Source organism: Rhineura floridana, chromosome 2, assembly GCF_030035675.1.
Source record: "Rhineura floridana isolate rRhiFlo1 chromosome 2, rRhiFlo1.hap2, whole genome shotgun sequence".
In the NCBI taxonomy this organism is placed as follows: Eukaryota; Metazoa; Chordata; class Lepidosauria; order Squamata; family Rhineuridae; genus Rhineura; species Rhineura floridana.
The window spans coordinates 185,730,287-185,802,375 of record NC_084481.1 but is presented as its reverse complement, the minus strand read 5'-3'; the positions used below and the strand labels follow the sequence as shown (position 1 = coordinate 185,802,375).

Genomic DNA, 72,089 nt, shown 5'->3' with positions numbered 1-72,089 from the left:
TTTGGGTCACCTGGTGAGAAAAGTGACCTAACAACAACAATAGGGCTATTGGGAACCAGGGCTGTGGAGTCGGTATGTCAAACCTTCGACTCCAACTCCTCTATTTTTTACTGTCCGACTCCGACTCCTTCATAAATGGCAAATGTATATTAATTTTTCTACTGTCTGACTCCGACTCCGACTCCTTCATAAATGGCAAATGTATATTAATGTATTAATATTAATATTAAAATATTAATTTTATTTTGAAGTCGAAGTCAGTACATTTCTACCGACTCCAACTCCAACTCCACCCAAAATTGCTTCCGACTCCACGACTCCGACTCCACAGCCCTGTTAGGAACAGCAGCATATATGTGGTTGTGGCAGTTGTGTTGGGGGAGGGCAAGAGGCAGAGACTTAATTGTTGAGCTAGTCAGACAGACCACCCATGGGCCAGCAGTAGAGGCTGGTTGGGTAGAGCCAAGTGCCCATGGGTGCCCATGGGGGGGAAGGGCAGCTTTTCCAGATCAATTATAATCTTCAGATACCTAGTTTTCATTTTAAAAAGAGAGTAAATTTATAGATGCAAGAATGTACAGGCAGTATTCTTATCATTTTTGTGAGAACCTAGCCTGCTCCTCCCCTGGAAAAATCCCTATAGACATCCATGCAAGTGACTGGTTTGGAGATTTAAACAAAGACAAATAAAACAGCAAAGTGCAAACTCATTGGAAAGTACAATGGATAATGGCAATTGAGTGATGATCTAGCCATGCACGCCAAACAGATACCTTTCTGAGTCTAAAAATGTAATTAGTATCTGGAAATGAACAAGGCTAGAAAGGACTCTGCCATTTTAAGTGAAAGTGTTGAGTTGGTACTGTGTACAGAGGTAATGGAGACTTAATTTCTAAGTAAAATTAAGATATGTTTCTGAAATGCTTTGTTTTTCACTGAATTTCATGGAATGTTATATTTTAACAATTCAAGGTCATCAGCTTGTTTATGTTTATCTTTTTTGCTGATGAAATAACTTTGGAAAAGTGGTCATGTTTGCATTGAAAAATATTTGTACAATTCAACTAATGTCAGGTTCATTTCCATAGTAATGATATCCCCCCCTCCCCAGCAAAAGGCTGTCTGCCAACGAGTATCTATTTAAAATACACACTAAATAGAATTTCCCTATACTGGCAGCAGCCCAACCCATACCTTTGTATATTTATGTACCAGTAAAGTCAATGGGATTGAGTCACCCATGACTATGGGGCTGAATTAGTGATTTCTGTAAATGAGATTATGTGAAGGCCAAGAGACAAGATGACAGAACATTGTTGATAAACGCTAGATGTCTTAGTTCTCTCACACCTATTAAAGATACACTGTACATTGATACACATTTAGATTCAGGTGGGGAAACTACCTTAAGTGTGCCTTTGAGCACAGCACATGGCTAAATGGATCATAATATCATAGAAGCCAGGGGGGTGACAGAAAGCGGACAAGTTCAACTCTCCTCCTAAAACAGGATTCTGCATGAACTAGCCAGTCAATCCACATAGTAGTGACTGATGTGATGGTGGGGCAGAGCTGTGGAGATGCCTCTGGTCACCAGCATCACCTCAGTTTACCTGGATGAGGCTGAGGGGGACAAAGTGCCAGCAAAGTTGGGGATGTGTGGACGCACTGGTGGAACCAAACTGGCACTCCCACTGGTGTGTCCGCACAGTCCCAATCTTGCTGCCAATCCTTATGTTCAGTGGATGGTACCAAACTTCTTAAGGATAAAGAGTCTATTACACTGCATTGGAAAGAGCATTAGCACAACCTCCTTAATCGTAAGTCAATTATGGCTGTTGAGGTCTTCTCGCAAATCCGTAATTACAAACTAGAGATGAGCTTGCAATACCCCCTAATTTGGATGAAGTCAGTAAAGCCGTTAATCAAATGAAGAATAACAAAGCTAGTGGACCTGATGGGATCCCTGCTGAAGTCTTTAAAGAAGGTGTACTGAACTGGCACAACAACTTCATAAGCTCATCAAAAAGATCTGGATGAGGGAGGAGATTCTGGAAGACTTTAAGGACACCATAATTATCACTCTTTTTAAAAAGGGTGATAGAACAGACTGTTTGAACTATTGAGGCATCTTTCTTCTTGCTACCGCTGGTAAAATCCTTCCAATGATCCTCATAAATTACCTCCTACCTGTTTCAGAAGATATCCTCTCCAAATTCCAAAATGGTTTCCACCCTTCCAGGGGGACAGTGACATGATCTTCACTGCACAACAGCTTCAATAAAAATGCCAAGATCAAAACCAATCTTTATATATGGCCTTTATTAATCTGATTAAGGCCTTTGATACTGTGAATCGAACTGCTTCTGAAAATTGGATGCCCTGATAAATTTGTGAATATTTTGCGACTCCTTCATGACAACATGACAGTGACAATTTTGGATAACAATGGCTTTCAGAGTGATCCATTCAGAGTCCAGTCAGGCGTAAAACAGGGAAGCGTCATTGCTCCAAACTTATTTGCAATTTTAATTGCTATGATTCTACACCTTATTGAGGGGAAACTTCCTACTGGTGTGGAAATCATATATCGAACAGATGGAAAGCTTTTTAATCTCAGTAGGCTGACAGCAAAAAGTAAGGTAATTACAGCCTCTGTTGTAGAACTTCAATATGCTGATGATAATGTAGTTTCCGTACATTCAGAGAAAGATCTTCAAACTATCCTAAATGTCTTTGCAGAAGCATATGGAAAGCTTGGGCTCTCACTTAATATAAAAAAAAAACCCGACGTGCTTCATTAGCAGGTGCAAACTAGTCCCTCTGTAGCACCTACACTTACAGCGTGAGAGGACCTTCCAACTTACCTTCCTTAGGACCAAGAAACAGCAACAATGGCCAGGGCAATGTTAAGAGCCTTCTTTATTCAAGGGCAGCAACACAAGTAAAACAACTTGGGCTTCCTATGCAGACTTATCAACACACCCACATTCTAACTGGATTATGGAGAAACCCAAACCTACCCAAAGAGAAAGGCAGGCCCCTTTGTCAATATGACGGAAGGGATTTATTCAGGAAAAAGTATAGATTCATAGAATATTTGCAGTGATTAGAATGATATGAACAACTATACTATTATTTCTATATTCTGCCTCCACTGTTGAAGTTTACCAGTATGCTTCTGAATACCATTTACTGGATCACCTGCAGTCCACAAGCGCCTACTGTTGATGTCAGTTCTGGGTACTGCTTGCTATGGCCAGGCCATGTGGACACTGTTGGCAAAGAGCCAGAAAGTATACCCTCATCTTCCATCCAGAAGTATTTTGTTGTGTTTGTCTACTATTAGTCTTTAAGGCACTACAAGATGGTTGGTTACTTCTATAGTTCTTCTACTCTGCCACTTCCATAGACCCCTTGTCTGAACCATAATAATTAAACTTAACATAGGAACACAGGAAACTGCCTTATACCAAGTCAGACCATTGTTCCATCTAGCTCAGTATTGTCTATACTAACTGGCAGTCACTCTCCAGGATTTCAGACAGGGCTCTCTCCCAGTCCTACCTGGAGATGTTGGGGATTGAACCTGGGATTTTCTGCATGCAGTGCAGATGCTCTACTGCTGAGCTACGACCTCTCCACATAATTACTTGAAATAACTACAGGCATACCCTGCTTAATGTTGCTTCACTTAACGTTGCCTCGCTATAACGTACATGCTCCATACGTCCCCATACCCCGCTTAACGTTCGCGCGCTTTGTAATAACGTACATTTTATTGGCATGATGCCGCTGCCATCTAGTGGTAATTGCGTCCAGTACAAGTGAAGACAATTGCTTCACTTAAAGTAGATTTTCACTTAAAGTATACTCTCCGGTCCCATTGCGAACGTTAAAGCGGGGTATGCCTGTATTGCATTATTTGGTTTTGTGTGCACTTGTGTGACAGGAAGTAATATCAGCCTGGTTAACACATGAGATTGGTTTGAGTCTCCTGATATGAATACAGCACATGGTGTGGCTAACCTCTCTTTAGTGCAAGAATGGCGAAGCTAGGGCCCTCCAGATGTTGCTGGACTACAGTTCCCATCATCCTTGACCATTGGCCACACTGTCTGAGGCTGTTGGAAGTTGAGTTCAACAGCATATGGAAGGCCACTGGCTTTCCAACTCTGTTTTAATGTTTTATAATACATGTTTGCAAGTACTAGACATCACATTGTTAGTATACATGACAGAGATAAACGCAACCTCCTCCCCCATGTAAGAAGTTGTCCTTTTTATTTGCACATGTGCAATTACTTTTTACTGCTTCAAGAATCTTGTGCGGAGAATCTGATAGAACTGGGGGTGGTGGAACATAGTTTAAATGAGAAAAGATGCTTTTTCTGAGTAGTGCCTCAATGTATCATTTTCTGCTAACTCTTCCACAGTTAATACCTACTGTTTTAAATGGGCAGTGAAGTGCATGAGGGTGTATATTGAGGAGAAAGTCAGAAGAGTGATCAGTTCTTTGCTTTGTGATAAATTTAACATGCCTGTGAGAAAGCATTTGTATAAATGCCTTTTATGAACAACAGTTTCCATCCATTTAATAATGACCTCGCTTCTCTCATGAGAATAAAACAATTATCAATCTGTCACTACATTTTGTTGTAGGGCAAGATAGCACTTCCTGTTAGTCTTAATCATTTCTCCCATCTGTGGAATGCTAGTCTCTCCGGAAGACACCTGCTTTCTCAAATGTTATTTTTAAGATCAGAATCATTTCAGCTGATTGTGTGAGAGGCTTTATGGAACTGGTTGTGGTTTAGGAAAAAGAAGGGTAAAAAGGCGGCTTCCCATCAGGCATGTGTTCATAAAAACAACCATTAATTTAAAACCAAAAGGAATGTGGTCATGCACACCAAATTCATGCAGACAACTGCATTAAGCATTTATAAGAAACATAATTGATTTAATCTCCTTTTTTTTTTACCAGAGCGAAACCTACAGATTTTAAAAACAGGACAGTGACAGAGTAAGAACTGAATTTGTGTAATTACGTTCATGGCTGTCATCACATTCCTCTTCACTGTTCTTGAAAATGCATGTTTTCTTAAACAGCTTTATAAGTTATTCTATATTTACTTCTTAGTTTTGATGCCTGTGTGTGCTTCTGTAGCCCTCCGTTTTAGACTTAAATATAAGCTAAGCAGTCCCACTCCAAACCACCCTACAGCATACCTTTATGTTGATAATATCACATATGACAAAGTTAATAAAAGCAGAGATACCAGTTAGCATCACTTTTGATGATCATGATAGAAGGGGGAAATGCAACTGCAATCAGGGGAATTGCTACAGGTTTCAACTGCTATTACCCAATCTATATGTTATACATTTTTTGGACATTTGTCTAAGGACAAGCTGGACTGCTAAAGTGTAGGGCCAAAAATCTTGGATAAAGCATAAAGCAATGAATTTATATTTTTTCATTAAATTGTAGATAGCACCTTATAACGAATAATTATTTATATGCTTAAAAATGTTTTGAAATGGTGTTCAGGTAAGAAGGTGTTAATAGAATGTTAGCAGGTGCAGATGAAGTATGACTGACAAGTGGAAAGGGGTGTGTGGGAGTGAGAATTCTGAGGTGAGTTTTAAAGAGAAAAACCATTGGGGCTTGACAGTTAAAGAGTTAGATAGGATTAGGGATCAAGAAGAGAACATCTAGTTAGAAGGGTTGTGGGTTTGGAGGAGGATTTCACTGCGATAAGTGGGGTTGGAAAAGTAGGTAGGTAGGGGCAATAACAATTTATTCATTTACTATCATAGAATCATAGAATAGTAGAGTTGGAAGGGGCCTATAAGGCCATCAAGTCTAACCCCCTGCTCAATGCAGGAATCCAAATCAAAGCATTCCTGACAGATGGCTGTCCAGCTGCCTCTTGAATGCCTCCAGTGTCAGAGAGCCCACTACCTCTCTAGGTAATTGGTTCCATTGTCGTATGGCTCTAACAGTTAGGAAGTTTTTCCTGATGTCCAGTTGAAATCTGGCTTCCTGGAACTTGAGCCCATTATTCCATGTCCTGCACTCTGGGATGATTGAGAAGAGATCCCGGCCCTCCTCTGTGTGACAACCTTTCATGTACTTGAAGAGTGCTATCATATCTCCCCTCAGTCTTCTCTTCTCCAGACTAAACATGCCCAGTTCTTTCAATCTCTTCTCAAGGGCTTGGTTTCCAGTCCCCTGATCATCCTTGTTGCCCTCCTCTGAACCTGTTCCAGTTTGTCTGCATCCTTCTTGAAGTGTGGAGACCAGAACTGGATGCAGTATTCAAGATGAGGCCTAACCAGTGCTGAATAGAGGGGAAGTAATACTTCACGCGATTTGGAAACTATACTTCTGTTAATGCAGCCTAATATAGCGTTTGCCTTTTTTGCAGCCACATCACACTGTTGACTCATATTCAGTTTGTGATCAACAACAATTCCAAGATCCTTCTCACATGTCGTGCGGCTTAGCAAAGTATTCCCCATCTTATAACTGTATATTTGGTTTCTTTTTCCTAAGTGTAGAACTTTGTATTTATCCCTGTTGAATTTCATTCTGTTGTTTTCAGCCCAATGCTCCAGCGTATCAAAGTCCCTTTCAATTTTCTTTCTGTCTTCCACAGTATTAGCTATGCCACTCAATTTTGTATCATCTGCAAATTTGATAAGCATGCTCTGTACCTCCTCATCCAAGTCATTAATAAAAATGTTGAAGAGCACTGGGCCCAGGACCAAGCCCTGTGCTACCCCACTCATTACTTCCACCCAGTTTGAGAAGGAACCATTGATAAGCACTCTTTGAGTACGATTCTGGAGCCAGCTGTGGCTCCACCTGATAGTTGCTCCATCCAGCCCACATTTAGCTAGCTTGCTAATCAGAATATCATGGGGCACTTTGTCAAAAGCTTTGCTGAAGTCGAGATATATTATGTCCACAGCATTCCCACAGTCTACAAGGGAGGTTACCCAATCAAAAAATTAGATAAGATTAGTTTGGCAGGATTTGTTCTTAATAAATCCGTGTTGGCTCCTAGTAATCACTACATTGTTTTCAAGGTGCTTACAGACTGACTGATTTATAATCTGCTCCAGAGTTTTTCCAGGGATCAATGTTAGGCTGACTGGTCTGTAGTTCCCTGGTTCCTCCTTTTTGCCCTTTTTGAAGATAGAGACAACATTAGCTCTCCTCCTGTCATCTGGCAGTTCACCAGTCCTTCACGATTTCGCAAAGATAATAGACAGTGGTTCTGAGAGTCCTTCAGCCAGTTCCTTCAATACTCTAGGATGCAGTTTATCGGGCCCTGGATATTTGAACTCATTCAAAGACCGTTTGTCTGTCAAGCTCAAGCTCCAATCCTGCCCCTTCTACTTCATGTTTCCCGGGAGAAGACTGAGCCAAAGTAGGAATTGAGCACTTCTGCCTTTTCTTTGTCATCTCTTATCATTTTGCCTTCCTCATTGAGTAGCTGTGCCACCATTTCTTTTCTCTGTCTTTTACTATAGATGTACCTGAAGAAAGCTTTTTGGTTGCTTTTAGCATCCCTCGCTAACCTCAGCTCATTCTCAGCTTTAGCCTTCCTGACACCATCCCTGCAATTCCATGATACCTGCCTGTACTCTTCCTTTGTGGCCTGACCTTCTTTCCACTTCCTGTATGTGTCTTTTTTTGTTTTCAGGTCCTCTCTAAGCTTTTTGTGAAGCCACATTGGCTTCTTCTGCTGTTTCCCCCCTTTTTTCCTTGTTGGAATTGCTTGCCATTGTACTTTTAGAATTTCCTTTTTTAGAAACTCCCACCCATCTTGGACTCCTTTTCTCATTAGGGTAGCTTCCCATGGAACTGTACTTACAATTGTTCTGAGTTTATTGAAATCAGCTTTCCTGAAGTCCAGGGTGCGCGTATGGCTACTCTCAGCTTTTGCTTCTGTTAAAATCAAGAATTCAAGTATGGTGTGGTCACTTTCCCCCAGAGTTCCCATAACTGCCACTTCATCCACCAAATCATCTCTATTGGTTAGAATCAAGTCCAGGATAGCTTATCCTCTGGTTGCTTCCTCCACTTTCTGTAGGAGAAAGTTATCTCCAACACAAGTCAGAAATTTATTGGAGGGGCCGTGTTTGGCAGAATTTGTCTCCCAACAGATATTGGGATAATTGAAGTCCCCCATTACTACTACATCATGACTCCTCGAAACATTGGCAATTTGCTTTTCAAAAGTTACATTCTCGTCTTCTCCTTGATTGGGTGGTCGGTAGTAGACTCCAAGCACCACATTGCCCCATTAATTTTAATCCAGATACTCTTGGTGGAGCTACCAAGCTCATCTTCCTGAATTTCTGTGCAGGGATATATATTTTTAACATATAGCGTGACTCCACCTCCCTTTTTATTCCTTCTGTTCTTTTTGAATAAGTTATATCCTTCAATTGCTGTATTCCAGTCATGGGAGTCATCCCACCAAGTTTCAGTTATACCTATCAAGTCGTAATTGCCCTCCTGTATTAAGAGTTCAAGTTCGTCCTGCTTGTTTCCCATGCTCTGCACATTAGTATACAGACATCGAAGACCATGTGATTTATGGGTTGGCTTCCTTACTACTTTTTTCTGAGGACTGTTACTGGGCCCTATTAGAGCCAATCTCTCTGTTCCCATTATGGTGCACAAGCCTTCGTCAGTCGTTACCACCAAGTTTACGTCTCCCTTGCCCTTAGGATTCAGTTTAAAGCCCTCCTGATGAACTTCTCCACGCTGTGGCCAAACACATTGTTCCCAGTCCTTGTGAGATGGAACCCATCACTTGCCACATTTAACATCTTGTATATAATAAAGTTTATTTGTTTGATTCAAAATCCCACATGTCAGTCTGGTCAAGAGTGCTACCATAGTAAAGTCCTACTCTGTACCTAAAGCTATACCAATTTTACAGACAGATTACACCAGTGGTCACCTTTGATGGAAAAGGTGGTGGGGCTGAGGCTTGCGGTTCAGAGGGCATATCTGAGGCAGACTGAGGTGGACTTCCTGGGGATTTCCCAATCCAGGCATTTGGGAATCAAGAGGTGGTAATTCCAGAGACGCAGGAACTTCACATATCTCCAAATTTAGAGTGTTGTTATCTTGTTTTCGTCTTCTTGCCGAAATATAATTTGGTTCTAAACAACATAAATTGTCCCCATTTGGCACAATTCATCACCAAAGCAGATTGCATCTTGACCAGATTTGTTTGTTTGTTTGTTTTGGTCTCTGGGAAAGTTCACACAGTCAGATATACAAATCAATCTCAAAGTTGGGTGATGACCAGCTAAGGGGGCATTGGAAATTACCTCAGTGTTGCTTTACTATCAGAGAGAGAAGCCCCCAATGGAAATGGCGCTCACTTCACAAGAAGGCACCAGAAGATATACCAGTGGAAAACTTTGTGACCCTAGACATCCTGTCAGCAGTGTGTTTATGAAATGGAGAATCTTAGGGACTGTCTGGGGAGTCCATGAATCCTAAGCCCCCTTATTCCCCATCACCTCCCCCCAAGGGCCCAAAACTATGCCAGCCCTGGGTTGAGTGTAGTAATTTCTCTCCCACTGGAATCAGTGGGAGTGTGGGTGGGAAATGAGTAATGCTTGGGATTTAAAATGCTATTTTTGTCATCCCATGGGTGGGGGGTTATTGATCCATCTCCTGTTTGGTTAGCAGACCTTTGAAGATGCCTTCAGGCTCAATAATGATTTGCCATATGATGTGTGGGAGATGCTGTTCCAGAAACACAATCCCAAAGCCCCCTTGGGTCCACAAAACAAGCTGCATACTTCTTTTGTTCATGACCATTGCCTTGGACTTTTAAATGTCTGAATTCCCAGCCTAAGAAATGTATATCAGTTTTTGTGCTTGTATTGCCAGCATTTCTTCAGTGTTAACATAACAATGTTACTGTTGATGTGTCACATCCTGAACAATTATGTGCTGATACAGGAAATCTTCGGATAAGTTTTTAAGAGCTATGTGAACCTGATTATAAGAGAATGATTTAATCAATTTATTCATCATCTAATATAGACAGCCCTTAACGCTCATCAAAGACAAAGCAATCAAAAAAGAGTATTTTGTTTTAATCACACTAATCACTGCCTTATTCACAAGCAGTTTCTGACTCTGTGGCACTATAGGAAAGTATTTGGCTTCTTGATACAAGTCAGAAATGCAATATCTGATCCACTTATATTACAGATTGGAATGGGGCAGGGGAGGATTGCTGCATGGGGAATAGGTGCAGACACCACCACCACCAACACTACTACTATGATAATGATATTTCTTACCCACCAGGATGGTTACAATTTTAAAAAACACAATATTAAAATCATTTAAAACAAATTACAATCACAATTAGAGTGGATTTTAAAAAAATACCTTAGTCATCAAAGGCCAGGGTAAAGAGGTGTATCTTCAAGTATTCGCCAAAAGCTGTATAGTGAAGTTGCCAGATGCACCTCTGAGGGGATGGAGTTCCTCAACTTAGGGGCTGCCACAGAGAATGCCCTCTTCCTGATCACCATCCCCAGGCTTCCGAGGGCAGCTGAACTACCATGAGCCCCCCTTCCATTGATCTTAATACCTGAGAGATAGGGAAGAAGGAAGTCTTTCAGATATTTGGGGCTTAAACCAGAACTGTCACTAGAAGCTCAAATGATGAAACTGAGGTTATCATACTTTGGACACATCATGAGAAGACATGATTCACTAGAAAAGACAACAATGCTGGGAAAAACAGAAGGGAGTAGAAAAAGAGGAAGGCCAAACAAGAGATAGATTGATTCCATAAAGGAAGCCACAGACCTGAACTTACAAGATCTGAACAGGGTGGTTCATGACAGATGCTCTTGGAGGTCACTGATTCATAGGGTCGCCATAAGTCGTAATTGACTTGAAGGCACGTAACAACAACAAGTCATTTAAGGCTTTAAATACTAATGTGAGAACCTTGAATTGGGCCTGGAAACTAACTGGCAACCAATACAGCTGTTGCTCCCACACCGAAGGAATACTCAAGACACAGAAATGGGTTGATTTTTGGAGAACCTGCATTCCAATTCCACCAAATTAACTGAATTAAGCCAAAATCCAACTGTCTGGGCAGGTGAACTTAACTCTAACTGTGGGGGAACACCCCCCTCTACCCCTGGCATGTTAGCAGCCATAGGCTGTGGCTCCCCAACTAAGGATGAAGAAGAATTACTCCCCTCCTTGTTAAGCGAGCCTAGGGTGTGCATCCCATCCATGCACCCGGGCCCCGCCATACTGGCATTCACCTGAAATGTGCAAGGAAGGCCACCAAGGGCACCCCCCAGTTTGCTCCTGAGGCATGAAGCCCCCGGAGATGCCTAGAGGATGCCCCTGTCCCCAAAATGCCTCAGTATACCTAATTTAAGTCCCAACCTGTTCACCTGCCCGGACTCCATGCCACAAGAGGCGATCAGCAGCCGCTTGGTCGCCTCTGCCCACCAAAAAGAGGTCAGTCAAACCACTCTGCAGGTTCTCCAAAAACCAGTTGGAAAGATGCACACCATCATCTCTGAACAAATGGGGCACATCATATCTGATCCTCGAATGAGAAATAAAAGCCCACCCCAATGCCAAAACCAACTTGTGGATGCTCCTGTTCACCCACCTGCAGGCCCTGTCAATCCGACTGGGTTGCAACACCCCCCTCCAGACTCTCCTTTCCAGTAAATCGGACCACACAACGAACAAGCCCAGGAATTTATGTTTTATCTAATTCATGACTTGTGTCACATTATGGAGTAAATCCAAACCTGGGCACTGCACGAAATTGTTCTTCCCCAAGTGAATAACCAGGATATGGGGGACAGGTCCTCCAGAACCTACCCTACATAGGGTGGGGATAAGTTCCCCCCATAGCATTCTCCTCTTAGTTTCCATTGCAATATAGCCCATGCTGAAAGCCTGAGCTGAGTCCCAACAGGGGAAGAATTAGCCCTCCAGTGAGCCCAAAAAAGGATTGAATGACCGCACAGGACCATGAGAGAAGGAAATGGGAGGCGAGTCAAATCTGCAAAACAAAAGGAACAATTAGCAACAAGGAACAAACTATTAAAACCTGATATGAACCTTGTACGCTGCAGACCGCCATCTGCCTATGGCCTGAATGTTGTCCGGGGGCAGGCCCATGAGAGCCACGGCAGTAATTGCCCCAGTATGGAAAGAATAGAGTCCAAAAACCACAGGATCTTGCCTGCAAGCCAACAAGGCCTTCTGCAACACCAACCAAAACTGGTACCTAGTCAAGGTGGACCTGTCATGGTGGACAAATAAATATCCAGGCCCCACTGGCCTGGAAGTCAGATAGGACCACAAAGCTGCTACTGGGTGTAACTCAGCCACAGGGCACGAACCTAACATAATGAGCTCCCTTTGCCCTTCTGATCAGTTTTGGATTTTTTCAGGAACAACTTGATCAAAGCATCCAACACCACACATTCATCTATTTCCAAGGCACTGTGGGACACATCGCACTTGGAGCTAGCTAACAGCTCACTGGGGCACAAGGCACCATAGAATGCTGTGAGAGCTATGGCTGAGAACAACATTGCCTCATAAACAGATGAGCACAAAGGGCAAAATGCGGGCAACAGCTGGAGAAGCAAATTGGGTGTGAATGGCCTGCGCTTATTGGGCACAGCTGGTGTGGTGCATGCCCATCCTTCCAGCGCCTTCCTGATCCTGAAATCATAGGTGCATCTGGCAAACCGTTAGCCTTGGAAATGAAGACCAGTGCAGACAAATGACCTGCAATGGTGCTCACTGCTTTGCTTGCGGCCTTGAGAGACACCATGTGGTGCATAAAGTGACCCACTGGGATGGGCCACTCCTGAGGCAGGCCATGTGAAACCTGAAATTGCTGGAAGTCTGTGCAGCTGCGCCAATAAGTGTTCGTAGTGTGAGGCGCCAAAACTGCTTTGATGGTTGCTCTCCCCTCTAGCTCCCAAGGCTCCAAAGGTGCTGTGGCATGTGCATGGGGCCGGGGGATGTGCCCAGAGCCAGCATCCTGAAACGCTCCATCTGGAAGCGGGAGAGGGCGTCAGCAAGGTTGTTCTGCAAGCCCGGAACATGCCTGGCCTTGAATAGAATATTAAAGTTTAAACATTGCAACACAAATGCTCTAACCAGTCGCATCACCGGGGCCGATCTGGAAGTCTGTGCATTGACCACACACAGAGTTGCCTGGTTGTCACACGGCCAAAGGTGTACTGCCACAACAATGGGGAAGAATTCCAAGAATGTCAGGTCAGCCATGACCCCAGCATCCCGCCATGCCTGAGGCCACAGCTCAGCACACCACTGATTTCTGAAAATCACCCTGAAGCCTAAACCACCAGCCACATCTGACATTACCTGTAGCTCAGCCTCCAGGAGCAACTCCTCCCTCCAGAAAGAAACACCATACCCTTCCAGCAAGGCCATCCACATCTGCAAGTCCTCCCGCATCGCCGAGGAAACACGGATGAAATGAAAATGGAAGCGCACACCTTTCATGGCATCACACAGCTGCCGGAGGAATGCTCTGCCAGGTGAAATTACCTCTGAGGCGAAAACCAAACGTCCAACTAGCTCCTAGAGCTGGAGGACAGTAAGTTTCCTTGCTACCAGTGCATCCCTCAAGCATGAGAGCAGCGCCAAGAGCTTATTGCTAGGCAACATGGAGCATTGAGAGACAGTGTCAAGAAGTATACTTCAAAACAAGAGGGAAGTTGAAGGCCCCTCAGACTTTTCCGGAGCCACACCCAGCTCCTCAGTAAGTCTCCCAAAGGTGCTCATCAAATGTGCACACTGTAACATACCTGCCACCACGACAAACAAGAAGGCGTCCAAGTAATGGGCCATAAGGGAAGAATCAGACCTGTCCCTCACCGCCCACTCGAGGAAGATACTAAAGGCCTCAAAGGCTGTACAGGAAATAGAGCATCCCATAGGCATTGCTCTATCAACATAAAACTTTCCTTGAATCTTAAAATCCAACAAGTCGATGTCCAACTGGTGAACAGGAAGCAGATGAAAGGCAGACTTAATGTCACATTTTGCCAACAGTGCCTCTTGCCCACCCTGCCAAACTACCCTAACCGCCTCATCAAAGGATGTATATCTCACAGAAGCCTTCTCCTGTGGAATGCCATCATTGACCGACCCCCCTTTGGGGAAGGATAAGTTATGGGTGAGGCAATACTCTCCCAGCTGCTTCTTGGGGACCACACCCAAAGGAGAAACTCATAACCCAAGAAGGGAAGGTCTGGGAAAAGGGCCGGAAATCCGGTCCAGAGTTTTTTCCTTGGCCAATTTGACCAAGACCACAGCCTCCAAATCCCTCACTGAGGTCTGGTTAGGAGAGGAAACAGACACCCTAGGTCCCGTATAAGGAATTCTAAAACCTTCAGCATACTCCAACCATAAGAATGCCACTGCTGCAGGGTTGAGGTAAGAGTCCAGCAGCCATGCCAGGGGGACCAGTTTTATGGGGCTACTGGCTTTGTGGTGGACCTCCTCCGCCACTTGAACCACGTTTGGGTTGGGACTGGTCCCTACCTTGCTGCTTCAACTGCTGGGCCCTCCCACTGGAGGCACTGGGATGTGCTGAGCCACAGATGCCACAGGCATGCTTGAACCGGCAAGGACAGTGGGTACAGCTGCCTGAGCTGTTGAAGGCCCAGCAGACCTGCTGGGACTCAATGCACTGCGGTCCCTGGCCTGAGCTGGGGACCAATGTTTGTCCCCACACCAACAGATGACCACTATCTGCCTTGTCACCAACAGTGGGCCTGGCTGGGGTCATGCAGCGTAGCCACAGACCCTGATGCTCAATGTTCCATTGCACCACAGGGACAAGCGCTGCCCGTTGCTTAAAGTTTTCATCATACTGCAACCATGCGGTACCTGAGAAGTCATGAAAGGCCCTATGTATAATGTCCTGGGACTTTATCATAGACAAAGTCCTGAACAGGTAGGCCTGAGTCATTACCCCCACATACACAGTGTATGCCTTTAGCCAATTTGGCAAATACGATCCACCTTCCTCTTTTTAACCATCTCCTTATCCTTCGCCTCATCACCTTCCTTAGGCTTTGCCTCTGGCTCTCTGAAGAGGAGTGAGAATATATCAATATACTCTCCTAGCCATATCTTCTCCCGTGTGGCCTGCAACAGGTGATTGCCAAGTGGGAGAGAGGTGTCGCCCTGCGGGTATACACCAGGAGGCAAGGGTAGAGAAGTATGCTGCTGCACTGGTGGAGCCAAAAGTGGCTGCCAAGGAGCTATGGCTACTGATGGCCATGGGAGCAGAGACTGTGTGGGGACAAGAACCTCACTCATGTAGACCATGTTCTACATGGTAACACCCATTGGTATAGGGCTCACAGCACTAGCTAGCCCCGACTGAGGGGCCAGTGAAGTCCTGAGTGTGAGCCCCTGTGTAGGAGCAGTGGGAGCAGACTCACCAGGAAGAGCAGATGTAGATGCTGCTGCGGTTGATGCTGAAGGCTGGAACAATGACGGAAGATGGGGGACATTGTCCACTCAGGATTGGAGCTGCTGGTGTCACCTGTGCCCTGCTGGCATGGACGTCTTCATTGGATGATAAGGCTGGTGCAGGAGTACACTTATTACCCTGTTTGACCATTGTCACACCTTCCTTTTGTTTGGCCTTCTTCGGAGGCATGACTGGATACACTCAAACTATAACTACTGGCACCTCTACACAGCCACCACAAAACCCAGGGAAAAACTGAACCAGACAAGCTAAAATTGAACCCACCAACTAATAACAGCCGTAATACTAATCTGCAATTAACAATCCAAATAGTCGAAAGGCCTCAAACCCTGGGAGGGGAGGAATGGGATGAGGAGTGCCCTATGTGCCTACTTCCACCCCCGAAAAACCGGCCACCCCAGGGGCCAAGTGTGTGGCCAGGCTGGAGGGGATAACCCTCTGAGTGTGTGTGTGTGTGGGGCTAATAAGGACCAGTATATGTGGAAAGAGGGGGGCAAGAGACTCTGTATTGCATCACCCTGCCGATTACCCCCTTTAATTCTCAGCCAGCAGGGTGTGGTAGCTGCTTGGCTTAAGCTGCACGGCAGCCCCACCACGAGGCCAAGTGATTGCAGCAGGGCCTGGTAGAGCAAAGGAGACTGCCGCCAAGCTTGCCCACCACCCACAGGCCACCACAAGCCAACAAACAAATCCAACTGGGGGAATCAGAGCACCCCCAACCATGAGCATTGCTGCCGCCGCCGCCGCCAGACCCATCAGCCAGCCCAGAAGGCCAGAGAATACCTCGGCATGGCCGCTGCTGCCTGCCCTGCTGCTGCAGGCCAGATGGGAAAACTGCCGCTGAAAGGCCTGAAGGCCGGATTGCTACCCTGCTTCCCAATGCCGAAGGCTTCAGTGTCAGCCCAGAGGCAGGAGCGCTGGACTGCGACCCTCCTTGTGCCTGCTGCAAAAATGTGAAGAGGAGGAATTGGGTGCGGAGCTGGGTTTTAAGCGCGGCTCCCGCCCAACCAGCAATGGCCACATGTTCTGCTTCCTTCCCCAAGACCAAACCACCTCTTGTCTTCCTAACAAAGGCAGGGAAAAACCCTTTTAAAAGAGGGTTTCATGAGTTCTAAAGGGAAATTCAGCCAGTAATCTGACCGCTCTATTTTAGACCAGTGGAAATTTCCAAGTCGTCTTTGAGAATAGGCCCATGTAGAGCACATTACAATAATTCACTCTAAGTTACCAGAGTATGGAGTGCAGTAGCCAAGTCAGCTCTGTCCAAAACAGGCCATCTTTTAAAAAGGTTCCATGCTCCCATGCACAACAAAAGGGAAACATTTAGGGTAACTGATTTGCATTGTTTATTCACTTTTTGGGTGACATCTGCATGATGTCATGTTCAAATGATATCACTGAACCCATGCTACCATTCTAGCTGGGAAAAGATTTTACATTTATATTCATTTATTGTGGTTTGAATGAGAGAAATACGTGATATCCCCCTAATAGAAATGGTTCCTTGAGGAAAACTATCTGGGTCTCATGCAGCTAGATGGAGGGGAGAAATTTGATTCAGTTAGTATTTAAAGCTGAATCTACTAAATTCACACTTTCTGAAACAATATGAGAACCAAACCACAGCCATCCTTCAAAATTAGCATTTATCCAAATTTTGCAATGCAGTTCTCCAACCAACCAATATTTTTAAAAATGCATATATTACTGGATGTGCATAAAATGCACATAAGTGAAAATAACATACAAAAATGCATTATAATAGAAATTGCTTGCAAAAAATATGTACATTAGTGAAAACTGCATACAAAAATTAGGAGAAATTCACACTAAAATGCAAAAGAATTTTCATGAGGATTTTAATATGGAGAACTGAATTTAAGATTGGAAAAATAAGAAACTGAGAGAACTGAAATTGACAGATCCTGCCATCCCTATGCAGCAAATGTGCAACTGCATAGTTGTTTCATAGAATCATAGAATATGTTGGTCACAAAAACACATACTTCCCCCCCAACATATGAAAAGAAAAATCTATATGTTTTGAATTTATTATGTTCTTTCATAGAATCATAGAACAGTAAAGTTGGAAGGGTCCTGTAAGGCCATCGAGTCCAACCCCTTCCTCAATGCAGGAATCCAAATTGAAGTATTCCTGACAAATGGGTGTCCAGCTAGCTGCCTCTTGAATGCCTCCAGTGTTGGAGAGCCCACTGCTTCCCTATGTAATTGGCTCCATTGTCATACCGCTCTGTTAGGAAGCTTTTTCCTGATGTTCAGCCGAAATCTGGTTTCCTGTCAGTTGAGCCCATTATTCCATGTTCTGCACTCTGGGATGATGGAAAAGAGATTCTGGCCCTCTTCTGTGTGACAACCTTTCAAGTACTTGAAGAATGCTATCCATATCTCCCCTCAGTCTTCTCTTCTCCAGGCTAAACATGCCCAATTCTTTCAGTCTCTCCTCATAGGGCTTTGTTTCCAGTCCCTGATCACCCTTGGTGCCCTCCTCTGAAGTTTGTTTGCATTCTCTATAAACTATTAATCTGGAATGCAGTATGCCCCTGAATTCCCTTTGCTGGAGAGCACAAGTCACCAGCCTGGCACCCTTCAGATATTTTGGACTACAATTTCCATCAGCAACTGCCAGCAAGGGAATTGTAGTCCAAAACATCTGGAGGGCACCAGGTTGGAGAAGGCTGCTTTAAGGTATACAGATCTTAGGCTTTATTCTCAGTTTCTGATTGTTCATTTAAATAATAACAATAATGAGACACTGAATACAGTTCTAATTTATTTACAGATTATGCTTACATCTTCAGGACACCGTTGCCCAATAGGTATGTTTCCTTGTGTTGTGGTTATGTCTGTAATAATTACTTTAGTCTTCTTCCTATCAAGCCTCATGTTGTGACTTTTGAATTATCACAGAGTTTATTTTAGAAATCACATTTGGAGCCTTGGATTTGATGACAGCACGTAAACACTTTGCTGTAAATTGAGATTTATTACATCAGATTTCATTACCAGCCACTGGCTTCCATTCCACTATCCTCTCTTCTTTGAGGATTAGGGCCAGCCTTATAGTAACAACATTGTTAGGAAGAGCAATGTGAGATTAAGAATGGGGGACTCCATTGATCTAAGTGTTTCTGTGTAGAGGAGTCCTAAATATTCCTTAATAAGTGGTAGCTCAACTTGGCTTTGTACATAATGGCTCTGCACAGAAGCATTTGAATTATGCTCCCTTGAGCCAGTTCCCCCCCCCAAAAAAGGCAGAGTAAGATTTATATCAGATTCCTCACTATTTATTTATTCCTCTGGTACGTGAATAAGGTACTAATCTTGTGTGTCTGTCTTCTATGGCTGCGTGTGTTATGTGTAAATAGGACATGATACTTCAAATCAGTTTTTAAAGCTTGATTCTGATGGCTTGACCTATATGTCAAATGCAAGCATCTTGTTGGCTAGGCCTGTGCATCACTTTTTAATGGTCCCATTAACCTTGTTGTTCCAGAGCATGGACATTCAGTCCCATCTCACCCTGCCAGAGAGCCTTCCCCTTCCACATTTAGGCGCATTCAGACGTGGGATTTATTGCATTATTTTTCCTGATTATAATACTAGTGCTTCTGTCTCAATTTCTTATTTTCCTTTCACACTGCAGTACCTGTTGCATTGTGGAACTGTGGTTTTTTCATCAATATACTACCATGTTGCACTAAATTTCATATACAACAGTGGGCATGGTGTGACACAACAGTGGGCATCATCAGACATGTTGCTAGCCCCACCCTTTAAGTGCATGCATGCTTCTGTATGCTGGAATACTGTCCCAGATTTTGTTAAGTGAGCGCTGGTGGTATGATACCAAGAAAACCACAGGAAAAAGAAAACTCCAAACTCCCGCAATTTTCTGGTTTAACAGGGTTGCAAGTGGATGTTTTCTGGAAGCAATTAACATGGCAATAAGTGCTAAACTTCCACTTGATTCTGCTAGGTTTCACTCCAGAAGTGGTTTTTATGTCATGTGAAAGATCACATAAAATGCAGAACAAGTAAGGAAATGTTGAGAAATGGAATAAACTGCTGTCTGAAATGAAGAGAAGCATGAGTTGGATCTCTGCTCAGACAGCTGCACTAGCTGCCAGTTTATTGGACTAAATTCAAGGTGTTACTTGTTGCGCTGTGTGTAGTTGTGTTGCTTAATTTTGTTTAAAAGCAGCACCACAGCAGCAGAGAGTAACAGCAGATGCTGAAATGCGAGTGTGCCAGCATGTGCGTGCGTTTGCCTAAGAAAGCAGGCTTTTACCCTGCATCAGCATCACTGAGACTGGAGACTTAGTAAAATAAGAAAAGCTACTTTATTTATAGAAATACATAGTAGATAAAAAAGGCATACCTAGTTCTAACTAACTAGCTAAGTTGGAGGCATAACTCCCAGGTATTGGAGTCAGCCCCATGCTCGGAGAGAGAGCAGAGACAAAGGGATGTCTCCTCTCTCACAGACAGCCAGAGAAGAATGGAGTGGAAAGGGCGGAAGGAGGAGGGGCAGGTAAGCTTCCCTAAAGGCGTCACAGTCTAGCGACAGAAGAAAGTCAGTCAGAGCATCACAGGTAAAAGGTAAACAAAGCCTATCCATCTGGAGGACCCTAGCCCTATCTTCCCTCTGGAGCTCAAACAAAAGAACAAAACAGGAGTTGCTCTTGACCCACTTCCAATATTACTATTAGTATATAAAGCCCTTAACAGTTTGGGACCATTTTGAGGGTTCGCCTTACCCCATGTATGCTTACTCGACTGCTGCAATCTGGGGAAATGCCACTGTTATAGGTGCCACATAATATTTGTTCTGCACTTGTAAGAAATCAAGCTTATACCTTGGTAGCATTCACACTTTGGAACTCCCTGCCTACTGATATAGCCTTGGCTATACTCATTTTGGCTGTATCTCCTCAAAACATTTTTGTTCAGGCAAGCTGATCCAGGAAAGTAGAAACTGACATGTGTTTAACCTGTTTTTTAATTATAAAAACAGTTGATTTTAATTATATTTTGAAATTTTAAAATACCTGTTTTTAACTTTTATCTTTTATTGACAATTTTATTTTTTGTAAACCACCTTGAGGTTCTGTTTGTAGTCAAATGGTATATAGATTTTGTTGAATAAAATACACACAGACTAGAGTTACTAGGTCTCCGGTTTTTGGCCAGAATCTCCAGCTTTGGGGGTGTTTTCTGGCTCCCCGGCCAGACCACAACCCCTGTCCCTGGATCTCCAGTTTTTGGCGTGGTGTGGCCACCCAGCAGAGCTGGCCGCAGGGCAGGAGATCCCAAGCCCCCCGCCATTCCCCCACTCTACTTACCTTTCTCTTTGCTGTTTTTTGCAGCATGCACAGGTTTACCATCAATCAAGATGGTGGCAGAGGTTTCCCTAAGGGGCTGAAGCCTCTGCCGCCATCTTGGTTGATGGCATGCATGTGTGCTAGACGCTCGTATTGCTGCCATCAACCAAGATGGTGGCAGAGGCTTCAGCCCCTTAGGGAAACCTCGGCCGCCATCTTAATTGATGGCAAACCTGTGTGCGCTGCAAAAAACAGCAGAGAGGTGAAGTGGGAGAATGGTGGGCTGCTCTGAAGCTTCTGCCCTGCTATCCTGCCACGGATTGCGGAAGGGGAGCACAGGGGCCCCGCAGCTGGTCAGCCACTGTGAGAAGAGGATGTGCTGGACTGGATGAGCCCACGTTGGCCTGATCTAGAACTGCAGGGCTCTTCTTAGGTTCTTAACTCACCATCCTCCATGAGGACTAGAGAGCCATGCTTGATCCCTGGTGCTGCTCCCTCCCCAGGACTGATAGGGCTGTGCCTGGATTAACCACCCTCTAATAGTCTCCCGCCTCCCCCGTCCCAAAAAACAAAACTGAACCAAACCCTCCTTGCACACTTGGGTCAATGCAGGTGGGCACCCCTTCATGCCACACCTTCTTGCAGGTTGGCTTCAGTTTGGGCTCCTGCCAAAAGAGCCCCCCTTCCCTCAGTTTCCCTTCTCCCTCAAACATGCCTTGAGCCACCCCTGGCATCCTCTTCCCTCCTCCGGAACTCCTCACACTCCCTGGGGAAGGACTGTGGCTGAGTGGGCAGAGCACCTGCTTCGCATGTAGAAGGTCCCAGGTTCATCTCCAGGTGGGGCTTGGGAAGACTTCCTGCCTGAAACGCAGGAGAGCTGCTGCCAGTCAGTGTAGGCAGTACAGAGATAGATGTACCCAATGGTTTGACTTGGTGGCAGGCAGCTCCCTCTGCCCCCCCTTCATTCATACACAGAGGCTCAGGTAGATGGCCCCTCCTTTTGCCTTAAGATGCCGCTGGTGATGCACACACCATGCACTAATTAATGCATGGCATATCTATAATTATTATAGGATTGTAGACTCTGTGGAACAACTGCCCTGGTGTGCTTTCCGGTGCTAGACTAGAAGGAGGAGAGCTTTATATTTTAACATCACAGGATTTAGAAAAATGTTATTGGCTTAAGCAGAGGGTAATTGGAATGTACAACGTGGTGTGTATAGTGGAATAACTATTTCTCCTAAGGATTATCACAGTTACCTAAAATAATTCCTGCAGTACTTTGATCTTCATCGAATCTGAACTTCTAGGTATTTGTGCAAGAGATTGGATTTATTATCTGGATAGACCATATTTCCTGCTCCTGTATTCCTCTAAGATGCAATGAGTGATTTAAATAATTCATTAATTTATATTATTTGGTGGAGCTAGTGTTAATGTTCATTATTATTATTATTATTATTATTATTATTATTATTATTATTATTATTATTATTATTATTATATCCCGCTCTTCCTCCCAGCAGGAGCCCAGGGTGGCAAGTAAACAGATCTGTCCTTGAGAGAACCTCTCTCTCTCTCTCTCTCTCCATACACCCCTCCCAATATCCCTAGGTGTCCATCTCTTGAAGTTTGCAAAGAATTTACTGGGTTCTCGCACAGAAGTCGAGAGAAGGTGTTTTGGACAGGAAAGGCATTTTTTTTTTTGAATGGTATGCTCCAAGCAACTGTGGTTGATACTTAATGTATCATGCTTTATGATGTCACTAGGCCCGCCCCATGACGTCACTAGGGCCCGCCCCATGACGTCACTAGGGCCCGCCCCATGACATCTCAGGTTTTGGGATGCTTCCGACCTGGCAACCCTAACACAGACAACCTTGTAAAATAGCCAACTCCTTTCAAATGCCCAATGCTGAGTGAGAACTGCCTCCAAGTGAGGAGGAAAGGAAGGTTCTGTATATTGGAAGATAAACAGGGATTTTTTGTGTGTGCGCTCTCAATATGCCACAAATGCGGTGGAGACTGGTGTCTCCGAAGTCAGTGGGGCCTTGAATCCGCTCTGGGTTTTAGTCTGAACTTTCAAGGAGCTGCACAAATGACATATACTATGTCCTGCTTGTGGACTCCCTCTAGGTCTGATTGGCCACTGTGGTAACAGAATGCAGGCTAGATAAGCCTTCATCTTGATCCCACAGGGCTCTTCTTACATTCTTTAGTAGCAACTTCTGATGTGGATTTTTAAAACTGATGTTGGCCTTAAGATCTATAGTTTGCAAGACATATCCTTATCCACTCTCTCAACCTGCTCTCCTCCTCAGCTGAATTCTGAGTTCACCACATCTCGATTATGACTGAGCTGTTGTTTGCACCAAAAAAAGCTGAATCAAGAGCACCTAATTATCCAATGTGCTCGTTTTCCTTTCCTTTCTCAAACTAACAATGATTTATGTTCAGAAAATGTATTGGAAAAGGGGTTTAGATATCACACTGATTATTGACTTGAAGGCATACAACAACAACAGGAACAAAGCACATATCTATGGAGATATCTGCATCCTGATTGAGGGCTAAGCTTCTCTGGATTGTGACCCAATATGATGAATCTGGGGGGAGGAGGCTTTTGTATTAAATGCTCCTAACAACTATCTCTATGGAGCTAAGAACTGAGAACTCTGTGTTGATGGTTTTCCAGCAGCCACAAAGACTACAGCTATTTTTCTTTATAGTCCTAAGAACCCTCAACAACAGCTTTAAACCATTTGAATTATAAAGGCCCTCGGCACTTTACACTTAAAGCACACTACTTCCCCCAAAGAATTGTGGGAATAGTAGTTTACCCGTCACACAGCTACAATTCCCAGCATAGTTCCCAGAATTCTTTGGGGGAAGTCATGTGCTTTAAATGTATGCTGTGTACACAGCCTTTAAGAAAACACTAACCAAGAAACTACAATTCCCACGATTTTTGAGGGAAAGCTACTGATGGTTACAGCATTTAGGCTGGATTGCTCTACTGCAAGAGCGTAGGGCCCAACAACACTATTCCCAGATTCCTATCTAAATTTCTAATGGGTTCAAAAGTTCAGTAGCAATCACCCAAGGATCTGCAGCCTTACATTACCTGGCAGTTATTTACATTTCCACTCTTGATGTGGCTGCTTTATATATAATGAATAACCTTATACAGTAAAGCCAAAGATGGATTTGTCCATTTTGTGTGTATGCCATCATTCTGGTGTCTCCCTCACTGCTTTCATCTTAAACATGCATACATTGTTTTCTTCTCCATGTGCAAAAAGGAATCCAAATCAAACTAAAAATAAAAACTGAGCATGACCTTCAAGAGAAATTTCCTATCCCAGCAAGCTCCACTTAAGGCCGCTGCTGCTGCTCTTCCTGACTACAGACACACAGAGAGGTAGAAATGAGCAATCAGCTTGTTTATGGCACGTTTTAGTGCTTCAGTGAAATAATAAAAGAGGTTTTGGCAGAAGCAGCTTGGATCTCATGTACGTCAATGTGTCTGCTTGGTTTTGCTCCACAAAACCCAGACTCTTGTTGACAAGAATTAGCAGCTTCCCTAGGCTTCTGCTGATTTTGAGGAATCAACCTCTCGCAGCTCTGTGCCACTCGGCATGTAGCTCCTCCTTTGCCTGCTCTTTGCAAAATGACTGCTCCCTACGTGCAGTTGAGCACTTGGATTAAACACCTGCACTAAACAATTGGCAGAAGCCAACGAGCTTGTTAGAGGCTCCATATCCTGTGCGGGAACCACTTCAAATGAAATTAATGATTCCTCTCCGCACGCAAGACTTTTTCCAAAAGAATTCTGCTTTTTTCTCCCTTTCTAGAGCAATTAATCTGAACTGATCAACATTCACTATATTCTACTGCACATCTGCACCCCAGAAACTTTATGACTTTCAGCCCCTTGACACCTGCACTATTTCTGTCAACAAGAGCCCGGTAATCCATAACAATCACAGTAAAGACCAATTTGCTACAGCAATAAGAGATCTTGCTTTGTAAAAGGGCTGAGTTGAAACGACATCCAGTTGCCTCTCAGCGCTAGCCACTGAGGAACCTAGTGGCACACATCATTCCATCAGCACCCAGGAAGTATTTACTGCTTCCTTTATTCTCAGGGGTGCCATTTAGAGAGGGACGCATGTATTCTGTTTAGCTCAGACCAGATATGGTTATTCTTCTTCTATCATAAGGAATAAAAAGTAACCACAACCAATGCTCTTAAAATACAATGCAGTTTTACAGTTTCAAGAGCTGTGACTCTTGACCCTGGTATTTACTTACTTAATTGTTTAATATGTTTTTTAATAATGTTTTTAACCCTTTTTAAGGTTGTTTTTAAAATGTTTTTAATGCTGGTTTTTTTAATGTATTTTCAGATCTGTTTTTATGATGTTTTAAAGTGTTTTAGTGCTTTGTTCGCCTATGTTTGTTATGTTATAATATTAATAAAACATATGACCAGACATACTTTTTCCATTTGCTCAGTTTTAATTCAGTTTACAATGAATGGCTGTCAGCTTTTTAAAGGTTGCTGCTGACTAATAAGGTACAGACTCTTCCTGTCCATATTAGTTTAAATGCTACAGTTTTGCTCATTAACACTGTATTAACATTAACATGGCACTTCTCCATGCCCATGCTTATTAGTTAATCCGGGATCCTATTCCTGTGATTATGGATTGGAAGAGGCTGTGACAATGCAGTTGGCTTTGCCCTGCAACACAAGAAAATCTGATTCATTCCCTTCCAAATAAGCACGAGACCAATGCAAATTTGCGTTGGCCTTATTTAAAGTATTTAAAATATTTATATCCCATTCTGTTTTAAAAAATAAAATGCCCAAGGCAGCTCAGATTGAAACTTAAAAACAATCAATAAAAATAAAACATTAAAACACAACAAGAAGCAGCAGATAATGAAAAGAAGAGGCAGGACAGAAGCATCTACTGCTGGAACTAAATGCTTGCTGATATTTTAATAAAGTCTTTACCAGGCAATGAAAACCTATAGTCAGATAGATCTTCTAGGGTAGAGAATTCCACAACCTGAATGCAGCAACAGAAAACTCCCTTTCCTGCATTCCAGCCAACCATATTTCAGATAGAGGTTGGAGATACCCAAGCCCCCCTCAGATGATCTCAGTGGATAGAGAGGGCCATGTGCAAGGACTCGGAGATGATCCTTTAAACCAGCCTTTCCCAACTAGTGGGCCACCAGGTGTTGTTGGACCACAACTCCCATCAGCCTCAGCCAGCATTGCCAATGGTCAGGAAAAATGGGAATTGTGGTCCAACAACATCTGGTGGCCCACTAGTTGGGAAACACTGCTTTAAACCAAGGGTGGGAAATCCTTTTCAGCCCAAGGACCGCATTCCCTTCTGAGCAGCTTTCCAAGGGCCACATGCCAATGATGGACAAGGTCAGAGGCAAAAGTAGGCAGAGCATTACATTTACATTTTACCTTTGTACGGTAGGCTACTATGTACACACAGCAGCACACATCCCTCTATCCTCCATCCAGACAAGCAAGAGGCATTACTAGAATTTAAGGACACATTCCAGCAAAGCAAAAATACTCAGGGTGCAGAGCAGGGCCAGTTATGGGTGTGATCTGGGGAGAGTTCTGAGGGTCAGATAGAGAGGCCTGGAGGCCTGCATTTCCTCACCCCTGCTTTAAACATTGTGGTCTAGGCTACCCTTTGAACTGATCCTGAAACTGTTTGGAAAGCCAGTGAAGTTGATTGTCTTCCCCTTTTATTCCCAGTCAATCACTACGCTTGGCAGGTGAAGGCCTCCTGCAGATACCATCTTATCAGGAGGTCCGTTCTGCACAACATAGGAAGTGGACCTTTAGTGTAGTGGCACCTGCCCTTTAGAGTTCTGTCCCTTTAAATATTAGACAGGCGCCATCTCTGTTATCGTTTCGGTGCCTACTGAAGACCTTCCTCTTTCAACAAGCCTTTTAAGTAGAGACCTTATCCCAGTTTGTGTCTGTGTTGGAATTGCTTTTTAATATGTTTTTAAAGCTTTTTTAAGAAGATGTTTTTAAAGATGTTTTGTTTTAATATCTGTTTGTAAGATATTTAGATGTTCAGTGTTTTGTTTGCTGCCCTGGGCTCCTACTGGGAGAAACAGTGGGTTATAGATTTAATAAATAAATAAAATGTAAAAGAGAAACCAGATAGTTTGAAAAACTGACTCAGCACTTTAGCCACTGCATTCTGCCTCAGCTGAAGTATCTGGGTACTCTTCAAAGGTAGCCCCTAGTTGAGTGCATTCAGTTATTCAACCTTGATTTAACTTGATCATGGCCAGATTAATCTTCTCCAGAAACATGTGCAGTTGGCACATCAGCTGAAGCTGGGCAAAAGCACCCGAGATCATTGCAGCTACCTAAGAATCCAGGAGCCAAATGTGGTCCAGGAGCACCCTCAGACTGCAAATCTTTTAAGGCAGGGGTGGATAACCTGTGGCTCTCCAGATGTTGTTTGACTGCAACTCCTATCAGCCTCAGTCAGCATGGCCAACGGTCAGGGATGCTGGGAGTTGTAGTCCAGCAACTTCCAGATGGCCACAAGTTCCCCTTCTCTGTTGTAAGGTGAGCACAGTTCTATTCAAAAGAGGCTGCATACCTATACCTAGGTTGGTCTTCCTATTGACCAGGAGCACTTATGTCTTGACTGGATTAAGCTTCAATTTATTAGCCAACATCCAGCCCATTACTGATCTTAGGCATCAGTTCAGAACTTCCATGAACTGAGATGGAAAAGAAAGGGAGTTCATTATCATCTAATGTAGGCCAGTGGCTCCTAAACTTGCTTTTTTCCCATTGACCACTTCAAAATTGCTGAGGGTCTTGGTGGACCACGATTTTTCCACCTGTTGTAGCAGTTGTAATGCACTGTGCTAGATGGTATATGACTTTTAATTGTATTGTTATTGCTTCTTTTATTTCTTAGGTATTGTATTTTTTTGTATTAAGAACATAGGAAGTTGCCTTTTACTGAGTTGTTCATCTAGCTGAGTGTTGTCTACACTGACTGGCAGCAGTTCTCCTGGGTTTCAGACAGGAGTCTCCCCCCAACCCTACTTGGAGATGCTAGGGACTGAACCTTCTGTATTGAAAGCAGATGCTCTACCACTGAGCTACGGCCCTTTCACAGAATTCAAATTGTAATGCAATAAAATACAATGCACGAAGTAAAAGCCAAAAAATACAATTAATAATCAAGATGAATATTTAATACCATGGATGTGCTGTCTTCAACCACAACTCCAGACATGCTGTGGATCACCTGAATGAAACTCATGGACCACTAGTGGTCTGTGGACTACAGTTCGGGAACCTCTGATGTAGGCCATACAGATCTAAAGGTGGCCCTTCCCCTTCTTCAAAGCAGTTTAACCACCAGTGTAAAATTGTCAGTGCTCTCAGCTGCCAGCACTGTAGCACATCTTCAGAGTGTTTTAGTGCTTTTGTTGGCTTCCCTTGGCTCCTACTGAGAGGGGCGGGATATAAATCTAATAAATGTATGTATGTAATGGTATAAAAATATGGTAGGTATTCCAGAGTTGGAGCACACACTATGTTGTAAGGCAGGAGTGGACATCCTGTGCCTGTAAGGCTACATGTTGCCCTTGGCCTAATTGTATGTCACCCCTGGTTAATTTCACAAGACAACTGCAGATTCAGACCTTTGGCAACCCATTGGTTGGGTGTGGGTGGGTGGGTGGTGGGTAAGGGAGAGAGAGAGAGGTGCCATGCCCACATTCAGCTCTTGTCCAGCCTTCTACAGTCCCACCCTTAGTCAGCATGCAGCCCTTGATAGTATGTAGCTCTTAGTAGAAAAAGGATTGCCCGTCTGTATTGTAAGGAAAACCTAGTGGGTGCAAAGTAGCTACTGCTGCTTTTTCCCACTAGAGTCTATGCTACAGGAATTGAAGCAAACAATACTTGAAACTTGCAACACTATGGCACAAACCTGTTTTTCATTCTGCCCCCTGAACCTAATATAGTGTTTCCCCACAAATACTTTCCTTTTTAAATAGTTTTTATAAACAGAAGGCTTCCTTCTTTGAACAATGTTAATCTTAACACCGTATTTTACTTTATTTATTTAAAAGCGTTTCTAAACCACTGAATATTTCAAAAATCTCTAAGCAGTGTACAGCAGGGGCTAATCTACATGGTGGTTTACTGTGTATTTGGTGCAGAGCTTGGAAAAGTTCCTTTTTTGAACTACAACTCCCATCAGCCCAATCCAGTGGCCATGCTGGCTGGGGCTGATGGGAATTGTAGTTAAAAAAAAGTAACTTTTCCAAGCTCTGATTTGGTGCTTCTCACATCTCCTTTAAATTTGCATGGTTCACATGACGTTACTGTCAAACAGAAGCTATCACACAGTTTTCCCCCTGTAAATCCACACTAATCCAATCCACTGATAATACAAAAAGGAAAGAAAAAAAGTAATCACTCCTTTTCTCTAGTGCTTGCAGACACTTTGCTCTGATGCTTTTAGGTGGGTGTGGCGATTGTTACTTTCTCCACGCCCACTATCTCCCCCTCCTTTCATTTTATGTCCTGTAGGCTGACAAGCAACTTCTGGTTGCTCTTCTCCATTCTGCTGACCTTTTTTATGTTGCTGCAAATGGTGCCTTTATTTTCTTTTCCCCCTAACTTGTGCGCAAAAGCATAATACTGCTCAAACAAAGTTTTGCATTTCAGTTGTATCCTACCAGGGAAAACACAGATATTAGCTCTTCTGGGTTTTTTTTTAGAAAGGAACCTACTGCAGCTGGTAGAACAGACTGAGCATGCCTAGTCACCTAGCAACTAGAGGGAGTAGAAATGTATAATTAGAGGGTGGGGCCACAAGGAAAAAGACAGACTAATCCTCACTAGAGGAATGCCTGCTTGTGTGTATGGGAAAAGGCAATTGGCAGCTAACTTTTAAGCAGGAACTGAGGATGATGCAAATGAAAAGTGAAAGTAAAAGTGTATTTCTTACAAAGAAATGCTCCCATGCAACTGAGCTGTAAGCAAACAAACAATACATAGTTCAAACAAAAAATACAACCTAAAATAAATAAAACAGCAGTATAAAAAGCAAATAAAACAGAAATTCAGATGATGTAATTCAGAGAACATGTAAAACAGGATCCAATCTTCTGGGTTTGGGAGAGCCTGGGCAAAAAGAAAAGTCTTCACACTGATGGTTGCTTCTTTATGTATGGCACAGGGAAGGGCATTCCACAGTATAGGAACACACAACAGAAAACTGTTTTCAGGTCACCGCCCTATAATATTCTGTAGGGTGCAGAACCATGAATAGAATTTCCCCAGATGACCTAAGTAATCTTACAGGTCTATACAGGGCCAGGCAATCTTTCAAGTAACCTGGTCCTGAATTTACAAAATTCTGCCACTATACTGTATTTTATAATCACAAAGATTACTTTTAAAACATGAGAATTTCTTTATAGTTTTAGGTGTAACTTCTTTTATCTGCCTTTCATCAAATTATTTCATAATACAACCACTGGGATTCCATATATTTCCAGTAGCAACTGCAACAGACACAATTTTAAATACGTATATTTAAATATGGCTTTTTTCATATTTGCCAATATTTTGTACCAGCTTTGCTCTATAAACATGAAGGTATCTCATCAGTTTACCTATTCCAAGCAACATTAGACAAGAGGCATGATGAATATTGCCAAATTGCATAATGCTATTTTGTAGATGGAGAGGCCTGTAGATGGTGCTATAAACTTGCAGGAAAGGAAACCATAGCTGTCTTAGTGAATCTTCTGGAGCTTAAAAAATTGGCTATTCTTATTTTCCTTTCTACAGGTATTGATGCTATAAAGAAATAACGTGCAATGCAATGTCTTCAGTAGAGAGGAGTCTGATTATTTAAATATTCAAACATGCTTAGATAAGCATCAAGGTTTTGGTCACAAACTCTCCTCCCCACTGAAGTGTCTTTCTTTCTTTCTTTCTTTCTTTCTTTCTTTCTTTCTTTCTTTCTTTCTTTCTTTCTTTCTTTCTTTCTTTCTTTCTTTCTTTTGTTCGTTCTTTTGTTCGTTCTTTTGTTCGTTCTTTTGTTCGTTCTTTTGTTCGTTCGTTCGTTCTTTCTTTCTTTCTTTCTTTCTTTCGTTCGTTTGTTCGTTCGTTCGTTCGTTCGTTCGTTCGTAAATCTATACGTTGCCCTTCAATGTAAATCTCCCAGAATGGCACACCTAAAACAATTTTAAAAAATCAATAGATTAATAGATTTTTTAAAATCATATATTTTATTTTATTTATTTATTTTATTAGATTTATATACCGCCCGACTAGCATTAGCTCTCTGGGCGGTGAACATAAATAGCAGAAATCAGTGAAAAACAGAGCAATACAATTCAGCAGAACAGATGAAACCATATTTAAAACCAACTTACATTATATGTTGGAATGCCTGGGCAGATGGAGTTCCTTATCTGGTGCCAAGATGATGTCAAAGCTTGGAGTCAGGCAAATTTCCCTGGATAGGATATTTCCGTGTGGTATAGTGGATAGAGTCTTGGACTAGAAACTAGGAGACCAGGGTACAAATCCCCACTTAGCCATGAAGTTCATTGGGTGACCTCATTGCCTCTCAGCCTAAATAACTTCACAGGGTTGTTGTGAAAAATCAGAAGTGAGACACACCACCTCGAGCCCTTTGGAGGAAAGGTGGGATATAAATGTAATAAATAAATATATGTAGCGCCATGCCCTTTCCTCAGTCCCTTCAGTTGGCAGGTAGACCCAGAAGAGGGCATCCATTGCTTACCGCAAAGTCTGGGAAGGCCCATGCTGCAGAAGGCAGCCTTTCAGATAACTGGATCTCAGGTTGGTGGCCTGTCTATGTGTTTCTGGTATATATATACATACTGCCGTGGCGTGGGATCTTATCTGTGCCACTGTGGAATATGGAGCTGGAGCCTCAGGCAGAGCCTGTTCTAAAGGGTGGCCAGGTGGGGCACTGGCCCGAGGGCCCCTGGGGCTGCAGGGGCCCCTGAGGGGCCCTCTGGTCCCCTGCCACAGATCGCATGGTGAGAGCTTTGGAGCGTCCACCATTCCCTTGCTTAACCTACCTTGTTCTGCGGTTGCACACACAGCGCTGCCCTTAATAAAGATGTCGGCTGAGGTTTCCCTAAGGGACTGAAGCCTCTGCCGCCATCTTGGCTGATGGCACTCATGTGTGCTGTGCACGTGCATCCCTGTCATGAACCAAGATGGTGGCAGAGGCTTCAGCCCCTTAGGGAAACCTCGGCTGACATCTTTGTTAAGGGCAATCGCAGAACAGCTGGGAAAGGTAGGTTATGCAAGGGAATGGCAGGCTGTGTGATCCACAGCAGCGATCCTGCCACGAATCACAGAAGGGGAGTGTCATGGCCTGGGGCAGGATTGTGCCCAAGGGCCCCAGCATGTCTGGGGCTGGCCCTGGCCTCAGGGCCAGTTAATACAATCAGTAAAACCAAGTGGTAAAATTTTTCCTGGACTTTACCACTTTAGGCTATAACTGTGTGTGTGTATGGTTGAAGGTGATGAATTAGTGAATCATCCCCCTGGGGAAAAAGCCCCTTGTCTATAGAAAACTAGGAATCATGGGGCCTTTTCCTGCTCATCTACCCTCCCTGCCTTTGCTTAGTATCAGCATAGTTTATAGAAACTATTTCAGGATTTCCATCCATGGGAAAAATAATAAGTAACTGGTTTGGGGCTGAATCATGGGATCTTTAGGTTCAGACTTGAATCTTGAGACCATTATGCAGTCTGTACAATTGTATTTTTCCATCTTGAAAGACAGATGTGGCCCTGATGACATTTAAATGTTAAAGTGTTCAGATTCTATAATGTTAAACCCTACCCTTGAGTCATATAGCTCATAGCAGCTAATCCATGGTTTAGGTTCAGCAGTTTTGACAATGGATGAGGAAGTGGTGTGGGCCACATCCTATTTCCTTAGACTTCTGTTGCCCAGAGTATCACGTACTCATTCATTCATAGTTTCAATCTTATAGTGTAATAGGTGGACCTAGCACGGTCGCTAGCCTTCCTTGTTAGGTGGGACAGCCATTCCCCACCACCACCACTGGTGCAGAGGATGTGAGGGCCAGGGCAGGGAAGGAAAAGGTTGTGACGTGTCCCCTTACTCCTCCTCCATGCAGAGTGTGTGTTAACTTACATAATGGGCTATGTAAAGGTCAAGTTAACAGAAAATTTAGTATGAACACCAGGAATTAAATGACTGGCATATTTTTGTTTCATTTAAAAAAGGATGTTAAGAATACAGTGAACAAGGGATACCAAAAGGTATAAAACAAAACAAAATAGTTTATGCTATAATTAAAAAGTTAAAAACTAGAGAGGAGCTTGTTTTCTCAAAAAATCAGTTTTAATCATGTATCATGACAACACCAATGGGGGAAAAACAATTTCAGAAAGAGAGGAGGAACACATTACAATGCAACCATAGTCAAGCATTTAGGGAGAGTGATGCTGAGAACAATATGCATAACTTTCTTGTTGAAGTCAATGAGAATGACCTTAACTATGTAAAATACTTACTGCATAATAAACTTCCTTTTGTTTACTTATAAAAATGCTTGATAGACATCCAAGAATGCTTTCTGAATGATAGGTTCATTACACTTTTTCAGAGAGAAAATAAATACTTTAGAGTGTGCTTGTTAACTCTTCCTTGAGGGTCCCTCTTCCTAGTCTTGTTCCTGACCTTTAGATTCTCCTTTCTGTTGGACAATCAAGGGAAAGCTTTTTAACTAGTTGCTATATAAAGGACTAGCTAAGCAACTGGAAAGTAACTGTGGAAAGCAATCAAAATTTCTTTTCATTTTTACTGGTTGCCGAGTCGATTTTTCTGCCCAGAAGCCTTGAAAAGGCCTCATGGTGAGCTGCACACATTGGGAAAACGGAAAGTTTGCCTTACTGTGAAGTGTCATTCTCGTCAGCGGAGTGTGGAGCGTACAACTATTGGTTAATTCCTCCTGGAGGCAGAGTCAAAATACACTTTGAAAAAGATACTTTGAAAAGGAAACTTCTTGGTGGCCAGCTGAGAGGGGAGGTAACCTTTTCCTAACTTCCAGTTTGTGGCAAAGCTGACCAGCAAGTGACAGGTCACTGAACTAGAACATAATAAACAACTTGAACAGTGGATAGAAAAAGAACACAGGAATATTCAAGTACAAAAAAGAGATTTGCCATGGGAGGCCCTGTCTACACTATCCAGGTTACTGCATGAACATGAAAATGCCTAAAGGCCCCAGAGAGGGAGCCCTATCCACCCTGTGGCCTAGGTACCTCTGCAGGGTAGGGCTGTATGCTCCACTCTCTGCTGACCAGAAAGACACTTCATGGTAAGGCCAACTTTCTGTTCTCGGTCAGCAGAGGAGTGGAGCATACAGGTATAGGATTACTGAAGCAGTAACACTAGCCATCCTAGGGTGGGATGCAGACCTAAGCCACCACTCTCTGAAGAATCCTCCTGCTGAAGGCAGCATCAGCAGAAGTGAATTTGTCCACTTTGTAGTGTCAGATGTGTCCAGGTGATGGTCTTGCAAATTTCTTCCAGTGGCAGCTGCCCCTCTAACAGACTGGATGGTGATTCCCTGAGGGGCTGTCTTGGCCTTGGACTGTTAGGCCTGAACCATGCATTCTTGTAATCATTTGCTAATGGTGGATCTTGAGACTTTGCATCCCTGGGCCCCTGGCTTGAATGAGACAAATAGGGCTTACCTGGTCTGGTCCAGGTAGACTCTGAGAATGTGTTTGATGTCCAGCTTACACCATCTTTTCTCCCTGTAGTGTACTGGGCTGGGGCAGAAGCTGGAGAGATATCCTGACACCAATGGAATGCAGAGTTGACCTTGGGTAGGAAGCTAGGGTCAGGATGAAAACAACCTTGTCAAGGTGGAACATGCAGAATTCCTCCCTGATGGATAGGGCTCCCATTTCCTCCACCTGTTTGGCTGACATGAGGAAGGCTGTCTTGAGATAATTTCCCTTATGGGAATCAAGTGAGTCAGCTCAAAGGGTGGGAGGAGAGAGCCCTTAGGGCCAGGATAAGGTCCCAGAAAGGAATCCTGTGTTGCAGTGACACTAGCCAGGAGTATAGGGTTGCCAGGTCAGAAGCATCCCAAAACCTGAGATTTCAGGGGCGGGCCCTAGTGATGTCATGGGGTGGGCCCTATTGATGACACAGGGCAGGCCTGAGTGATGTCACAGGGGTGGGCCCAAGTGAAGTCATGAAGCATGATACATTAAGCATCAATCACAGTTGCTTAGAGCATACAATTAAAAAAAATCTGATTGGAAATTAAGATAGAAATCTTAGCTAAAAGTTGGAGCCTGGGTAGGGAACATTTAATCTAGTCTAACTGCTTTTGGCAAGAAGGGTTTAAGTGCCTTCAGGCCAGGCCAGTCACCAGAAGGCCACTGTAGGAAGAAAGGAGCCTAGTGTTGTGGAGATGTTAGATGGGACCATTCGGGAGTAAAGATGGATGCCCTTGAAGGCTGCAATACTAAGAGACTAAGCCCCCATAGAACTCAACAGGACTTACTTCTGAGTAGATATAGTTTGGATTGTGCTGTTGGTAAAGCTTGACTAGGGATCCTCTGCAAAGACATCCATATCCAAGCAGGGTTGGCAACCCCCTGCCTGCAATGCCCTGTCTTTTTCTTTTAACGTGGTTGCTCCAAACTTCTTTACAGATTTGACCCTTCACTTCAGAAAGAGGTCTGAGAAATGAGTAAGAGAAAGAAGATTCTCTACCCTTTCGGTCTACCCTGTGGGCTGCTGTAAACTCACTTTGACAGCCAACCCAATTCCAGTGAGTAATAATTGACAGAGAAAAAACACACATGGTCTGGTCTACCTTCACAGGCAGCAGCTTGGGAACAACAGTTGCAGCCACACTTCCCAATATGTGAATTCTCTTTTACCACTATTGGGCAAGAAACAAACTGGCATGCAACCAACAAGGTGTATCATCAATGGGTTTTAGGGGGTTGAGCTGAGCACATGCAACCACTGCTGTTGCTTCTATGGATGTAGGGGAGTGAGGTTAGAGAAAAATGAAATGCAAACAGAAAATGAAAATCAAAAGACAGCGATGCTTTCCTAAATGCAATACCACACCAACCACAACAAGATTCCTATGAGTAAGGCAGACAACTTAGCATCCCACAACCAGTTACGATTCATAACCAAAAACCAAAACTAAAACAAATCCTGGCAGCCAGTCAGTTAATGCAGAATGCTGCAGCATGATTGCTGACATGAGTGAGATCCTATCAGCACATAATACCTCTGCTCTGAAATCTGCATTGGTTGCTGATTTGCTACCAGGCCAAGTTCAAGCTGTGCTTTCCATGTTATGGGTGCCACATGGTACTTGTTCTGCTCTTGTAAGAAATCAGTCCTGTAAAGTGGCAGCATTTTGGATACTCTGTTCATAGGATTTTTGTGGTAAGAGGTATTCAGAGGGTGTTTACCATTGTTTTCCTCTGACTTTGGACACATATCATACTTTGGACACATAATGAAAAGACATGATTCACTACAAAAGACAATAATGCTGCGGAAAACAGAAGGGAGTAGAAAAAGAGAAAGACCAAACAAGAGATGGATTGATTCCACAAAGGAAGCCACAGACCTGAACTTACAAGAACTGAACAGGGTGGTTCATGACAGATGCTATTGGAGACCACTGATTCATAGGGTTGCCTTAAGTCGAAATCGACTTGAAGGCACATAACAACAACAACAACAACGAAGTGGCAGCACCTATGCTTTGGAACTCCTTGCCTATTGACATTAGGCAGACGCCTCTTTTCAGCACCTGCTAAAATCATTTTTGTTTAGGCAAGCCTATCCACGCATGTAGAAGCTATTGTGTTTTTAAATGTTTTTAACTCATTGCTGGTTTTATTATTTTGAATGTTTTTAAATACATGTCTTTAAGAGTTTTTGCCAATAATTTTATTGTTTTAATTCTTTCTATAAACCGCTTTGAGATTTTTTACAATAAAGCAGTATATAAATGTTGTAAATAAAATACATACATAAATTTTGGAGTCACTGTGGCCCTTGAGTCTCCTCCCACTTTTAGGAACAAAGGAATCTGCCTTATACTGAGTCAGGCCATTTGCTACCACATAGCTCAGTACTGATGACATGGACTAGCATTGGCTCCCCAGGATTCCAGGCAATACTTTTTTCCAGAAATTGAATTCTGGACCTTTCCATGCAAGCATATGCCCTACCAATGATCTACAACCCTTCCCCTGTTTAAAAAAGTATCTTTTAAAATTGTTCTTTTTAATTCACTCTTGAATGCACATCATACCTAGGGTAGATCCACACCATGCATTTAAAGTGCATTCAACACCCATTTGAAACACATGAATCCCACCACAGAATCATGGGAACTGCAGTTTGTTAAGAGTGGTGAGAACTATAACTGTGAGGGGGAAACAACACTTGCCAGGATTCTTTAGGGGAAGTCATGCACTTTAAATGCAAGTTGGATGTGCTTTAAATGTATTGTGTGGATCCACTTAATAAATTTTGCTGCATGTAAATTGTTTTAATTAATTTTTCAAAATGGAAATGAGCTATAAAGTGTAGTAGATGACCATGGGCTACTCACCATCTGTCAGCCTATTTGCCCCTCAGGATGAAAACAATGGAGGACCGTGACCACCCCAAGGAAGAAGGGTACACTTAAAATATAGAGGAAGTATTGTACAACCATAGGGTGAAATCGGTTACTTATGGGGACACAATATGAAGAAATATTTATATAAGCATGACTGTCAAAGATGTTTATTATTTACACAACCTGTAAAGATATTTATAGTGCAATCCTATGTTTGTTTACTCAGAAGCAAGTCCCAATGTATTCAATGGGGCTTACTTAACCAGGGAAAACTGCAGCCTCAAGTGATAAGGAACTTGTTCTTTTAACAATTATTTTAAGTTGAGACCTTATGCCAGTCTGTGTCTGTGTCTGCATCTTTAAAAGTTGTGCGGGGGAAGGGAGAATTCCACCTTGTGGTTTTTCCCATTACAATGTTGCAAGAACACCTGCACTTGGCTGACTTTCTCTTCTCCTAAAGATACAGGATTAGTCTCAGGCCCTGAACCTGGCAGCCCTAGTTGGTATACTCCCAATTTGGTGCCCCCCTGGTGATTTGTACTTTCTTTGGCTGTGACATTGTCAGTCCTGCCCAGCACATGGTTTTAAGATGAAGGGGAGGAACTCCTGAAGGGCCAGTCTGATTGCCCTGAGTTCCAGCCAGGTGATGGACTGAAGGCCCAAAGAAGTCCAGGCTACACTAAGATCCTTGGATCAGGAGGCACATCCCTTGGATTTGCCACATGTTTTGGATTTAGAATGTCTACTAGAGACTCTGTGTTTGATGTTCCTCCTTCTCCTATCTGGGCTAGAGGAAGAGGAGGAGGCCAAAGATCATGAGGGGGAGCATGCCCTGCTATGCTTGGAATACTTTTTCTTATACATTCATGCTGATTGGCTCATAGGATGGTGTAGACATAGGGACTCTGCTGGGACCTGGCTCCAAAAACATAAGGGGCCTAAAACATCCTGAGACCCTGGACAACTACATCCCTAGAGATGGATCCCTAGAATGATGGTGTCTGTGGCACCTTTCCCGACTAGAGGAAGCACAAGAACTAAGCTCCCATCCTTGGTTAGAGGGAACTTGTGAAACTGAAACTACCTTGAGTGGGGGATCTAAAATGGCACCCTCCACCAAGGCAAGTTTGTTGAGAGGATTTCCACCTGGGAGTGAGTCTCTTCCCTATTCAAAAACAGTTTGTCCTTTTGGACACCCCCCTTCCACCATAGCTGATTAATTTAGGCTAGTGACCTGGGAGATGGTCAGAGAGAACCCCCCTCTGGAGCAAGCCAAGGTACCTTAAATGGCAGTGCGGCTGCTGCCCTAAGCAGAGTGATGCTACTGAGCAGGTGAGGGAAGCAGGTTGGTATCCAGGGGGCTGGGAACCAGTCCCCACTACTCCAGGTGCATCTATGGCCTCTGGTGATGGTAAAGCAAAGGCATGCTGCTAAGGAATTCAGCGAGGTGGCTATGAAGCCTGGAAGGCTGGGAACTGATTCTTGCAATTCCAGGTGCTGCTGCTGCCATGAAACAAATGTGATCATGGGTGAAGGCAGGAGGGGCCTGGGACCAATCCTGGCTACCTCTGCAATCAAGCACCTCCAGGGGAGCTGGGCTATTCCTTTGCTAGCTAAAGAATCCTGGATTCAGATAATCTCCCTGAGGGCCTTTGTACATATGTAATCAATCAACCAATCAACCAATCAATTAATTAAAATTGTATCCCACTTTTCACCCTCTAGGTCTCAAAGTGGCTTACAACAGTAAAAATATACAAAATTTTAAACATACATTAAACCTCAAAAATTTAAAACCTGAGAAATTTAAGCAAAGGACATCAGAAAACTTTAAAACATCACAAAAGCATTCATAATGCAAAGGCTTCCTGAAACAAAATGGTTTTAATCAGGCATCTGAAACTCATCAGGGACAGTGCCAGTCTGACTTCAAGTAGGAGGGAGTTCCACAGAGCTGGACCCATAACACTGAAGGCACGACTTTTCTTTGATATGAGTTGTGCTTCTGGGTCCAAGTGGGACCACTAATAATGCTGTCCCAGATGATCTCAGTGATACAGAATAAGGCGGTCCTTAAGGTACACTTATTAAAACATGCTCCAGTTGCATATTCTCCATTCCCCAGTGATTGTGCAAATAACATTTCAGCCACAACAGCACACCACCTTGTCCACACAGAACATGTGTAAGTGTAACAGATGGGCTGCACAAGGATAATCTTGCTGTTGCTTGTCAACCCATTTAAAAAATCATCCTGAAATTTGCACAAGTTGGGGGTAGAGTAGGAGAAGAGACAGCCCAACCATTAAACAATGGAATTCTCAATATATGCCCACAGCATTCACACGTCCACAAGTGAAATCACACTTACAAACATGCTATTTGAGAAACATATTTCAGCAGGTGGCAAGTGTTGTATTTTGACTTCTCACACAATTGTAATATTCCTATAAATGAATCAATTATTGTTTAATGGAAGGTACATGTGCTTCTACTGGCTGAATAAATCTTGTAGATTATTCATACCTTAAGACACTTTAGCTGTCTTTTCTCACATGATCAAGATAGTTAAAGAGTGGTATTGTGAGTGGACTTTATCAGTTCTTCCTATGTACATCTATAGCAGTGTTTCTAATCTCATTCACAAGTGTGACAACTCAAGCCGCTTTCAGAATTTAAAGAGGAAAAACCTCCAGTTTTACAATGCTTCAAAATCTCTCAGATCATCTGTAGAAATAAATGGTGTTTGGTAGCATCTTGACAAAGTATGAAAAGCTGAAATGACTGCTACTGATTGTGAGAAGGTAGTAAGAAATGAATAGTTATTCTGGATTAAACAATTTGCCTAGAATCTGCAGAACAGACAGGATAGAAATGTAACAGTCTATGGGAATGAGAAAATTTATTTCCTCAATTTCAAGGATAAAAATATACTGATGGAGAACATAATGTTAACTCATTGTGGGTTGTTAGAATTAAATTCTATCCACAGGAGCTCTGCTAAATACATTTGTAATCTTTTATGATAAAGAGATCTTTTGATACTAGCACAGGGGGGAAAGATGTGTGAATTTAACCTGACATATCAGAAAAAATATAACAATTGGTCAACTTTATAAACCCAATGTAAAGATGAGAAGTACAAATAAATGCCATATGGAGCCTAGCTATCTCAACGAGGCATATTTTATTTGCTGCTCCTCCTATAAAACCTGATTGACCTACTGGGAATATCTAGTTAGTAAAAATAAATCAAAGCACAAATCTTAAGAGTAGCTCAGCTTTTTTACTGTTGACTTAAATCAAGATTAAAATTGCTGATGTCTAAATTGCCCTGTTTTCACCTGAAACTAAGTACAACATAGCTAGGGTTGACAGGATGCCTGGAATATTTTTCTCTTTCTTTCTGTCTGTCTGTCTGTCTGTCTGTCTGTCTGTCTGTCTGTCTGTCTGTCTGTCTGTCATCAAAAAATCTGTTGTTATGTGCCTTCAAGTCGATTACGACTTATGGCGACACTATGAATCAGCGGCATCCAATAGCATCTGTTATAAACCACCCTGTTCAGATCTTGTAAGTTCAGGTCTGTGGCTTCTTTTATGAAATCAATCCATCTCTTGTTTGGCCTTCCTCTTTTTCTACTCCCTTCTGTTTTCCGCAGCATTATTGTCTTTTCTAGTGAATCAGGTCTTCTCATGATGTGTCCAAAGTATGATAACCTCAGTTTCATCATTTTAGTTTCTAATGAAAGTTTTTGTTTAATTTGTTCTAACACCCAATTATTTGTCTTTTTTGCTGTCCATGGTATCTGCAAAACTCTCCTCCAACACCACATTTCAAATGAGTTGATTTTTCTTTTATCCGCCTTTTTCACTGTCCAACTTTCACATCCATACATAGATATCGGGAATACCATGGTCTGAATGATCCTGACTTTAGTCAGTGATATATCCTGACTCAGAGATATATCTTTGCATTTGAAGACTTTTTCCAGTTTTTTCACAGCTGCCCTCCCCAGTCCTAGGCGCCTTCTGATTTCTTGACTATTGTCTCCATTTTGATTAATGACTGTGCCAAGGTATTGATAATCCTTGACAAGTTCAATGGTCTCATTGTCAACTTTCAAGTTACATAAATCTTCTGTTGTCATTACTTTAGTCTTTTTGATGTTCAGCTGTAATCTATTGGGAGCCATATCTTAATTCTGCAGAGAAGTAAGATGAGGCTCTGAAAAGGAAACCTGGATCCATCTTGTAATTAGCCTCTGTCTTGCTCTCTCTTTTAATACTAGCAGAATTGATACTTCTCTAATCGCTGGCCTATAAGGTTGTGAGGGATCACTGTAAGCCAGGGCCGGATTATCCATTAGGCTTAGTAGGCTGAAGCCTAGGGGCCTGGAGCTCTTGGGGGCCTGTGGGACACTGGCCTGAGGGCCCCTGGAGCTACAGGAGGCCCTCCGCTCTCCTTCCGCGATTCGCGGAAGCATCCGTGGACTGCCATCCCCCTCTTTACCTACCTTTCCATTGTTTTTTGCAGCGCGCAGATTTGCCATCAGTAAAGATGGCGGCCGAGGTTTCCTTAAGGGGCTGAAACCTCTGCCACCATCTTGGCTGATGGCACGCATGCGTGCTACACGCATGTTGCTGCCATCAACAGAGATGGCGGCAGAGGCTTCAGCTCCTTAGGGAAACCTCTGCCGCCATCTTGATTGATGGCAAACCTGCGCGCGCCGCAAAAACAACGGAAAGGTAGGTGAAGCATGGGGATAGGGCCCCCCAAACACCAATCAGCCTAGGGGCCCTCCTCAGCTTAATCCCGCCCTGCTGTAAGCATAACAGTTCCTGCCTCTTCCTTAAGAAGGGACCTGGAAGCATTCAGGTATAGTGCCTCCAGCTTGGGTTATACTCACCTTCACAGCTGTGATGAATTTCTGGTAGAACAAATAGAGAGCCTGTGACTTGTTCAGATTGGTAAAGCTCCTTCCCCTTTGGTATGGTAAGAGATTTCCCCCTTTGTCTTCTCTGTATCATGTACTGCTCACTCACTGGATCATCACCTTGTAGTGGTGAGTGGGCTTGCATGTTCCAATGAACCCTGTCAGTGATGCCGTCGGGAGTCATGTACTTCCAGCAGGGTCACCCATGGTGGTAAGGACAAGGGAGAGGAACCAGACAAAGAACAATCCAAGAATGTCCTCTATTTCAGAACAGGTAGAGGATGTGTAACAATGTGTATGTTACAACGGCTGTGAAGGCGGATAAAAGCTGCAGCAGATAAAATCGTTGTGGTATCCATGCCATTGGATCAAAGCCTTGTGCACCAATCTCCCCACATAATACAAATTCATGCACAGACGTATTCCAAAACAAAACAAAAGTCCCGTGGCGATTGGCGAATGGTGACGGGGGCAGGACTGTGAAATCTGGAAGCCCCTAGTCATGGACCGGCACATGGGCGGTGGTTACAGATTCAGTCGTCCTGGCTCAAGGACCCAGGCAGCTGAGTAGTTCGGCAGCTGTATCCACGACTGAGCAGTCCTATTCAGGATCCACTCTGCTCACTCCATATGGGGAGGGTGCTAGAAAAGGTGCCCTAAACATAGCCTGCCTAATCTCTCCCTGCCTGGATTACTGCATCCAGTGGGGTCACCACTTAGCGATTGCAGAAGACAATTGAATTTTGGAACAGGGAACATATGGACATTGCTGTACAGTGCAGTTAGCGAACATCCTGAACGCAGGACTGCCATCATCGTGAGGGAGTTGAGATGTTTTAATATCCACATAGCAGCACTCCAAGAAACTCAAAGAGCAAGAGAAGGACAATTGAAGGAAGAAAAAGGAGGTTATACCTTCTTCTGGAAAGGACTGCCTCAACAAGAAGGACAAATACATGGAGTAGGCTTTGCTATTAAAAATAATCTTGTGAAGCTCTTGTCAAAAGTTCCTTCTGGCATTAATGAACAGCTCTGAACTCTCCGGTTAAAACTCGCCAAAAACCAGCAGGCAACTATTATAAATGCTTATGTGCCAACATTAGATGCTGATGAAGACATCAAGGAAAGATTTTATACCCAGCTGGACACCATCTTATCAGAGACTCCTAAGGAGGATAAAATTATCCTCCTGGGTGATTTCAGTTCAAGAGTTGGGCATGATTTTGATTTATGGCCAGAAACCATTGGGAAAGAAGGAGTTGGCAACAGCAACCTGAATGGAATTCCACTTCTGACTAAATGTGCAGAGCATAATCTTGTTATTACAAACACACTCTTTCACCAGAAAAATAAATTTAAAACATTATGGAAGCACCCTCGGTCGAAACACTGGCACCTCCTAGATTACATTGTCATGATGTACTCCTCACTAGGGCCATGACAAATGCTGATTACTGCTGGACAGATCACCGATTAATTCGATCCACTATGGCCATTAATATTGTTCCTCAATGTAGGCTCCAAGGAAGAAAGCCAAGGTGTAAAATGAACACCCATGCCCTTCAAGATTCTATTAAGTGAGCTTGTTTTCAAACAACACTTAAGAAACGTCTACCTATGGAAATCCCTGAAAACGTTGAGGAACACTGGATTAAATGGAAGACTTCCATTATTGCAGCATGTGAACAAATTTTTGGATACCAAACTAAGAAACATCAGGGCTGGTTTGATGAGAATGATACTGAGATTGAACGTATCATCAACAAGAAAAGGAAGGCCTTCCGGATATGGCAGAAAGGCATTGACTGTACTACTAAGAAGAAAATCTATGCGAGTGCAAAGGCTGAGGTCCAACAAAGCACTAGAGAACTTAAGAACACCTGGTGGACAAAGAAAGCTCAAGAAATCCAGCATTTTGCAGATGCTCATGATATACTGGGCTTTTTTAATGCCATAAAGGCCATCTGTGGACCAACAAATCATGGTACGAATCCCTTACGCTCCAAGGATGGTACCAAACTTCTTAAGGATAAAGAGTCTATTGCACTGCGTTGGAAAGAACATTACCATGACATCCTTAATTGTAACTCTATAGTGGCTGGTGAGGTCTTCTCACAAATTCCTCAACTACAAACCAGAGACAAGCTTGCAATATCCCCAAATCTGGATGAAGTCAGTAAAGCCATCAAACAAATGAAGAATAACAAAGCAAGTGGACTTGATGGGATTCCTGCTGAAGACTTTAAAGAAAGTGGGCCTAAACTTGCACAACAACTTCATAAGCTCATCAAAAAGATCTGGATGAGGGAGGAGATCCTGGAAGACCTTAGGGATGCCATAATTATCACTCTTTTTAAAAAGGGTGTTATTGTTATTGTTATTGTTACAGTCATACACCAAACGTCAGTAGATAAAAGATATGCACATTTACAACAAAAACTTACAGAAATATAGTCATATTAAAACAGTAAAACCATGAAACGTTAAGAAAAAACAATTACAATATAAAAGCGGGAGCATCGGGGGGGATAAATGCTCTCTGTATTGATTGGGCCGCAGAGATGTATTTAGCTACTGACAAGGTAATATCTCTGTTTGCTGCTGACAGAAGATGGAGAAGTAAGCAATCAGGCGTTTTATGAGAGAATTTATTAATAATGGGGGTTATGAATTTAGAATGAATAGAACCATATAGGGAGCACTCAAAGATGACATGAGAGAGAGTTTCAATGGCATTAACACCGCAGGGACATAAGCGGTTTGCATATGGAATGCGCTGAAATCTCCCTTCTAATAAGGCAGAGGTAAGACAATTAAATCTAGCCTTCGTAAAGGCTAGACGATGTTTAGGAATCGTAAGAAATTCCAGGTATGGAGCGCTAAACAGTGGAGCAAAGCTCAGGCCAAAGTGAATAGGGGAACAAGTCGAGGTGGCTGCAGTGATGGAACGTTGCAAGTCCATATCACTGATGCGGGTCCGGATAGAGAATTTAACTGACTCTGGAGCGTGTGACATCAGATGTTCAGTAGAGAGGCCAATACTTGCAAGGTAGTTTGTAAATGTTTGGGCCCATTTCGAGGTGAAAGAGTCTTCCCAAAGTAAAGGAAGATAGCCAGAGGAATTTTCACATACATTTTAAGCCAGTAATTTAGAGCAGCCGTCCACCCTTGGGACTCGGGCGAAGCTAAGCCAGATTCTAATCTAAGAACCGTTGCTGGAACACACCTGGGGACTCCAAAAATTTGTCTAAGAAATAAAGAAAGAACTGCTTCCACTGAAGAATTAAAGGCGCCAATCCATAAAGGTACCCCATAAAGAAGTTGGGGAATAATTTTAGAGCAGAAAACCTTTAGGGCTGCTGGGATGTATTGTCCTCCTTTAGTAAAGAAGAACCTTCGGATACCACTGGCTGAGTTGCGAGCGGTAGAAATAGCCCCTCGAATATGGGGAGTCCAAGACAGTGATGAATGGAATAATATACCAAGATATTTGAATTGAGAAACCTGTTCAATTTTATGGGTGTTGATTAACCATTCGTGGGCAGGGGAATGCTTGGTAAACGCTAGGATTTTAGTTTTGGAAAAATTAATAGTCAATTTATTGTCATGGCAGTAGCTCATAAAAGATCTTGTTAAACGTTTGAGTCCTACTTTAGATACAGATAGAAGAGCAGCAGCATCTGCATACAATAGCAAAGGACAATGCAGCTTCGCCAATTTAGGGGGGTGAAAGTCCAGGGATTGGCAGTAAAAGGACAAATCATTCATAAAGAAATTAAATAAAAGTGGGGCTAGTATGCAACCTTGTCGGACTCCCTTTGTTGTAGTGATAGGGTTTGTAAGATGCCCTTCACGGCTGCATCTAACTCGAAGGGATGTTTGATGGTGCAGTCGACTAATTAAAAAAAGGAGTCTCTTGTCAATTATAGATTTTGCAAATTTTGCCCATAGTATCTCCCTGGGGATGGAATCAAAAGCCGATTTCAAATCGACAAAGGCAACAAACAGGCCGTTGCCCCAGCGGTTTTTATATTTTTCTGCTAAATGATTTAAGATCACACAATGCTCTATCCCAGACCTACCTTTTCTAAAAGCTGCCTGCTCCCTCCCAAGGATGTTTTCCTCCTCCAACCAAGAGGAGAGTCTTGCTTTTAGGTAGCAAGCGTAAAGTTTACCAATAATGGAGAGGAGGCTAATTGGGCGGTAATTTGTTGGGTCCTCATTATTCCCTTTTTTGAATATAGGGATAACTATGGATTCGAGCCAGGGCTCGGGGATGCAACCGGAGTTGTTAATCAGTGTAAAGAAATTTGCTAGGAGAGGGGCCCACCAAGCTTGGTGTGCTTTCAGCATTTCAGCGAGTATATTGTCGAAACCAGGGGCTTTGCCGGATTTCAGGCTGGCAATCAAATCAATAATTTCTTTTTGAGTTACAGGTGGCCATATGGGAAGATTTGTTGGATCAATGGTAAAGAGGCCAGCGTTTACAGTCTCATTACTAGCAGAGAAATATTTCTCCCAGAGATGTGGGGAGATATGACATGGGGCCGGGTTTGGAGGTCTCATAGAGCCAGAGACAAGCTCCCAGAAAAACTTCGAATTTTTTAATCTGGAAGCTTGAATTAAGGCATTCCAGTCTTCATACATCACTTGCCTTTTTTTGGTGGCTATCATTTGCTTATATAACTTTTTGATAATAAAATACTCAGGGGGAAGGGTAATTAGATTTTGATGGCGGTATTGATGATAGACCCTTCTCAGCTGTCTCTTGGCATCTTGGCAATCCTTGTCAAACCATCTGGGGAAACCTATGGTGGTAGAAGCTCTGAGGGAAGATAATGGCGGCGTGATGGATGCTTTGAGGTTTGAAATTAAAGAATTATACGCTGTAAACGCTAAATATGGATCAGTAGCATACATGATCTCCTTCTGTAAGGACAGAGCAGAGGAGGAGGTAAGAAATAAGGCCACTTTTGAGGCTACTGTGGGAGTCCAAAAGGTCCTTTTATGGGTGACATGAATTGGGTTGGCCATTGGTTTATGGGTAAGGAGCAAGCAACCCCTAGGACTTTAAAAAGGGTGATAGAACAGATTATGGGAACTACAGAGGTATCTTTCTTCCTGCTACTGCAGGTAAAATCCTTGCAAGGATCCTCTCAAATCGCCTCCTACCTATCTCAGAAGACATCCTCCCCGAATCCCAAAATGGTTTCTGCCCTTCCAGAGGGACAGTGGACATGATCTTCACTGCATCATCATCATCATCATCATCATTATTATTATTATTTATTACAGTTATATACCGTCCCATAGCCAAAGCTCTCTGGGCGGTTTACAACAGTTAAACAATAAAAACAAATATACAAATTTTAAAACACAAAAAGCAATTTAAAAACACATGCTAAAATGCCTGGGAGAAGAGGAAAGTCTTGACCTGGCGCCAAATAGACAACAGTGTTGGCGCCAGGCGCACCTCATCAACAGCATCATTACATAATTTGGGGGCCACCACTGAGAAGGCCCTCTCCCTTGTTGCAAGCCTCCGAGCTTCCCTCAGAGTAGGCACCTGGAGGAGGGCCTTAGATGTTGAGTGTAGTGTATGGGTGGGTTCATGTCAGGAGAGGCGGTCCCTCAGGTATTGTGGTCCTAAGCCGTGTAAGGCTTTATAGGTTAAAACCAGCACCTTGAATAGAGCTCGGAAACATACAGGCAGCCAATGCAAGTGGACATGACAGCTTCAAGAAAAATGCCAGGAGCAAAACCGACCTCTATATATGGTGTTTTTTTATTTGACTAAAACCTTTGATACTGTGAATCGAACTGCTCTCTGGACCATCCTTCTGAAAATTGGATGCCCTGATAAATTTGTGAATATTTTGCGAGTCCTCCATGACAACATGACGGTGACAATTTTGGATAACAATGGCTCTCAAAGCAATCCATTCAGAGTCAGATCAGGTGTAAAACAGGGATGCGTCATTGCTCCAACCTTATTTGCCATTTTCATTGCCATGATTCTATACCTTGTTGAGGGGAAACTTCCCACTGGTGTAGAAATCACATATCGAACAGATGGAAAGCTTTTAATCTCAGTAGGCTGAAAGCAAAAAGTAAGGTAATTACAACCTCTGTCATAGAATTTCAATATGCCGATGATAATGTAGTCTCCACATATTCAGAGGAAGATCTTCAAAAGATCCTAAATGTCTTTGCAGAAGCATATGGAAAGCTTGGCCTCTTGCTTAATATAAAAAACCCCAAAGTGCTTCATCAGCAGGTGTGAACTAGTCCCTTTGTAGCACCATCAATCCAGCTTAACGGTGCGACGGTGAACATTGATCACTTTTCTTATCTTGGTAGCCATCTCTCTGTAAAAGCTGACATCGATGCTGAAATTCAACATTGTCTGAGCTCTGCAAGTGCCGCATTCTCCCAAATGAAGCATAGAGTATTCGAGGATCGGGATATTCGCAGGGAGACCAAAATGCTTATTTATTTATAACTGTATGCCTGTGAAACATGGACCATCTATAAACACCACTCCCAACTTCTTGAAAGATTCCACAAATGCTGCCTCCTGAAAATTCTGCAAATTACTTGAGAAGATAGGTGGACTAATGTTAGCATATTGGAAGAAGCAAAGACCACCAGTGTTGAAACAATTATCCTCCAACATCAACTTCACTGGACCGGCCATGTTGTTTGAATGCCTGATCACCGTCTTCCAAAGCAGCTACTCTACTCCCAACTTAAGGATGGAAACGGAATATCAGTGGACAGCAAAAGAGGTTTAAAGTTGTTCTCAAAGCTAATCTAAAAAAATGTAACATGAGCATTGAAAACTGGGAAGTCTTGGCCCATGAGCATCCCAAGTGGAGGTCAACTATTATCAAAGGTGGTATGGACTCTGAAGAAGCACTAATACAAGTGAAAGGGACAAACAAGCCAAGCAGAAGGCACGTCAAACAAATCCTCATTGCAACCATCTTCCATCTGGAAACCTATGTCCTCACTGTGGATCTAGGATTGGCAAGGGTCGAGAGGACATTTTGCTGGCCACATCATCGCAAGCACCTTGTCTACATTATCAGACCACATCAACTGAAACCATTCCCAAGAAGTTGCAGCAGACGTTGCACCGGACATCTCATTGGGGACTACAGTAGATGTGGATGGGGCATCAAGACTGCTATTGAGGCAAGCAACTTTACCCTCAAAGTGCCTTGCAAACAATTCACAGTGGACCTTCGAAGGGTCTAAGACTCCATTTCCTGGAGTTGATGTCAACAGACCCCTGACAATACACAAAAGCTCCATTGGACTGCTACTTTGGAGGATACGATGGAGGCAAAGAAGTGGGCCTTCTTCACTGCCCTCACCGCCACATAGTAGGCATGGTTATTATGTTTTACTCATGCCCAATCAGCCTCACAGCATGCCTTTTGCCACTTGCACTCTAGCCGTCATCCAACCTGTTTCATTGCCCTTAGTTCATTGGTGTACCAAGGTGCAAATCAGGCTCTACAATGTTGGAGAGGGTGCTCAGGGGCAACCATGTCAAGAGCCCGACACTCCTTGTTGTTCCACAGTGTGACAAGGGCTTCAACAGGCCACCCGCTCTATCTACTAGGGCATTCAGGAATCCAGTGGATTCCATTAGTCTCTGGGGGCAGACCATCTTAATCTGTCCACCACTCCTGCAAGGGAGGATCAGAGTCATAAGTCTAAACTTCACCAGGAAGTGGTCTCACCATGACAGTGGGGTGACATCCATACACCCCTATCTCCAGACCACTCCTTCATCCATCTGGAGTAAAAAACCAAGTCAAGGGTGTGCCCTGCCCTATGCGTCGGGTGGGTGACAACTTGAGACAGCTTCATGGTCTTCATGGAGGTCATGAAATCCCTAGTTGGAACACTAGAGGCAGCCTCAGCATGGACACTGAAATGACCCAGGACTCCTCCAATACCACAGCCGAGATGGCCTCCGCTAGCTCAGTCGGACAAGCTGCCAGGCAGCAGCATGGACGGTAAACCAGCAGCAATCCTAGTTTACTGTCCTCTTGGCCTGACACCAGGTGCAGGCCCTCACAACCAGCTCTAAGACAGAGTGGTTTCCTGGTGACAGAGATGGAAGTTCTGTAGACCACAGCAACTCCTCTCCCCCGCCCTGCAGCTTGTGCTGGTGTTACACGGAGTATCCGGGTGGGCAAAGCTGGGTCAGATCAACATCTCCCAGCTCACCCACCCAGGTCTTGGTAATGCACACCAAATTGGCACCTTCATCCATGATGAAACCATGCATGAGGGTGGTCTTATTGTATACCGATCTGGCATACTAAGTGGGCAGAGTAGATGAGCAACAAGGAATCTGTCTATCTGTCTTGCCTTCAACGTCTATGGTAACTTATCACTTCCCCATAGCTATGCCTTCTTCTACCTATGATCACTGAAATTGGGGTGGAATCACCCATGCCCCTCCTTACTAAGACTCTTCTTAAACACCTGATATGGACCCAACAAGAACCCACCAACAAAACCTACCTGAACCAGTTATCCCAGTAGGCCTCTGAGAGAATTGGGAACAGTCAGAACCACTCAATATCTTTCACACAAGAGACATCTCCCCCCCCCATCTCACACTCAGGGAGGCCAGCCTTCTACCAGTTACAGACTCTTACTCTAAAGGCATCTGGTGACTTTCTCCTATCATTCAGTTCACTGCACAAGCTCTCACCCTGCACAGGAGCTACACAATAGCCTTACACCCTCTCTACTACCAATCTCCTCTAGATTGGTTTTAAAAAAATAGGAGGGAGTAGTGCCCTTGCCCCTTGGACTCCCTACGGGTCTCCCCATGTGACAACCTGTAAAGGCTGCCAGGCTTTTATGCCCCCCGACCCAGCCAGGAAATGATGCCAGAGGAAGCAAGATTGACTGCAGCCTCTCTCTGAATTCAGGGTCAAGTGGGGTCCCAGTCCTTGTAGCACTTACCAGGGACCTCAGCTGTCTCAAAAGACAGCAACCCAGAGGAGTGAGCAAGCAAACATCCACTCCCAGGGCAGGTCTTCTCCAATCCCCCAGTGCTGTGTGGATTCTCAGCTTGAGACCTTCCCAGTCTTCAAATTAAAGATCTAATTTAAATGTCCAGCTAATAATAGTCCCTTAAAAAGGAAAATAGCTTTTCATAAATAGATTTACAAAGATACGTGCACAATAAATGCATATCAATAAGTCCACTTATTAATTGAGGAAATGCTTTATGATTCAATGCCCAAATGATTCTCCATTCCTGTTGCGGAAATCAGGAAGTCAGTCATGCTTGATTCAAACATAGAACTTTATCGTTGTGTATAAACCCAGGCATGGCACCAGCAGGCCGCCAAGCCGGGCATTGACTGAGGGCTCCTACAGCTGACAGACAAGCCCTGTGGCTGGGAGGTTGGAGCTCCCACTCTGTGATCACTGCCAGCATCAGGTTGCGGTGCATGATTGCAAATCATGACCAGATGGTGGTGCAGATTGCAGAGTAAGAGGTCCACTCTGTCAGGCAACACCACCCTTGCACACGTGCGTAGCCGGTGCATGCTTAAATACACCTGGTTGTGCAACCTGTTGGATTGCCATGTCAGCTTGCACTCCTGCCATCACTCAAGAGTAAACGTCTGAAATGCTTAATGAGAACATTGTTATTACGGATCCTTCTCCAAGTGCCCCATCATCTGCAGATGTTAGGCAAGTGGTTTCTAGAGAGAGTGCCTTTTCTGTTGCCTCATTGCAAATATGGAATCCCCTCGCAAGGAAGATACGTTTAGTGTCTTCATTATTATCCTTTAGGTGATTGGCAAAGTCTGCCGCATTCACTTGGCCTTTTGGTGGTTAATTTGATTTGTTCTGTTTTCTGGCTTGTTTCTCAATGTTTACCTTGGGTTGGTCTGCCAGTTCTGACTATCTAATTGCACCTTTTATTGGTATTATTTATGTATGATGACATGTTTCCTGGTTTTATCTTCTGTTTTATGTCTTATTACACTAATATTTTTATGAAATTTTGTTAAGCTACCTTGAATGGCAGAATAGCAACATGCAGGGTTTTAACAAAAAACAAACTAAAAAAATCATTTTTAAATAAAAACATTTCTATATCACCATTTATATACTGCAATATCAGGGCAGTGGACAGCAAATAATAATAAATAGATGGTTCTTGCCAGAATCCCAAAGTCACAGAATTCCCTGATCATAATTCTAGTGCTTGATTGATCATCCAGTCCCATTTAATTCCTCAAGCAAGGCTTATATGGTATTGTACTTACTTCATTTCAGAAACATCCTCTCTGGATTCATTAGAGACTGTTTTGAGCTCAGATCTGTACAAATCGATTTAGGACTAACCAATCCACTCTATAGAGATTTGTAGCTACTTTAACCTGGTCTGGACAGGGTACAAATCAACCTCATTTGGTTTGTGATTTGTACAACTCTGGGGCTGGTTTTAGTTGAGATGTTGGGCTGAATTTTTGATGATTTAATGGTTTACATTGCTGCTAGTTTGACATTGTCTCTTCTTCACGGTTTAAATTGGTTTTGAGTGTTGTGCTGGCCTGTGAAATATTTTTAGGTTGTTTTAAATGCTTTCACTTTACTGGAGTGGGCTGTTTTAGTTTTTATGATTTACATATGTATGAAAGCTCCCTTGGGTGGGATTTGCCCTGAAATGTTGCAAAGAATTATTTTCAAGAGAACAGTCCTATGCAGACAGAGTTGGGTCAATCCATGGTGGAGAAATCACCAAATCAAAGCACTGCTGGCAGCGCAGAAAGTAGGGGGAGGCGCACAACTTTTTGCTAGTTGCCATTCTTTTTTATCCTCCCCTTGATTCCAAGCTCCAGGATCCAGTAGATCCAAAGCCTCCATCGATCTGGCCTGACATTCCCCCAGAATTCTTCCTTTGAGCTCTGCAACCCAGTCAGTCATTCAAAGGCTGCTTGTGGAGAGGGAGGTCCACTATACCCTATGGCCCCTGACACAGCCTCCCAGGGACTATAGGGTAGCACCTAAATAAATAAATAAACAAATAAACAAATAAATAAACAAATAAAATAATACATGTGTAAGGGCTAGGGATTGAAGGATCTGTCAATTTCGGTTCTCTTGGTTTCTCATTTTTCCAACCTTAAATTCAGGTCTCTGCATTTCTGCAGAAATTTGAGATTTAAAAAAAATCATGAAAATCCTCCAGTATTTTAGTGTGAATTTCTCCTGATAAACATATTTTTGTATGCAGTGTTGACTAACGTACACATTTCTCCTAATACTATGCATTTTTGTATGTTATTTTTGCTAATATGTGCATTGTTGTAAACATTGGTTGGAGAACTGCAGTGCAAAATTCAGATACATGCTAATTTCGAAGGATGACTGTTTTGGTTCTCATATTGATTCAGAAACTGCTAATTTGATAGATTTGGCCTTAAATGTGAACAGAATAATAGGATCCAAGAAAGCTGTGTTCCAATAGAAATTGTAGCATTCTTTGGAGAATCCTGATATGCCTGCTATTTCATTTCTTCAGCAGGAGGCCCAGATATGCAAGTGAGGAGCTTCACTGCTCATAAGAAAAGAGATGACTCACTACCACTAAAGGTGAGTTATGTGGAGTAATTATATTTTAGTGGATCTGTTTATGAGTTACTTTCCCAGACACAGAGATATTAAAGCTCATTCCCACAGTCCTGCCCCCCTTTCTCTATTCTCCTTTCTGTCCTGCTCATCTTGTCTTCCCTATAGCATCACATGGCATGTCTTTAGAATTGCCATTCCTATTTGGGTCCATGAAAGCATCTCTTTCACACACACACCCTGAGCTACAAAGGTGAAGAGTCTCTTTTATGGCATTATTTTTATGATAATCTATTTCAATGGCTAATTTAGTTTAGAGCACTGATTTATAACAAGTTTATAGATTTTTTTTACTACTCTTTCTTGAATTATAGAGGTGGCATGTGTTGAATGGAAGTGCTTGGCCTATTGTCCTGCTTCTCACGCAACCAGTATAGCTCAGACAATAAAAAGATCTATAAAATTAATATATACAGAGAGAAAGGAACAAAGACTGAAAGAATATGTAATGCTCTAGTGTCTGATACCACATTTATCTCCTCTGGTGAGGTTAACGCATCACATATACACCTGAAATACAACAAAGATGTCATTGCCCTGGTGTGATGGGAGCTGAATTCTCTGCATCTAACCTGCCTTGTCTTTTACATGTGCATAATGTATCTTCTTTTAAAAAATAAACACACATTTTGCCATAAGGTTTAATAATTTATGTAATTCTCTAAACCAGGAGTGTGAAATATGTGACTGACCAGGTGTTGTTGGTCTGCAACTCCCATCAACCCAGCCAACATGGCTAACAGTTAGGGATGATAGCAGTTGTAGTCCAACAACATCTGGAGGGCTACAGGCTTGTTATAGCTGACCTAATCAAGTGATTATCATCACTTGATAATGACATATCCAAATCTATCTCATGAGGTTGTTGTGAGAACAATTTTAAAAAAACCAACAAGCTATGTACAATGCCATACACTCCTTGGGAAAAGGATGGGATATATATCTGAGAGATAAATAAAGAATTAATTATGAATTGCTTTATTTAAGAATTCTAACCCACGCGCCCATCCTGAAGGCTAAGGATGTGTGATGAAACAGAACAAACCTCATGAAAATAACATCTATGGAACAATGTAAAATGTAAGCTAAAGTGTATTACTTTCAGATATGTATAACAGATACACAGCTTTTGGAACTTGTATTTATTGCAAATCCAATAATCAGTATTGAAAATTACATGCATCAGCCTATTTACATTTCCCTTTTCCACAGCTACATTTCCCCCCAATGTAGACTTAAGGTATTTCTTTTTATGTTGGCTCTCTTTGCAAATTTATTCTACCAACATGTATTTTCTATGGTATCTGTAGAAAAGGTGTATAGATAAATAGGTAGAGGGATGTGTGAGTGTATTTTGAAATGATATATTTAATTTCCTTTCATTCTAGGTAATGCATAGGGTTGCCAGGCCTCTGGCTTTTGCCCAGAGTCTCCAGGTTTTGGGGTCCTCTCTGGGTCTTCAGGTGTCACCTTAATCTCTGGACTCTTAGCTTTCATTTTTAAAAAAAATAAGTTTCTAGGTAGTCTGGTTCAAAAGATATAAACCAAAATGTCAGTCGCCTCCTTCAAGTTGCTAGTACCGGCTGCTCTAATCCCTGCCCTTTCAGGTTTCTAATCAATAAGTGAAGTCAAGATTATGACTGACAAGATTTGTTGACCCCCAGGCAATAGCTAAACCCATAGTTTCCTTTTCCTGCTTGTCTCACATCAGGAATTCAGTAAATATATAGCTTTCAGAAGCATAAAAAATACTTTCTCTGTACAGGATTAGGACTTGCTTCTGAGTAAACTTGCATAGGATTGCACTACAACAGAAGATGACAGCAGGATCTTGGAGGACATACACAGTAAACAATTTTAGTTGTAATAAAAGTGTGCATGCAGGTTTTTTTAATTACTTGCAAAAAATGGCATATTATCAATTTTATCTTGAACAGAGGTTTTTAAAAGTGTACATGCTGGAGTGTTATACTTTTCTAATTAAGGAGTCAAACAAGTTTAAATTTTACTGAACTGTTGAAGAGGGCAGTTTATTTGTCCTATTCATAATCTGCATTGAAAACCTTCCCAATATGAAACTTTTCTTGGAGTAAAGCTGCAGTGCTAATTCCTGCTAATGCTAATACATGGGAGCTAACCCCATGGAATTCAGTAGGACTTACTTTTGAGTACACATGGTTAGGATTGTGCTGAAAATCAGTGGGACTTTTGAGTTAATATAGAAAAAGATTGTGTTGTCAATCTGTCTTTCCCCCTCTGATCCTTTTCTTTTTTTAAGCAGTTAGGCAGGGCTTACTTAAGTGTCACTGCTTTATTTGGCAGGAAACTTACTTATTTTTAAAACAAAGGTTCTGCAAAGCAGGGTTGTGGAGTCGGTACGCCAAACCTTCGACTCCAACTCCTCTACTTTTCTACTGTCGAACTCTGACTCCGACTCCACCCAAAATTGCTTCCGACTCTGACTCCACAGCCCCGGAAAGGGCTGTAAATGTCTTTTTAAATTGGAAGCTCTCGTAGGAGCATTTTTATCGCTGCCTGAATATGCACTGATGTTGGCATCACAGCATTTGTCTTCATCTGGGTCCTGTGTCATACACTGACACACAAAATGTTTTCCACCTTGAGTTATGGTGAAATGCTCAAATACAGCTGACTTCATGGGAAGCTTCTTTGACATTTTGAATGTATATTTAAAAAAAATTGTCAATCAAAATTTATTTTGAAGTCGGAGTCGGTACATTTCTACCGAATCCGACTCCACCCAAAATTGCTCCCGACTCTGACTCCACGACTCCGACTCCACAGCCCTGCCGCAAACGCCAACTGGTTTTGACAATAAACTATTATATGGAGTGTATGCATTTTTACATATCCAGTGTGTATGTATATGGAATATTTCCAACAACCCTGTGAGGTAGGGCTGGAAACCAAGGCAGCTCACAAGAAATAAAGCCATCTAAAATTCAGTAACTTTAAAAACAAGTATAAAAGAGTTGTAAACAGCTTAATGTGGCATGATTCTGAATTTTGGATTGGGTGAGTGAAGTTCCTTATCACTTAATTGCAGTTCTGTGCATGCTTCCCTGTCTGAGTAAGCCCCATTGAATACATTGGGACTTGCTTCTGAGTAAACATGCATCGGATTGCACTATAAATATCTGTACAGATTGTGTAAATAATAAACATCTTTGATGTTCATGCCATACTGTTTCTTGATATGTCTCTGATTTCACACTATGGTTGTAAATTATTTACAAATTATTATTTCCTCCACATTTTAAGTGTGCCTTTCTTCCTTGGGGTGGTCATGGTCCCCCTCTGTTTTCACTACGAGGGGCAGATTGGACTGAGAGATGATGCGTAGCTCATGGTCACCCAGTAAATTTTGTAAACCTCTTGTAGGCTGGGCCTGGCAACCAAGAGGTCTTCTGTATCTTTAAAAGTTGTGCAGGGGGAAGGGAGAATTTCACCTTGTGGTTTTTCCCATTACAGTGTTGCAAGAAAACCTGCACTTGGCTGAATTTTCTCTTCTCTTGAAGATACAGAATCATTCTCAGGCCCTGAGCCTGGCAACCCTAGTCGGAAACCACAGAGACTCACAGACAGTCAATGTAGAAAATACTGAGTTAGAGGGATCAATGTTCTGGCTTGATATGAGGCAGCCTCCTAAGTGAGATTGTATAGCTATTTTAGAGGAGGTACTATTAATCTTGCTCACTGTAGCTTTAGAGGCAGGAGTTGTAAAACAACACCTGTGCTTTATGGGCTCTGCACAAAACAAGGGAATTTTGTGTTAAATGGTGTCAGGGATAATCCCGTAGTTCCTCAGTCTCACTTCTTGTAAAACAGGCTTCCTTAACTTTTTTACTGCCACTAATTCTCACAGAATACCTCTTTAAACCCTCCTAGTAGCAAGTAAGGAAGGCTTTAGGCGTGAGATGATGCCACCACTGAGAGTCAGTATAAATCTTGAACTATGCTGTAGGTAAAGGGATATTGTTTACAAAAGGATATAGAGTTACTTATTTTGCGACTTTATCAGCGCTTGCTGCCAGGTACTGATATCTCCAGAGATACCGTTGCTGACACCAGTCTCCAAGTGGCTCTCCCCACAGGCCATTTCCAGCCAATTGCTTCCATAACCCAGTCCAGCTACTGGGACCACTCTGCCTCTGCGCCCCCAAAGCTAGTCTGGTTGCGCTCCTGGCTGTGGGAGTTTAGCCAGTGTTATATCTCCCCACTTGTGTCACTTCCTTCTGGGAAGACCTTACTTCAGGGCAGCCCCTCAGACTCACTCAGTCACTGGCTCCCTTCTGATCTTTACCAGACCACATTAATGACACCCTGGATAATAATATATGTTCCATTCCTGAGCAAGGTCCTTAAATGAGTGGTGGCAGGCCAGCTCCAGACACTCTTGGATGAGACCAATTATCTGGATCCATTTCAGTCGGGTTTCAGGCCTGGTTTTGGCACAGAAACAGCCTTGGTCGTCCTGTATGATGACCTCTGTTGGGAGAGAGACAGGGGGAGTGTGACTCTGTTGATTCTCCTTGATATCCCAGCGGCTTTTGATAACATTGACCATGGTATCCTTCTGGGGAGACTAGCTGAGTTGGGAGTGGGAGGTACTGCATGGCAGTGGTTCCGCTCCTACTTTGCAGGTTGGTGGGTCGGCTCCAGAAGGTGGTGCTTGGGAAACATTGCTCAGCACCCTGGACTCTCCAGTATGGGGTTCCGCAGGGATCAGTTCTGTCCCACATGCTGTTCAACATCTACATGAAACTGTTGAGTGTGGTCATCCGGAGCTTTGGAGTGCGCTGCCATCAGTATGCTGATGACACGCAGCTCTATTTCTCCTTTTCATCCTCTTCAGGTGAGGCTGTCAATGTGCTGAACCAGTGTCTGGCTGTGACAATGGACTGGATGAGGGCTAATAAACTGAGGCTCAATCCAGACAAGACTGAGATGCTGCTAGTGGGTGGTTCTTCTGACAGGATGGTGGATGTTCATCCTGTTCAGGATGGGGTTGCACTCCCCCTAAAGGAGCAGGTTCATAGCTTGGCGGTTCTCCTAGAACCATCTCTGTCACTTGAGGCTCAGGTAACCTCGGTGGCACGGAGTGCCTTCTACCAACTTTCGTTGGTGGCCCAACTACGCCCCTGTCTGGACAGGGATAACCTGGCTTCAGTTGTCCATGCTCTGGTAACCTCCAAGTTAGATTACTGCAATGTGCTCTACGTGGGGCTGCCTTTGAAGACAGTTCGGAAACTGCAGCTTGTGCAAAATGCAGCGGCCAGATTGGTAACAGGGACCAGACAGTTCGAACATATAAAACTGATTCTGGCCTGCTTGCATTGGCTGCCTGTATGTTTCCGAGCTCGCTTCAAGGTGTTGGTTCTAACCTATAAAGCCTTACATGGCTTAGGACCACAATACCTGATGGAACACCTCTCCCGACACAAACCCACCCATACACTCAACATCCAAGGCCCTCCTCCGGGTGCCTACTCCAAGGGAAGCTCGGAGGGTGGCAACAAGGGAGAGGGCCTTCTCAGTGGTAGCCCCCAAATTATGGAATGATCTGTGTGATGAGGTGTTCCTGGCGCCAACACTGCTATCTTTTCGGCACCAGGTCAAGACTTTCCTCTTCTCCCAGGCATTTTAGTATGTGTTTTTAAATCGCTTTTTAAAAATGTGTTTTTAAATTTGTATATTTGTTTTTAATGTTTTGAATTGTTGTAAACCGCCCAGAGAGCTTCAGCTATGGGGTGGTATACAAATGCAATATATAAATAAATAAATGTCAGTTAACCTTCAGCCAATCAGAAAGAATTTACCTGATCACACCCCATCTACCAGAATCTTAAAGTGATTGTCTCTTTCCTCTCAGAACCTGTCACCAAGCAACCACTGCCAATCAGGCTTGCAACTATGTACCAGAACAAGGCCTCATGGTAGTCACAGAGGTCATATAATATTTTTTTAAAACACAGACACACACATACAGTATATAGCATTTCTCCACAAATGGGTTTTATCTTGTTTTGCTATCTCCCAATGTTCCATTGTTTCCACTGCTAAGGGAGAACTTTGACTGGGCACTAGCTGCAGGCATACCAAGGAACACCCTGTCATGATCTACTTCCTTAAGCAAGGGTCCAGGAGCCCTTGCTTTGTACAGTTGGCAACCCTCTCAAAAGCATAATTTCACAAACTGATGCTGCTTGAAATTCTTTCATTGTCCTTGATCTCCCATCTCTGGCTGATTTGTTCCCCCCTATTCAATTGAGCAAACAAATAGGCAGAGGTTGGATAATTGTGTGAGGGTTTTTTTATGCTTTTCTCTTTCATCTACATAAAGAGCTGCAAACTATATTCACATACCACCCATTTTTTTCCTGTAATGTATAAACATGAAGCCTCCTTCTTGTCATAACAAGTCACCATTTCTATTTGTACAAAATAACACAAAAATACTAAACATAATTCACAATCCAATTGGAAAAGGGGAAAAAAGTGGTTTCAACTGCCAGGGAAGAAGGGCCCAACAATGACTTGAATAGTCTCAGTTTATCTTGTTAGATGTTAAAGGAAACCAATTTTTTCCATAAGCTAGAGGACATTTAAAGGATTCAGCTGTTTAAGCCAAGTTTTACAAAAATTCTTTGTGAAAACAATGTTGTTTTTCTGTTCACATGTGCAGTCAGCAACAGACAAGAGAAGATTCTAGGGAAAAGGCTGTAGTCCAGTAGCGGTTTGGAAGACGGGGTGGCAGTACTCCCACAACCTCCTGTTGCCCGCGTTGCTGCTGCTTACCAGGAGGGGCAAGGCAGCAGCAAGTTCAATGTGGTGTAAATGCATCAGTGGGAGTGACACAGGCAACATGAGGTCAGGTGAATGCTGCCCCCCAACCGCTACTGCAGTGGTCATTTGAAAATGATGAAAAGCATCTATTTAAAAAGGAGTAGCAAACAATAGATGCACACACACACACACTGTTTGCTTTGCTATGGCAAGCAAAATACATTACAGTCCAGAGGAAGGAAGGAAGCTAGAAGAGAGAACCAAATAACCAAAGCTGACTCACTGCCATGTAATAATAATAATAATTTAATTTTTGTGTCGCCTATCTGGCCAAGGCCACTCTAGGCAACGTACACAATTAAATTCCAGTAAAATACAATTTAAAATACGATTTAAAATACATAGCAATACAATACAGTCGACAATAAAGGATTAAATTACAGCATAAAACAGTATGTAAACAACGGGCATTCAGTAATAGTGATAAAAGCTTAGCCCACCCCGGAGGTCCCGAAGGCCTGTCCAAAGAGCCAGGTTTTTAATGCTCGGCGAAATGCATCCAGGGAAGGGGCATGTCGAAGATCGAACGGGAGGGAGTTCCAGAGAGTGGGGGCCGCCACTGAAAATGCCCTCTCCCTAGTTCCCACCAACCTAGCTGTTTTCGTTGGTGGTACTGAGAGAAGGCCCTGCGTGGCTGATCTAGTCAGGCGGCTAAGTTGGTGGTACTGGAGGTGCTCCTTCAGGTAAACTAATGGAGAAGACTATATAATAGGAATGAAAATATAATATACAGGTGGGACCTGCATCAAAGAAGTGCCTGTTCTGTGGCTAGGGTTGGACAATGCTGTCAATTTCAGTTTCTCTCAGTTTCTTATTGTTCCATTCTTAAGTTCGGGTTGCTCTGCTCCCATATATGTTTGTGAATTTTGTTTTAAGTATGCATGAAGCACAAGTATGACAATTCCTACTTCATTTTGTGTGTTTTTCTTGTAATATTTACATTTTTGTATGCAATTTTGTGTAGTATGTGCAATTTTGCAAGCAATTTCCCCAAATAGAATGCACTTTTAAAAGTCAGTTTTACTAATGGCTCATACTGAGAGAAAGTGTGGGATATAAATCTAATGTATAATTTATAATTAATATAAATCTAATAATAATAATGATACAAGCTCATCTCACCTCTCATATACTCGATCACTGCATCCTGCAGGTGAGGGCCTCTGCAAATACCATCTCATCAGGAGGTTCATTCTGTACAATATAGGAATTGAGCCTTTAGTGTTGCGGCACCTACCCTTTGTAATTCCTCAGGCACCATCTCTGTTATCTTTTTGGCATCTACTAAAGCCTTTCCTTTTCCCAGTCCACATCTATATTGGAATTGTCTTTGAGATGTCTTTATTGTTTTAACACTTGTTGCTTGCCACCCTGGGCTCCTCTGGGAGGAAGGGCAGGATATAAATTTAATAATCAATCAATCAGACATAATTTTGCATGCTCTTTTTACTAATATATTTTATTATTTATTTATTTATTATTTGATATATGCCTTTTTGGTGTGCGTTCATTGGTTGGCGAGTATCACAAAATTCAGAGAACTGAGAATTTTGAAGAAGAGCTGTGTTTTGATTCACATATTGGTTTGAAAAGGGCAAACTTCATAAGTTCACATAAAAATACAAACTGAATGATCTTGCGATCCCTTTCTGTGGTTGCAGCCTTCCCTTCCCTTTCTTCTAGAGCAGTTATTCTCAAACTTCTCCCCACCCACCCACAGACCACTTGAAAATTGCCTAAGGGTCTTGGCTTACCACTTAATGAAATGTGGCAATTGTAATGCACTGTGCTAGATGTTGTATTATTTTTAACTATTCTTACAAACATGTTCAATGAAGCTCGTGGACCACTGGCAGTCTGAGAAACACAGTTTGGGAAACCTTGTTCTAGACAGGGATTCTCTGCTTACTCACTCATGTTCTGTAGCTTTTCCTCATCAGTTAGAGACTTCTAATCAGACATGGTTTATTTTTTCCCAACAGAAATGAAAGTATGAATTGGAATAATTGATAGATTGCAAAACTACTTTATTAATAAATGAATGGATAACTGTTTGCAATTTTTAATTGAAATATTTTCCCATGAAAAGGTTTTGGTGTTGATGTCAATGATGTAAATAACACTCTGTAAATTTCCTGTGTCTAGTGGTGATAATTGAGGTGATTTCCAAACAACAAACTGTTTGTCTGGCTTAATTAGTTGAGTAGAACTATCAAATAACCCCAAAATATAACTTGCACTGTGGGAAAAAATTGATTAATTTTAATCATTTAATGAACAGAAGAACATATGGCCATCTAGTCCAGCATTCTGGTTCCAAAAGCAGCTAGACAGATGCTTACAAGCAGAGCCACAGAGGCAGCACCTCTCCCTGGTATTTGTTCACAGCATCTTAGATAATATCATTATAGTCTGAACTACCCTATTGGGAGAAAGGGCGGGATATAAATCAATCAAACAAACAAACAAACTGGAGGGATGAGTTTGGGGCACCAAATCTCATGAGTTTCTTTCACTGAAGCCATTATAACTAAAGAACAGACCCTTTCAAAGTTTAGTCTCAGGGAAGAAAAAGGGTAATATGAGAAATAGAGCTTTCTCAGTGGTTGCTCTTAGGAACACAGGAAGCAGGAGAGTAGTGAGACAATTTTTATTGGGTGGGCAGAGACAAAAATTGGGGGGAGCAGAAGGATTGGGGCATCGGACACTATAAAAGAGGTTTCTGGAGGGAAAAGTTCTCACAGGTAATGACAAAAATAAGCCCAATTTTTGCATTTTAATTAGGAATTATGACTTGTGAAGTTTACAAAAAAAGCAAATCAATTTAAAATACAGTATTTTCTACATGCAAAATAGTTGTGCAAACTAAATAACAGTGACTGTATATTGTGCAAGTCATTGTACCACAATGACCAGAACTGTTAATAAAATCTAATGCGCCATGATTTGTCTGCAAATGTTCCTTGTGTAGGAACTGTTCACTTGAAATTCCTTCAAATATGTTACTTTCAAAAGCCAAGATTACTAAGCTTGCTTTCCTCTGATGAAGCACTGAACGTCTCTATGGTGTCAGCACATGTGTCAAAGTTAAGAATTAATTTTCACACACAGCTGTAGATGCACCAAAGGTGAGTCCTGCAGTATACAAAGTGTACATGTGTGCAAAGGCGTCCTTGTACAGGTACAATGTTTTAGTAAGCTTGTGAATGAGGCAGCTGCTTCCTGGAACTAACTAGCTTGGTTTCCTTTGTCATGCCAGGAAAGTAATTAAGAGCAATTAAAAATTAAATTAATACCTATAAACATCACTTTTCATGCTTCACAACATGTCTCTCCGAACTATAGGTTCTAGAATTATTTGTACAAGCACAAAATCTTTCTCTATAGAAAGGCCCTGGGCTGGCCAGCCAACACTGCTTCTGGTGGCTCTACCAGCACATCTCACACACCCTATTTTGGTAGTACATAAGTTTGCATGAGAACAGTTAAATAAGGTAAACTATTTATAATGGTCATTTGCATAATTGGGTTGTTGTTATATGCCTTCAAGTTGATTTCAACTTATGGCGACCCTATGAATCGGCGACCTCCAATACTATCTGTTATAAACCACCTTGTTCAGATCTTGTAAGTTCAGGTCTGTGGCTTCCTTTATGGAATCAATCCATCCCTTGTTTGGCCTTCCTCTTTTTCTACTCCCTTCTGTTTTTCCCAGCATTGTTGTCTTTTCTAGTGACTCATGTCTTCCCATTATGTGTCCAAAGTAAGATAACTAGTTTCATCATTTTAGCTTCTAGTGATAGTTCTGGTTTAATTTGTTCTGACACCCAATTATTTGTCTTTTTTGCAGTCCATGGTATGCGCAAAGCTCTCCTCCATCATCACATTTCAAATGAGTTGATTTTTCTCTTATTCGCTTTTTCACTGTCCAACTTTCACATCCATATGTAGAGATCAGGAATACCATGGTCTGAATTATCCTGACTTTAGTGTTCTCTCATAGCTGCCCTCCCCAGTCCTAGCCTTCTTCTGATTTATTGACTATTGTCTCCATTTTGGTTAATGACTGTGCCAAGGTACTGATAATCCTTGACAAGTTCAATGTCCAATGAATCTGTCATCCTTGCATCTCTTTTATAGAGTTCTTCAGTGTATTGCTTCCATCTTCCTTTTAATTTTATCTCTGTCAGTCAGTGTGTTCCCCTGTTGATTATTCAGCATCCCTACCCTTGGTTTAAATTTCCCTAATCTTTTGAAATAGGGCTCTTGTTCTACCCTTTTTGTTGTCCTCTATTTCTACACAATAACTATTGTAATAGCTCTCTTTGTCCCTACGTACTAGTCACTGTATTGTTGTTTTTAGGGTTCTAACCATGTTTCTATCTCCTTTTGCTTTTGCTTTCCTTCTCTCTTTAACCATTTAAAGAGTTTTTTCAGTCATCTATTGAGGTCTTTCTCTCTTTTTAACGAGAGGTATTGTCTTTGCATTCTTCCCTGATAATGTCTCTGACTTCATAGTTCTGCTGGTTCTCTGTCAACTAAGTTTAAAGCCTCAAGTCTGTTCCTTATCTGATCTTTATATTCTTCTGGGATGTTATTTAAATTGTATTTTGGCATTATGATTGCTTTGTTCTTCTTCTTTAGGTTTACTCTGATTTTTGATACAACCAGTTCATGATCTGTACCGCAGTCTGCTCTTGGTCTTGTTTTAGCAGGAAGTATGGAACTTCTCCATCTTCTGCTACCAGTTATATAATCAATTTGATTCCTATATTGACCATTTGGTGATGTCCACAGTCGTCTTTTCAGTTGCTCAAAAAATGTGTTTGCAAGAAACAAATTATTGGCTTCACAGAATTCTCCTGCTTCATTTCTATCTCCTAAGCCCAATTTCCCCACAATTCTTAGTTCTTCTGTGTTCCCTACTTTTGCATTCCAGTCCCCCATGATTATCAGCACATCTTGTTGTGGTGTGTGATCAATTTCTTCCTGTACTTCTGTGTAAAATCATATACTCTTAAAAAATATTTTGAAATGGAACCAGCTTCAACTTTTAAAACAAACTAGGGAAGAAATGTCCCCCTAGATATGCACAAACACACAATATTCCAGCTCCCCATCGCCTGTACTAAGTTAGTAAGGTCTCATTAGGCTTCTTGGGCCTCGGAGAGCCAGGTTACTCATCTCTGTGTCTTTTTTTCGGTCCTGACCTGGATAGGAGTATAATCTTATAGGGGCTCAGAGGGCCTTAGACACCTTACGTTTTTAGGAGCAGGGTCCCATCATGGTCCCTATGTCTCCAGCATCCTATGAGCTAGTCAGCATGAAAGGGGAGAGTGTTAGCCACTGAGAAGAGTCTTTTAACATGCTTCCTTGTCCTTTACTGCTGATTGGAGCCAATCAAAGTGAAAGGAGGTAAGTCAGCCACTGAGAAGATTGACTCAGTAGCTTACACACTCCTCTTTCATGCTCACTGGCTCCTGAGAACATCTGTTGTGGTGGGCGACAGCATTAACAAGGATCTCAATCTCAACCCAGCAGCAAAAAAAAGGAGGGGGAAGGGAAGAGGCATGCCCATGACTATCATGAAGGGACCCTGCACTTCTGAATTTGCCACTACACTACTGGCTTTGGACTAGGCTAGGTTGCTGCACAGTCTAAGCCCAAAAGCCTAGGCATACCCACCAGATGCACTAATAACACCCACCACCTACAGAGGCTGGCTGAGCACTACAAGGTGATGATGCACAGGGAAATTCAGGGGGGAAAAACGTTAATGAAGAGAAAACAGAACTTCCTCCAGAGAAAGAGATTCTGACAGAGGAGACAGAAAATGAAGGGTCCCAGGATGCTGGATCCAGAAAGACCCTGAAGATATGCCAGAATGAGCATCTGGTGAATGGTGGAATTGTGAGAAACTTAGCAGAGAACTCTGATACTCCAAGTCAACAAAAAGAGAGGAATTCCAGAAGAAAAAGAGTTGAAAAAAATACCCTTGTGGATCCTCTCTCTGAAAAGAAATCTCATTACCCAGGCAACCTGTCCAAATCTGGGAAAACAAGAATCATTTCTACCACTCCAAATTTCAAGAAACTTCATGAGGCTCAGTTCAAGAAAATGCAATCTATTGATGATTACATTGAAAGGAAAAATAAAATGATTTGCAACTTCAGCAATTCAGTTAATGAAGTGAAGATGCTGGCTCAGAAGAGTAACTACCTAAAGACATCTCAGAGAGAAACTCCAAACAGTAACTCCAAGAAACGTTCCGGTTCCAGGGAGGCGTTATTAAGCCCTCATCCTCAGAGGAATAAGTTCTCTAGTATGTGTACCCCTGTAAACATGCGACGCTTATCACATAATTCTCTTGGCAATGCAAACAAAAGCATTTTATCTCAAAAATCAATGTTCAACTCAACCAGCCTCTCTACAACAAAGATGAATGTCAGATTCTCTGAATCTACAAAGGATAATGAGCACAAGTGCTCCCTTACCAAGACTCCATCTAGAAAATCTCCATTCCTAAGTATCTGCACCCCAGCCAGTCAGAAGAGCACTAAGTCTGTAGCAAGGAAGGAAGTGCAACAAAGTGTCAACCAACAGAGACCCCAACAAACTCTGCTGTTAGCCCTTTCGAGTTCCAATCCATGAACACAAAGAAGCCAATATTTGATCTACAAGCAAGTTTGTCAAGACCTCTTAGCTATCAGCCGCACAGAGGAAAACTGAAACCTTGGGGCAAATCAAAGGAGAATCTCCAGAGTACTTGTTCCCACAAGAGAAATTATAAACAGCCACTTCTTCAGACCAGAGAAGAGAGGAGGGAGAAACACGCACAGGAAAGAAAACAGAGGGACTTCCGGGAAGGGTGACTTAGCCTGTGCCTGCTTTTGAGACGGGCTCCTGCCTCAAAAGAAGCTTATTCAGATATATCAGTCAGTTTTTTCTTTTTTTTTTGACTGATTAAACTTCTCCCGGGTAGGGAGAAACGAAGAGATTAACCTCAAAGCCTATTTTTGTTGGGACGACCAGATCTCATTAATTTATGGGACGAGGTCCAGCCGACGAAGGTGGGACGGATTTTCAACAGCAAGCTCTATCTGTTAAAGCGAACGTTCATCTTATCTTCTAAGAGAGAACGCACTAACAGGCAAGCACCCTTCTTTCTATATTTTTCTTTTACTTGACTTAAATTGTTGCTGTTTAAAAGAGATTTGCCAGATTGATCGGTTTTTGACATCTCACTGGGGAGCCATAACTTCTCTCTGCTACGCACTAATTAATAGCTTATCTCTGTTTTTGTTGCAAAAAGCTGTCCTGGATTTGCATTCTAAAGATATACACAGAAGAGGGATTTCTATTCCAGATTTTTATTTTGAAAAATATTATACTGTTTTGAGACTACTCTCTTTTTGGTCTATTTTATTTTGACGAATCTGTTTCTTGACGATTGCCATTAATTGTTTCGTTCCTGGGAACTGCATTTTGTTTACTTAACTATGGAGAGATAAGGCTGTCTGCTCTGTTTATACTGTGATGTCACCAAGTTTGGAGTATTAACCCAATTGTTGCTGAAATAAGAAGTGGTTTTCCTATATTTTTCTTTTAAAATGGCAATTAAGAAAGTGGCTGAGAATCTGGAAATAACTATGTTTCAGAAAATAATGGATGAGATTGAGATAATGAAAATTGAATTGAGTAAAATGAAGCAGGAGATTAAAGATATAAAGGTCCCTGTGAGAGAGGTGACCCTGGAAGGGGTCCCTGTGAGAGAGGAGACCCCGGAGATTGGAACAGGGGTCCCTGTGAGAGAGGTGACCCTGGAGACTGGAACAGGGGTCCCTGTGAGAGAGGAGATCCCGGAGATTGGAACAAACGTGGAACAGGAACAAGATTTGGAGTCTATGGACTTTAGAAATAAAATCTATTGTTTGGAACTCAATGTTATCTCTGAAGAAATTAATGAAGATTCTAGAGATAAAGTTATCAATGGCATGGATAATCTTCTGGACTGGAATGATGTGATGGAGCCCAATATAGAGAAAATCTATGGAATTAACTGCAGCCATGTGACAATGGAAAAACTTTTAAGAGATGACCCAGTGTATTTTGTAAAAAAGAACAGAGATATGATTTTACAGCAGTATTTCAGCAACCTATTCAGAATGGATGGCAAGAAAATATTTGGGATAGAGGTAATTCCCATCAGACTCCTACTATATGACTATGGCTTTGACAGCAAGATTATTATGGAATACTGATAATGGAAGATTGGATATTGAAATTACTGGACTTAACAAGATTACTGAAGATGGAAGACGGAAAATGGAACTAATAGAGATAATAGAACAATGGCTACTGAAATTACTGAACCTAACAGATTCTGATGTGATGGATTAATTGAAATGTTTATTTTGACTATGGTTATGACAATAAGATTATCATAATTAGTAATGAGATGGATTAATCGATATGCTTATCTGGAAAAAAAAAATTGATAGATATATTTCTTAAAGAATTGAAACCTCTCTTTGACTTTTTGTGGAAAGAATAAAGTAATGTATATGAGATTTGATGATTAAGTAAGATAACTACTGGAGGAAAGTGATTTTATAATATGACTTAAGAGACAGGATTGTTATATATTATAGACTTATAACTGATTTGATCTTTGACAAATGGGAAGTCAATATTTTACTCTTTATTTTTTATTTTTGTTTTTTTTTTTTTTCTTTTTGTTTAACTATTTTTGATTTTGTTTTTTGTCTTTGAATGTTTTATGATTTTGTCTTGTATGTTTTATGAAAATCTGAATAAAAATTATTGAAAAAAAAAAAAAAAAAGGAAAGAAAACAGAGAAAAGACCAAGTGCTTGGAACGCGGAGAGGATTAACTGGCTAAGGCTAACTCCAAAATGACTCTGTAAATAACATTTTATATGCAAGATCATTTCTTTTTTTCCTGTAAATGTGTTCACTTATTTCCTCTGCTGTCTGTCCTTAAGTTGACCTGTTGTCTTGTACAGAACTAGTTCAGCCTAATGAAACTATAGGACAGTGACAATTGAATTTATTTAACAGTCTTAAAAAGATTGTTCAACACCTTCAAAAGTGCAACTTGTTTTCTTTTTCTTTTGTGAATCTTTAGATATATTAATTACCTTCTGGGGGTGGCTGGAAACTAAAAATTTACTCAAGCTGTGGTCCTAAAGGCTTATTTGTACTGGGTAAAGGGAACAAAACATGTTTGATGCATTTAACTGAGTACTTTTATATAACGTTGTTTTACTTTACTGATATAATTAAAATAATAGTTATTGACAGTGTGTTACTTGGGTTAAAGTTAATTTTAAACGGTATTCTGCAGCTCTGCCACCAGCTGCTCTCTGCTGTTGTAGGTGCCCTGCACTGCACATAGCTAGCAACAATAATGGCTCTTGGTTGGAGGTTAGCTATATACTAAAACTACCTTTCTCCATATATGCTCTATAGCAGCAGTTGCCAGTTGAATTTTTGAGGAACTACTGCTGACATTACTGACTCATCATCATTTCTCTTCCCCTCTCTCTCTGATCAGTCCCCTGTACATACAGAAATGGGGAACACACACACACACTTTTTTTTTTGAGGGGATCTGGGTATAAAGTCAGATCCAGTAGAATTAATCTGAACCTTGAAAAACATTGAGCTGAAAGAGGAACTGAGAAAACATATCTTCCAGCTTCAGTTCTGTACTTTTTCCCCCTCCCTTGAAGAGTAACCACCCTATGTCCAAGGACACAAGGAAGTGGGGTGGGGTGACTCTCATGGATGGTATGCTGGGGACCCTTAATCTATATAGTGACTTGTTACACACCTATACCTTTCTTTTAAATAGTGGAACAGACCAGTATATTAGCATTTTTATATACCACTTAATGCATTCAAAGAATTTACAACTAACTGTAAATTGTTGCTTTTATGTTATTGTTAGTTTTTATTGTTAGTCTCTTAATGTTTTGATGTTTGCATGTTCTGCTTTGTACGTCGCTTAGAGTGGCTGACAATTCAGCCAGATAAGCGACTAATAAGTCGAATAAATAAATAAAAATACAGGGAAGGGGAAAATGCTCTGTAACAATACTATCCTTCCTGCCTTTCCTTCCTCCAACCGCAAATCCTTAGGTTTGCCAACTTCCTCCCCCATCCATCAAGATTTATGTTCTCTTCATTTACACCTTTAACACTTATATTTGCTGTGTTTGCATTCCTTTGGTAACTTTGCCCTGTCCCTCTCTTTGGATGCCTACGATGTGTTTCTAAAAGCTCATCTGAAGTTTTAAGGTACTGCAATGCTAGTAATTTGGAGACTGAAGAAAAATTTCATTTGGAGGAGCAGAATTATCATTTGAGGGGACCAATGCCCTCATTTGTCCCGCCCATCGCTACACCCCAAGTTGTTTTATACCGAGACAGATTCTTGGTCTATATAGTTCAGTACTGTCTACAATGACTGGCAGGGGCTCTCCAGGGTTTCAGACGGGATAATCCCAGCCTTACCTGGAGATGCCGGGGATTGAACCTGGGACCTTCTGCATGCAAAACAGATGCTCTGTCACTGAGCTAATGTCCTTCAGTTTTTCATTTTCCAATCTTAAATTTAGCTCTCCACATTTCTGCAGCAATTTGCATTTTTTTAAATCCTCATGAAAATTCTCCAGCCTTTTAGTGTGAATTTCTCAGGCAGTTTTGACTAATGTACACATTTTTGCAAGCATCATCAAATAATGCATTTTTGTATGTTATTTTCACTCATATTTTCATTTTAATGCATAATTTTCACATGCATTTTTGTAAACATTGATTGATTGGTGAACTGCACTGCAAAATTCATATAAGTGTGAATTCACTAATAGGCAAAAAACCTTGCAGTTTAAGAACGTACCTATAGCC

General features: G+C 42.3%; 1 pseudogene; it reads left to right on the top strand.

Annotated features, from left to right (window-relative positions):
• The first annotated feature begins 15,588 nt into the window (after positions 1-15,588).
• Positions 15,589-68,030, top strand: LOC133378021 (nucleolar and spindle-associated protein 1-like; annotated as a pseudogene).
• The last annotated feature ends 4,059 nt before the right edge of the window (positions 68,031-72,089 follow it).